Source organism: Miscanthus floridulus, chromosome 14, assembly GCF_019320115.1.
Source record: "Miscanthus floridulus cultivar M001 chromosome 14, ASM1932011v1, whole genome shotgun sequence".
Lineage (NCBI taxonomy): Eukaryota > Viridiplantae > Streptophyta > Magnoliopsida > Poales > Poaceae > Miscanthus > Miscanthus floridulus.
The window spans coordinates 45092654-45164742 of NC_089593.1; positions in this window are offsets into that span (position 1 = coordinate 45092654).

Genomic DNA, 72089 nt, shown 5'->3' on the forward strand with positions numbered 1-72089 from the left:
AGTTAGAGTTTTAAGTTGCCTAATTCACCCCCCTCTTAGACATCATGGTCGCTTTTAGTGGCCCTAAAGCACCATTAGAACGAGACCTAATGTGGGGTTTCTGCCAAGATCTTTCTCCTTAATGTTTGGTGAGGCTTGTAAGACATTTATTACTTTTTTAGTTGCTGCTGAGGCTATTGTCAGGCTTTCCCAAGAGAAGGCTACTCTCCATGACTCTGGCTCTGCATACTAGAGGGAAAGGTAGAAGTGAGCGCTTGCTTAGGAAGAGACAGAAAAGCTCAGGAAGCAATCCAAGGTATGTTTTGTTTTCAGCAATGAATCATGTTACGATTGTATGTAGATTCTTAGACTGATACACTTTGTTCTCAGTGGAGTCACCTTAATGATGAGCTTGCTGAGTGTAAGTCTGATTATGTGAACCTAAAGGCCATAGCCACTGAAGCTTGGCGACTACACACAGAGATCCTTTTGGCCATGGAGGCAAAGTATGTATCTCAGGTGTCATCCCTTGAAGGCGAGCTCCTAGAGTGTAGTCATGGCTGACCACGCTGCCTGCTAGGTGGCCTATACTCAGTCGGGAGGGCCTACTTGTTTGTTAGAGGTGGCTTCCCAACTGAGGGGGACCCCAAGGCGCCTAGTGGAAGTTGCCTAGTATGGCTTATCCACTGAGGCGCACATGGCACTGTTGACCGTCAGGACAATCTACATTGACCTGGACATCGGCTCCATTCAGAGGGAAACCCATTGACAAGGATCCCTTGGTGTATAGTCAAATTTAGCAATAGGCCATAGAACCTTCTAAGGCCATCATTGCGATGTTGATCTCTCTGTGATAGTGTAGGGCAGTATGCCTGATTCATTTGAGGATTCACTTGAGGCCATCTTATAATGTGCTATACCTAACTTTTTATGCTCTATCTTTCAGTGTCTTTAGTTTTTTATGCTAGTGTCGCACGGTTAGAACTATGACCTGTATGTTGTTCGAGTCAGGTGTTAGAGTATGGAATCTCCTAGTGGCTCGGGTGGACACAAGAACAGAAGAATCACAGAGAGGATGTAACAGTTTATCCTAGTTCGGGGCAATCAGTGCCCTACATCTAGAAGCTGATGATCCTTATACTCAAAAGCACCCAAAATTCGGGGGTTACAATAGGGTTGTAGAGAGATTTGGAAGGGGGTTAGCTCGGTGCTAATCCTAAGGTTGCCTCACTGTTGATGGTGTCTTTCCCTCGTTCAGAGAGGAGGAAGATGATGAGATGTGGGTGGAGAGGCTCTTCGGTGCCCCTCCTTGGGTTGCCTTGCTCTCGGTGCTGAGCAGAGACCAAGGAATGGAATGGAATGATCTGAGTTCTGGTGATCGTCCTCCCCCCTCCCCTAGGTCTGATGTTATCCCTTCTATAATGAGATAGGTTAGGGTACAAAATGGTTTTGGGGAACTAGTCTATGGTCTATATGCGCCAGAGTCTAGGAAGGCCTTGTAGCGACATGCTGTGGACCGTGGTGGTGTCATGGAGCCGAAGAAGCCTCGAACATTGTCCTGACTGCTCTGTTCTAACACTCTACATGTCAGGCTATGTCGGCTTGGACCTGGCCTCCCCTAGGGTGGACCTTCTGGAGTCTTCTTGGTGGTGAAGGAGGCCAGCTCCAGGGGCTAACGCACGGGCCCTAGGAGCCCCTAAGCCTTTGGAGGCCGCTAGGAAGCTTTGTCTTCTTGTGTCATGCCCCACACATGACCTTGTCGGGAAAGTGGCCAGGCAATGCCATGCCCAAGGGGTAGCATCGAAGAGCCCCTGAGCCTCGGTAGCTTGGGGCTTGTATTCTTATGCTCGGGCCTTGGCTGGCATCATTTGTTAGGCAGGAGCCAAGGGCTAGACCAGAGTGTCGGCGTAGATTAGGAGCCTAGGGGCTTGGGCAAGCCCCCGAGCCCCAAGCGAAGGTCACAATGGAGTTAGGCTTGGCTGGGTTTCTTCTTAGAGGGTGCGCGCCAGCGTACCCGATGGGTATAGCCCCTAAGCCCCTAGGCAATCTGGAGGGGTCGGTCGGGGGGTCTTCTTTGTTCAGGAACCATTAGGACCCGAGGCTTAACATACCCATATGTCAGGATCTCGTCAGTTGGTTTATGCTTTGGACTAACTACCTAAGGATTATTCGGGCCAAAATGAAACACTTTGATTGAGTCCACTGCAAGGTCTTGTCGAGTCACTTATACCATTTCAAGGCCTATGAGACATTGATCGATCGAGAAAAGTATGAGTGGGCGATACGTATGGTTATCATTGTAGCCCCCAAGCACATTGATAAGTTAGCATAACATGCGAACATGCTGGATGGGAACACAACAACTGCAAAGGTTAGCCCCTAAGCAACTCAGAGAGGTTCTTCGTAAGGTACTCGAGGGATCACAATTTATTCATGTAATAAATAAATGATCTTTGCAAGATGTAAATGATAACTAAAATTTAGGCAAAAAATAGGGGGCCGACGTAACTATGGGTCATTGGCTGCCTTCTCAAGATTTGATGGCGAGGGCCATAGGGGTTGGAGCCAGCAACAAAGTTGAGGATGATGGGTCAAGGGTGGCAGCGGGCTGTTGTCCCAGCGTCGTTGATGAGAGCTTCTTCCCCAGCCTCGAGCAGGGGAAGCTTAGAGTCCTCGAGTCTAGGTTGTTGGCCTCTGTGTATTCGACGGCGTCCCTCTCGCCTTTGTAGATGCTCTAGAAGTTTCCCGACACCGTGATTATGCCACATGGTCCCAGCATCTTTAGCTTGAGGTAGGTGTAGTTTGGGACAGCCATTAAGCATAGCACAGCCTCCCGAATATGGCGCTGTAAGGTCTCTGGAAGTCGACAACTTCGAAGGACAGTGCCTCCTTTCGGTAATGTATCGCGCACCAAATGTCACAAAGAGATCTATCATGCCTAGGGGCATGATGCACCATCCAAGGATGATGCCGTGGAAGGGGGACTGCGATGCATGAAGCTTCCTTATGTCCAGATTGAGCTTGTCAAAGGCATCCTTGTAAAGGATGTTGATGCCACTACCTCTGATGAGGACATGGCACCTTCGGATACGAACAATGATTATAAGGTGCGCTCGTTCCTACATTTGCATAGTGGCTTTAGTTATAATTCACTTGGTTCCACATGTACATGTCACTATTTGATTGTAGGTTCAAATGTGTTTCATAATGGAAGTTCATCAAAGTTGAACTTTCGGTTCATCGGCAGCCCGACAGTGCCTCATTGGGAAGGCCATAACTCATCCATCCGGAGTGCGATCAAGGTTAATGAGCACTTGATGGAAAGCTTGTTTGATAAGCTTTCAAATAGATTTGGTTCCATCGCAATATCATGTCGGCAAGGCCTCCAAATCACCAATATATTCTGTCGCTATTTCTGGCGGGAGCTACACTGTCGTCATGGGCTTGTTAGACATCCTTGGGACCCAGGCCCAAGTTGGAGCATACCCCAAGAAGATGGAGAATGCCTAAGAGATGGCCTTGGATGTCCTCCTCCTTGGCCACCACCTTAGGAGGCCAGCAAGGATGTCCAAGCCAAGCCAGAGGCCCAGTCCAATCCGAGTTTGAGTCTGCCTTGGCCGTCAGGACCAGTCTGCAATAAAACGGATGCCCAGGACACATCCGAACTCCATTTTTGATGATCCACATATGGATGGAAAGATAATTTCATAAGGAAACCAATGGAAGTGGTCCCACATCAAAATTCCATCAGAATCAATGGGAATCGTCGAAACAAGTTGACATCCAGAATCTGTCACGGCGCTGCGTCGTCGTCTTTTGGGCCGTTGGGCCTTGTAACGTGTTGGGACACCTTTAGGACGTGAAGAGGGATCCTTGGACGTCCCTTAGGCTATATAATCAGTAGCCACCACCTCTATTAGGGTTTGGGTTTTGTTTTAGACCAATCTGTCATTGAACAGTCGCCGTTATCGGTTTGCAAGACTCCAACTTCGAGTGCTTAATCATTTATCTGCAATTGTCACTTCAATTGAGTTGCATTTTATCTTGTTCTTGCTTGTGTTCTTCGATTCGTAGCAGGGATTAGCCTTCTTGGTGAGGTCAACTGGATTGTGACACGGTTGATAACCAGAGGAGATGTGGTGCTAAGGTTGCAGGGTTTGGGTCTTTGTAATCTGAAGCCGGATCGGTGTGTCGCTCTCCGAACAAATCGTTGTTTATCTCGAACCTGACGGAAGATCAGGATCCCCGTCTACATAAAGTGGTAATCAGAGCTTTAGGTATACCATCAAGTTTGCATCTTACCCTTAGTTCGAGTGTTTTTGCTTTTATCCCATAGTCCAATGCCATATTTGTTTCCTATCCTATAAGCATCCGCGCCATAGCCTTTGCATGATTCAGTTTTAGAGTCCGCTTTGTTGAGTTTGTGTCCTAGGTCAAAGTCTTGTTGCTGTTTTAGATTGTGTTCTTTTCTAGTTTGTGTTGATACCTCCACCCGCCGCTATTCTGTATCACCATCGGTTTGCATCATGTGTCCACTAAATCCCTGATTTGAGTAGTTTCCTTAAAACAGTCATAACTTTTGCATCCGAACTCGAAACGGGAAAAATTTTATATCTACGGAGAACGCCAGAAAATTTTAGATCTATTTCATCCTAGTCATGCTGGGTTCGCAAAAATTAGATTTGCGAAATTCAATTAGGAAAATTGAGTTTCTGAGCCCACAAGTTTTGGTATGCTTTTTAGAGCACAGTCCTAATTTTCTATAGGCCACATCTTTTATTCAATTGAGCTCAAATTTTTTGTGGTTTATTCTTGTGTGCTCCTTGCTGAGAAAAAAATATCAAAAGAGCAAAAGCAAGAAAAAAAAGATTAGACAAAAAAATAAAAGAAAAAATAGTAAAAGAGAATAGAAGATATCGAAAAGGAACACATAAGGAACACTCAATAGCTCTATTGTTTGTGATACCTTTTGCCTTGTTCACATCCGTTGCTACCTTTGATACTTGTTTCCTTTCATCCTTGTTTTCTCTCTTGTTTATCACAATTGGTGATAGGAACACGTATAGGCCAGCAACTAGGACAAGTGCTCTGGACATTTATTCAATATTGTTGTCTGTCACTGACTTGTGTGCCACATATACATATTTGTTCTTTTGCGTGCCTCCCAAGCTCCACATATACTTCAGATCGGTACAGAAAAAGACCCTTGCAATCTTAGTGTCACACCCTCACAGGTATCTCGAACCAGCCATCGGTTGTACCGTCCACTGCTTTGCGTTGGTAAGAACCTTGTAAGAACTTGGTAAGACGTGTGAGAGTGTGATTCCACTGACCAATAAATAGTTGATAGGGCATTTATTTTGATTGCTAACAATGCCAAACAACGAGTTCCTTTTTAAGTGTGAAATGCAGGACATCATGGACCGACTGACTACAAGGATGGATGAAATAATTGCAAAAGCGGGCACTAGAGCGTGCACACAACCTTCCTCCTTCGCTGCTACAACAACGTCATCACCGTCACCTCCCGCATGTACTACAGAGTTTGCACAGCGCGTGCTCAGTTCTCAAATGGAGAAGGCAGAGCAAAACCAGTTCAACAACTTGTTCCAAACATACTTTGTTGTGAAGGAACGACGTTGTCATGTTATGATTGATGGTGAGACTTGCAACAACCTTGCAAGCTTAGAGATGGTTGAGAAGCTTGGTCTGACCACACAGCCACATCCACATCCATATTACATGCAATGGGTAAATTCTTGGGATAAGATAAAGGTAACTGAAATTGATCGTATTGAGTTTTCAATTGGTCTTTATAAGGACAGCGCAGAATTTGACATAGTACCTATGCAAGCATGTCAATTATTGCTAGGCAAGCCATGGATATCTGAAAATAATGTTTTGCACAACAGAACTACTAATAAATATTTGCTCAGATATAATGGTAGAAAAATTACTTTTATACCTATGACTGCTACTAAAATTTTAAGAGAAGATCTCATGAGAGCAGAGAGAAGAAAAAATGAGTCTTTTAGAAAAGAATGGGCTATTTTAGATGTTACAATACCGTCATCTAAATCTGAATTTTTACAAAATGGAGATAGTGCTTTGCCTCTTGTTGGAACTAATATCTTGCAGCATGTATCCCAAAAAGAGGACAAGGTGACTGAGAAAGAACAGGTAAATGTATCAGGTAAGAGCTCTCTTGATGTGCTGATTTTTTCCACCAATGATGCTAATAATTCTATACTAAAATCTTCTATTGATTTACCTTTGACACATGGCGAATGTTCTACTGATCTTTGCGATAGAGAAGAGTTGTGTGATAGTGATATGATTATTAATGTGCCGCAACCAGTGAATGAGAATGATTCTTTTGTTTTGGAATCAAATACTTGTGCTAAAAATAAACAATTGCTTCCAATTGCCACTGAACAAGATGAACTAAAATTGTTGTCTTCTCTAAATACTTTGGAGTATATTGAGTTTGAGACACTATGTGCTCTGAGTAGTTTGGAGGAGAAATTTAATTGTATAGGATTGCCATGGTTATCTAGATGTACATGTCACTTTATTGGCAAATATAATTGTAAAGGAGAGTATATGGTGCATCATGTCTATATTTGTTCAACTCTGAAATCTCCTTTCATTGTGCAAAAATATGATCAACTAGAGGGCACCAATAGCGATAATGTTGTCATGTCAAAATCCCCAAGTTTTGTAATGAGGCAACAGGTTAAATTTCAAGAAGGGGAGCAATGTTGGCTACTACCGACAACTTGTCCACCAGCTAAGCTCAAACCGAGGACGGTTTGTTGTCAAGAAGGGGAGGATGATGAGGACATGGCACCTTCGGATACGAACAATGATTATAAGGTGCGCTCGTTCCTACATTTGCATAGTGGCTTTGGTTATAATTCACTTGGTTCCACATGTACATATCACTATTTGATTGTAGGTTCAAATGTGTTTCATAATGGAAGTTCATCAAAGTTGAACTTTCGGTTCGTCGGCAGTCCGACAGTGCCTCATTGGGAAGGCCATAACTCATCCATCCAGAGTGCGATCGAGGTCAATGAGTACTTGATGGAAAGCTTGTTTGATAACCTTTCAAATAGATCTAGTTCCATCTCAATATCATGTCGGCAAGGCCTCTAAATCACCAATATATTCTGTCGCTATTTCTGGCGGGAGCTACATTGTCGTCATGGGCTTGTTAGACATACTTGGGACCCAGGCCCAAGTTGGAGCATACCCCAAGAAGATGGAGAACGCCTAAGAGATGGCCTTGGATGTCCTCCTCCCTGGCCACCACCTTAGGAGGCCAGCAAGGACGTCCAAGCCAAGCTAGAGGCCCAGTCCAATCCGAGTTTGAGTCTGCCTCGGCCGTCAGGACCAGTCTGCAATAAAACGGATGCCCAGGACACATCTGAACTCCTTTTTTGATGATCCACATATGGATGGAAAGATAATTTCATAAGGAAACCAATGGAAGTGGTCCCACATCAAAATTACATCAGAATCAATGGGAATCGTCGAAACAAGGTGACATCCAGAATCTGTCACGGCGCTGCGTCGTCGTCTTTTGGGCCGTTGGGCCTTGTAACGTGTTGGGACACCTTTAGGACATGAAGAGGGATCCTTGGACGCCCCTTAGGTTATATAATCAGTAGCCACCACCTCTATTAGGGTTTGGGTTTTGTTTTAGACCAATCTGTCATTGAACAGTCGCCGTTATCGGTTTGCAAGACTCCAACTTTGAGTGCTTAATCATTTATCTGCAATTGTCACTTCAATTGAGTTGCGTTTTATCTTGTTCTTGCTTGTGTTCTTCGATTCGCAATAGGGATTAGCCTTCTTGGCGAGGTCAACTGGATTGTGACACGGTTGATAACCAGAGGAGACGTGGTGCTAAGGTTGCAGGGTTTGGGTCTTTGTGATCTGAAGTCGGATCGGTGTGTCGCTCTCTGAACAAATCGTTGTATATCTCGAACCTGACGGAAGATCAGGATCCCCGTCTACATAAAGTGGTAATCAGAGCTTTAGGTATACCATCAAGTTTGCATCTTACCCTTAGTTCGAGTGTTTTTGCTTTTATCCCATAGTCCAATGCCATATTTGTTTCCTATCCTATAACCATCCGCGCCATAGCCTTTGCATGATTCAGTTTTAGAGTCCGCTTTGTTGAGTTTGTGTCCTAGGTCAAAGTCTTGTTGCTGGTTTAGATTGTGTTCTTTTCTAGTTTGTGTTGATACCTCCACCCGCCGCTATTCTGTATCACCATCGGTTTGCATCATGTGTCCACTAAATCCCTGATTTGAGCAGTTTCCTTAAAACAGTCATAACTTTTGCATCCGAACTCGAAACAGGATAAATTTTATATCTACGGAGAATGACAGAAAATTTTAGATCTATTTCATCCCAGTGGTGCTGGGTTTGCAAAAATTAGATTTGTGAAATTCAATTAGGAAAATTGAGTTTCTGAGCCCATAAGTTTTGGTATGCTTTTTAGAGCACAGTCCTAATTTTCTATAGGCCACATCTTTTATTCAATTGAGCTCAAATTTTTTGTGGTTTATTCTTGTGTGCTCCTTGCTGAGAAAAAAATATCAAAAGAGCAAAAGCAAGAAAAAAAAGATTAGACAAAAAAATAAAAGAAAAAATAGTAAAAGAGAATAGAAGATATCGAAAAGGAACACATAAGGAACACTCAATAGCTCTATTGTTTGTGATACCTTTTGCCTTGTTCACATCCATTGCTACCTTTGATACTTGTTTCCTTTCATCCTTGTTTTCTCTCTTGTTTATCACAATTGGTGATAGGAACACGTATAGGCCAGCAACTAGGACAAGTGCTCTGGACATTTATTCAATATTGTTGTCTGTCACTGACTTGTGTGCCACATATACATATTTGTTCTTTTGCGTGCCTCCCAAGCTCCACATATACTTCAGATCGGTACAGAAAAAGACCCTTGCAATCTTAGTGTCACACCCTCACAGGTATCTCAAACTAGCCATCGGTTGTACCGTCCACTGCTTTGCGTTGGTAAGAACCTTGTAAGAACTTGGTAAGACGTGTGAGAGTGTGATTCCACTGACCAATAAATAGTTGATAGGGCATTTATTTTGATTGCTAACAATGCCAAACAACGAGTTTCTTTTTAAGTGTGAAATGCAGGACATCATGGACCGACTGACTACAAGGATGGATGAAATAATTGCAAAAGCGGGCACTAGAGCGTGCACACAACCTTCCTCCTTCGCTGCTACAACAACGTCATCACCGTCACCTCCCGCATGTACTACAGAGTTTGCACAACGCGTGCTCAGTTCTCAAATGGAGAAGGCAGAGCAAAACCGGTTCAACAACTTGTTCCAAACATACTTTGTTGTGAAGGAACGACGTTGTCGTGTTATGATTGATGGTGAGACTTGCAACAACCTTGCAAGCTTAGAGATGGTTGAGAAGCTTGGTCTGACCACACAGCCACATCCACATCCATATTACATGCAATGGGTAAATTCTTGGGATAAGATAAAGGTAACTGAAATTGCTCGTATTGAGTTTTCAATTGGTCTTTATAAGGACAGCGCAGAATTTGACATAGTACCTATGCAAGCATGTCAATTATTGCTAGGCAAGCCATGGATATCTGAAAATAATGTTTTGCACAACACAACTACTAATAAATATTTGCTCAGATATAATGGTAGAAAAATTACTTTTATACCTATGACTGCTACTAATATTTTAAGAGAAGATCTCATGAGAGCAGAGAAGAAAAAATGAGCCTTTTAGAAAAGAATGGGCTATTTTAGATGTTATAATACCGTCATCTAAATCTGAATTTTTTCAAAATGGAGATAGTGCTTTGCCTCTTGTTGGAACTAATATCTTGTAGCATGTATCCCAAAAAGAGGACAAGGTGACTGAGAAAGAACAGGTAAATGTATCAGGTAAGAGCTCTCTTGATGTGCTGATTTTTTCCACCAATGATGCTAATAATTCTATACTAAAATCTTCTATTGATTTACCTTTGACACATGGCGAATGTTCTACTGATCTTTGCGATAGAGAAGAGTTGTGTGATAGTGATATGATTATTAATGTGCCGCAACCAGTGAATGAGAATGATTCTTTTGTTTTGGAACCAAATACTTGTGCTAAAAATAAACAATTGCTTCCAATTGCCACTGAACAAGATGAACTAAAATTGTTGTCTTCTCTAAATACTTTGGGGTATGTTGAGTTTGAGACACTATGTGCTCTAAGTAGTTTGGAGGAGAAATTTAATTGTACAGGATTGCCATGGTTATCTAGATGTACATGTCACTTTATTGGCAAATATAATTGTAAAGGAGAGTATATGGTGCATCGTGTCTATATTTGTTCAACTCTGAAATCTCCTTTCATTGTGCAAAAATATGATCAACTAGAGGGCACCAATAGCGATAATGTTGTCATGTCAAAATCCCCAAGTTTTGTAATGAGGCAACAGGTTAAATTTCAAGAAGGGGAGCAATGTTGGCAACTACCGACAACTTGTCCACCAGCTAAGCTCAAACCGAGGACGGTTTGTTGTCAAGAAGGGGAGGATGATGAGGACATGGCACCTTCGGATACGAACAATGATTATAAGGTGCGCTCGTTCCTACATTTGCATAGTGGCTTTGGTTATAATTCACTTGGTTCCACATGTACATATCACTATTTGATTGTAGGTTCAAATGTGTTTCATAATGGAAGTTCATCAAAGTTGAACTTTCAGTTCGTCGGCAGTCCGACAGTGCCTCATTGGGAAGGCCATAACTCATCCATCCAGAGTGCGATCGAGGTCAATGAGCACTTGATGGAAAGCTTGTTTGATAAGCTTTCAAATAGATCTAGTTCCATCTCAATATCATGTCGGCAAGGCCTCCAAATCACCAATATATTCTGTCGCTATTTCTGGCAGGAGCTACATTGTCGTCATGGGCTTATTAGACATACTTGGGACCCAGGCCCAAGTTGGAGCACACCCCAAGAAGATGGAGAATGCCTAAGAGATGGCCTTGGATGTCCTCCTCCTTGGCCACCACCTTAGGAGGCCAGCAAGGATGTCCAAGCCAAGCCAGAGGCCCAGTCCAATCTGAGTTCGAGTCTGCCTCGGCCGTCAGGACCAGTCTGCAATAAAACGGATGCCCAGGACACATCCGAACTCCATTTTTGATGATCCACATATGGATGGAAATATAATTTCATAAGGAAACCAATGGAAGTGGTCCCATATCAAAATTCCATCAGAATCAATGGGAATCGTCGAAACAAGTTGACATCCAGAATCTGTCACGGCGCTGCGTCGTCGTCTTTTGGGCCGTTGGGCCTTGTAACGTGTTGGGACACCTTTAGGACGTGAAGAGGGATACTTGGATGTCCCTTAGGCTATATAATCAGTAGCCACCACCTCTATTAGGGTTTGGGTTTTGTTTTAGATCAATCTATCATTGAACAGTCGCCATTATCGGTTTGCAAGACTCCAACTTTGAGTGCTTAATCATTTATCTGCAATTGTCACTTCAATTGAGTTGCATTTTATCTTGTTCTTGCTTGTGTTCTTCGATTCGCAGCAGGGATTAGCCTTCTTGGCGAGGTCAACTGGATTGTGACACGGTTGATAACCAGAGGAGACGTGGTGCTAAGGTTGCAGGGTTTGGGTCTTTATGATCTGAAGTCGGATCGGTGTGTCGCTCTCCGAACAAATCGTTGTTTATCTCGAACCTGATGGAAGATCGGGATCCCTGTCTACATAAAGTGGTAATCAGAGCTTCAGGTATACTGTCAAGTTTGCATCTTACCCTTAGTTCGAGTGTTTTTGCTTTTATCCCATAGTCCAATGCCATATTTGTTTCCTATCCTATAACCATCCGCGCCATAGCCTTTGCATGATTCAGTTTTAGAGTCCGCTTTGTTGAGTTTGTGTCCTAGGTCAAAGTCTTGTTGCTGGTTTAGATTGTGTTCTTTTCTAGTTTGTGTTGATACCTCCACCCGCCGCTATTCTGTATCACCATCGGTTTGCATCTTGTGTCCACTAAATCCCTGATTTGAGCAGTTTCCTTAAAACAGTCATAACTTTTGCATCCGAACTCGAAACGGGAAAAATTTTATATCTACGGAGATCGACATAAAATTTTAGATCTATTTCATCCCAGTGGTGCAAGGTTCGCAAAAATTAGATTTGTGAAATTCAATTAGGAAAATTGAGTTTCTGAGCCCATAAGTTTTGGTATGCTTTTTAGAGCACAGTCCTAATTTTCTATAGGCCACATCTTTTATTCAATTGAGCTCAAATTTTTTGTGGTTTATTCTTGTGTGCTCCTTGCTGAGAAAAAAATATCAAAAGAGCAAAAGCAAGAAAAAAAAGATTTGACAAAAAAATAAAAGAAAAAATAGTAAAAGAGAATAGAAGATATCGAAAAGGAACACATAAGGAACACTCAATAGCTCTATTGTTTGTGATACCTTTTGCCTTGTTCACATCCATTGCTACCTTTGATACTTGTTTCCTTTCATCCTTGTTTTCTCTCTTGTTTATCACAATTGGTGATAGGAACACGTATAGGCCAGCAACTAGGACAAGTGCTCTGGACATTTATTCAATATTGTTGTCTGTCACTGACTTGTGTGCCACATATACATATTTGTTCTTTTGCGTGCCTCCCAAGCTCCACATATACTTCAGATTGGTACAGAAAAAGACCCTTGCAATCTTAGTGTCACACCCTCACAGGTATCTCGAACTAGCCATCGGTTGTACCGTCCACTGCTTTGCGTTGGTAAGAACCTTGTAAGAACTTGGTAAGACATGTGAGAGTGTGATTCCACTGACCAATAAATAGTTGATAGGGCATTTATTTTGATTGCTAACAATGCCAAACAACGAGTTTCTTTTTAAGTGTGAAATGCAGGACATCATGGACCGACTGACTACAAGGATGGATGAAATAATTGCAAAAGCGGGCACTAGAGCGTGCACACAACCTTCCTCCTTCGCTGCTACAACAACGTCATCACCGTCACCTCCCGCATGTACTACAGAGTTTGCACAGCGCGTGCTCAGTTCTAAAATGGAGAAGGCAGAGCAAAACCAGTTCAACAACTTGTTCCAAATATACTTTGTTGTGAAGGAACGACGTTGTCGTGTTATGATTGATGGTGAGACTTGCAACAACCTTGCAAGCTTAGAGATGGTTGAGAAGCTTGGTCTGACCACACAGCCACATCCACATCCATATTACATGCAATGGGTAAATTCTAAGGATAAGATAAAGGTAACTGAAATTGCTCGTATTGAGTTTTCAATTGGTCTTTATAAGGACAGCGCAGAATTTGACATAGTACCTATGCAAGCATGTCAATTATTGCTAGGCAAGCCATGGATATCTGAAAATAATGTTTTGCACAACACAACTACTAATAAATATTTGCTCAGATATAATGGTAGAAAAATTACTTTTATACCTATGACTGCTACTAAAATTTTAAGAGAAGATCTCATGAGAGCAGAGAGAAGAAAAAATGAGTCTTTTAGAAAAGAATGGGCTATTTTAGATGTTACAATACCGTCATCTAAATCTGAATTTTTACAAAATGGAGATAGTGCTTTGCCTCTTGTTGGAACTAATATCTTGCAGCATATATCCCAAAAAGAGGACAAGGTGACTGAGAAAGAATAGGTAAATGTATCAGGTAAGAGCTCTCTTGATGTGCTGATTTTTTCCACCAATGATGCTAATAATTCTATACTAAAATCTTCTATTGATTTACCTTTGACACATGGCGAATGTTCTACTGATCTTTGCGATAGAGAAGAGTTGTGTGATAGTGATATGATTATTAATGTGCCGCAACCAGTGAATGAGAATGATTCTCTTGTTTTGGAACCAAATACTTGTGCTAAAAATAAACAATTGCTTCCAATTGCCACTGAACAAGATGAACTAAAATTGTTGTCTTCTCTAAATACTTTGGGGTATGTTGAGTTTGAGACACTATGTGCTCTGAGTAGTTTGGAGGAGAAATTTAATTGTACAGGATTGCCATGGTTATCTAGATGTACATGTCACTTTATTGGCAAATATAATTGTGAAGGAGAGTATATGGTGCATCGTGTCTATATTTGTTCAACTCTGAAATCTCCTTTCATTGTGCAAAAATATGATCAACTAGAGGGCACCAATAGCGATAATGTTGTCATGTCAAAATCCCCAAGTTTTGTAATGAGGCAACAGGTTAAATTTCAAGAAGGAGAGCAATGTTGGCTACTACCGACAACTTGTCCACCAGCTAAGCTCAAACCGAGGACGGTTTGTTGTCAAGAAGGGGAGGATGATGAGGACATGGCACCTTCGGATACGAACAATGATTATAAGGTGCGCTCGTTCCTACATTTGCATAGTGGCTTTGGTTATAATTCACTTGGTTCCACATGTACATATCACTATTTGATTGTAGGTTCAAATGTGTTTCATAATGGAAGTTCATCAAAGTTGAACTTTTGGTTCGTCGGCAGTCCGACAGTGCCTCATTGGGAAGGCCATAACTCATCCATCCAGAGTGCGATCGAGGTCAATGAGCACTTGATGGAAAGCTTGTTTTATAAGATTTCAAATAGATCTAGTTCCATCTCAATATCATGTCGGCAAGCCTCCAAATCACCAATATATTCTGTCGCTATTTCTGGCGGGAGCTACACTGTCATCATGGGCTTGTTAGACATCCTTGGGACCCAGGCCCAAGTTGGAGCATACCCCAAGAAGATGGAGAACGCCTAAGAGATGGCCTTGGATGTCCTCCTCCTTGGCCACCACCTTAGGAGGCCAGCAAGGACGTCCAAGCCAAGCCAGAGGCCTAGTCCAATCCGAGTTCGAGTCTGCTTCGGCCGTCAGGACCAGTCTGCAATAAAACGGACGCCTAGGACGCATCCGAACTCCGTTTTTGATGATCCACATATGGATGGAAAGATAATTTCATAAGGAAACCAATGGAAGTGGTCCCACATCAAAATTCCATCAGAATCAATGGGATTCATCGAAACAAGGTGACATCCAGAATCTGTCACGGCGCTGCGTCGTCGTCTTTTGGGCCGTTGGGCCTTGTAACGTGTTGGGACACCTTTAGGACGTGAAGAGGGATCCTTGGACGTCCCTTAGGCTATATAATCAGTAGCCACCACCTCCATTAGGGTTTGGGTTTTGTTTTAGATCAATCTGTCATTGAACAGTCGCCGTTATCGGTTTGCAAGACCCCAACTTCGTGTGCTTAATCATTCATCTGCAATTGTCACTTCAATTGAGTTGCGTTTTATCTTGTTCTTGCTTGTGTTCTTCGATTCACAGCAGGGATTAGCCTTCTTGGCGAGGTCAACTGGATTGTGACACGATTGATAACCAGAGGAGACGTGGTGCTAAGGTTGCAGGGTTTGGGTCTTTGTGATCTGAAGCCAGATCGGTGTGTCGCTCTCTGAACAAATCGTTGTTTATCTTGAACCTGACGGAAGATCGGGATCCCCGTCTACATAAGCCTCTGTCCATGAGGATCTTCATCACCCTCATGTTCTTGATGACTGTAGTTACCACTAGAAGGAATCAGCCTACCTCAACCACCTGATCCAGATGGCCAGTTTGATCGTAAGTAATTGGCCATTCTGACCTGCATAGGTATAGCGCGGCGGTCGGTGCAGTCGCATAGATCCGTTTGTGAGTCAACTTCTATATCCTTCGATCCTGGTATGCTTGAGGGCCATCGAAGATGAGCATGGAGCTTCTAGCAGCTGCACAGGGCCTTGATCATCGTCACGGTCTCCCAAGTACCCTTCTTGATCTGTCCGCCTGTCAGCTTCTAGAATGACACGCTTGTGATAAGCGACGCAGTCTTTGGCAAGATGGGTCACAACAAAGCCGTGATTCTGATATGGGTTGTTCATGATCTTTTTGAACATGTCTCGATAAGCCTGCCTCTTGTGAGGGATCAAAGCTATTCTCGGGATGGTATACTCGAGCCTAATCGGCGGCTGAACCTGCTTTCCGGGAGCTATTGAATGTTATGTAGGGCTACGAGTATTGCGCTCCTATTTCCATGCATTGATCAATAAGCGAGCATCTTGTCCATTCCCTGGTCGACCATAGATCAGGTTGGGGGGGGGGCGATATGCTCTAGGTCCTCCCGTTGGTCAGCCCCTAGTCCACAGAAGGCGTTGTAGGCGATCGAGCAGGGCATGCCTGTGGCGTCCTACTGAACCATGACTTTTGAGTTGTCGGGTGTGTCATTTATTCGGCATTGGGAGCTGATTGAAGCAACCTGATGGTTCCGTAGGGATGATTAGCCAAGTTTTGGCCACCCATGGGATGGGTGCATTCGACTTGAATTTGCAAAGTGTTAGGAGATTGGTTGAGCTATTGTCGAAGGTGATTGTTCTTTGCTTCGAGATCATCATTCTGATGAGGGAGGCACAGGCGTGCTTCGTCGCTGGTCTCGTATGGGGCATCTAAGACGGTAACATCTCTCGAAGGTGGAGTGGCGCTCTCAAGCGTGAGCTTCTCGAGTGCTTCCCGAGGTGTCTCGTGGTCTTGTAGATTCATATAACACTCGGGTTGCTCTTTGGACTTTGTGCCTTCCTCTTCTGGTAGTGTTTCTCCTAGCTCTAGGTTGTCGAGGAGGAACTGATCATACTCATCAAGATCGAAATCTAGGATAGGCTCATTGTCCTCTGCATGTTCCTAATCTTTAGATGTGTGGGCCATGTCTTTGTCGCCGTTGGCGATTATCCCGATGAACTGGGTGACCAGGTGGTCAAAATGTTCGAGAGAGTGAGAACCACAGATGGAATGATCCTCAGTGCAAGGTTTGGTGGGCTCTGCTAGGGCTTATTGAAGCCAGCTAGAGTTGGTTGCTGTCGCTTTCCTTAACCCGGCTGGAAAGCTAGGAATGAAGTGATTGGGTGGCAATTGTAGATCCAATCGGGGGGTCCAGTTTGGATCTGCCCAGAGTTAGAGGGTGGCCTCGAGATCGCTCTCTTGGCCAAGCTTGGTGATGACATTGCGTTCATAGCTGTTGAGATGTTGAGTGAGAGCATAGACCCAACATTCACAGCTTCCTCTAATCCGGCGAGGAACACAGATCGGGGAGGCTCCTCCTCCTTCATAGGTAGTTCTATGGTGAGGACATGACACCCATGCATATGACTATGTTTGGCACATGGTATGGAGGGGTAGGAGGCCAGCAAGGGTGTCCAAGTCAAGAAGGAGGTCTGAGGCTAATTCGGTTCGAGTCCCCAAGGTGGAGGCCCAAAGCAACTCAAGTTCAAGTCTGCCTCGGCCTCCAGGACCAGTCTGCCTTAAACTGGTCACCCAGGATGCATCTGGACTCCGTTTTCAACGATCCATATATGGCTAGAAAGCTAATTTGATAAGGAAGCCAATCCAAGTGGTCTCACATCAAAATACCTTCATAATCAACAGGAATCGTTGAAACAAGTCAGCGTCCAGAATCTACCAGGGTGCTGCGACATCGTCTTTTGGTCCGTTGGACCGTGTATCGTGTTTGGGCCCATTAGGGGGCGTGTCCAGGGGGTGTGACGTCCAAGACTCTATAATTAGCAGCTGTCGCTCTCCTTAGGGTTTGGGTTTTGTTTAGTTCTTGATTTCCTCATGAAACAGACATCGTTTTGCTACAATTGTGCCGCCAAGGCTGCTTGCTGTGAACTAGGGCCCCAGTTCTTGATCTTGTTCACCTGTGGTGATTATTCCTTTCAAATAAAGACTTGAACTCTTTCTTGTTTTCATAATCCTTATATCTATTTGCAATTTCAGATTGCGTTCATCCCGTTCTTGCTTGTGTTCTCGATTCGCTTGTAGGAAAGCCTTCTCGGCGAGGTCAATCGCGTTCACGTGGTTGATAACCAATAGAGCAGTGGTGTAACGGTTGCGGGGGTATGAATCAGTCTTGGTTCGAAGCCTAGATCATGAACGTCGAGTCTCCCCAATCGATGCTATCATACCTTTCGGAAGATCAGGCCTAGTCTACATCATTCTGTTTCTTGTAGATGCAAGTCCCCAAACTAGTCGGCGATGAAGTCGAGGCTGCCAAAGGTGATCTTCCACCCGGCTGCATCCTCTCTATGATGTTGTTGATGTTGATGATGATTCCCATCTGAAACATGATATTAATCTTGAACACGAAAGGCCCCTACATGGCACGCCAACTATCGGATTATTTAGCTCCAACAATGCCTAGCAACATGATCATGTAGATTGGAATGAGGCGATGATGTCGTGGTGGATGTGATGATCATGGAGTCCTTGCCCCTCTTTATATAGGCAGAGGGGTAGGGTTACAATGAGGGTGATCAACACTACAGATTGGATTCGGAGTTTGTTACAACAAATCAATTCTATCCTACCATAGCTACGATGGTGATAGATATCCTTGATACGTTGTGATCTCCAAGTTGGTAGTTGCACCTAGTCCTCGTGGGCTTCCTCCTTGGCCGTCCTTCATCGATGGGCTAGATATATGGTTGGTGAGGGTACCACAGTCCCATATCTCTGACACATGGGAACATTTTCAAGAATATATTTTAGATTGTCCTCATCATGGGATAGAAGATTGGTTGCTCATGCAAGGTTTCTACCATGGATTAACTAAGAAGTCTCATGAACAACTTGATGCTACCACTAGAGGATCATTCAAGTCACTTACCCTTGGAAAAGCTAAAGCTCTCATAAAAGAAATAGCCTCTAATCAAGGCTAGTTTCAAGATAGCATCCAATCATGCAAGAAGGGCAAGGAAGTCATTGAAGAGGTGTGTGCATTATCAACCAAGATGGACGTATTGCTAAATTGGCTCGAACAACGAGCCAATTGCAAGAAGGATCGACAAGCCATCTAGGACACTTATGATTCACATATCATGTGTGTTGATGGTGAAAATGTCACAAAATTACACGCTCAAAACACCATCAACAGCCTCTATTTAAAGGAAGAGAGACATGTCATGAAACATATTTTATCAATAACAAGTTCTACTTGTAGTTTGAGGTATTCTTATGTAGGAGATGACAAATGGAGGCAAATGAGCTAGTGGGGCCTCCATATGTAGGTTGCCCAACCTGCCTATGGACCCACCAGGCCTTGCCAAGGTGGCACGATCCATGTGAAGTATCCCAGAGTCATTCCCCACCCTTGGATCACACTTGTGTTTTCTCTCAATGGTGGAATATGAATTCAAATGGATTCATAGCCCCATAGCGAAGCATCCAATGTGACAAAAGTGGCCAACACACTCCATGACATGTGGGGACACCTTCTAGAAGGAAGTGGTGGGGACCAACTGCCATAGGTAGGTCGTCCGAGCTCCCCAAGGAGGCTCTAGCTCTTCACCGCCTTCCCCACACATTTAGTACATGCCAAATGACCCTAGCCCTTGGATTTGAGGCGGTTCTATGGCGGTGGATCCAATGGTTGCATGTTCAAGGTCACACGGATTGCTGATGTGGTGCTCCTCCACCTCCACCTATAAATAGAGGGTCACTCCCCCCTCTCCATTCATGGTGAAGAAGCCTACAAGCTCAAGTGAAGAGTAGTTTGTCCACTTTATCTTATTAGTGTAGTCTAGAGTGGGAGTTAGAGTTGAGTAGTGAACTTTGCTCGGGTCTTACAGAGCTATCTTTTGGAGAGTCTGGTATAGCTCTTGTACATTTTCCTTTCCTTTGTAAGACTTTACCTTATTCAATATATTACTCTTTCTCTAGTTTACTCAGTCTTTACTTTGTGCAATATTATACTAGTTATAGTATTATTGTGGCTTATCTAGTCATATAGTTGTTATATACTAGATTGTGATCCTAGAAACACACCTATATTGCAATCATTGCCTATCATAGGGTGCTCTAGTTGGCCTCATAATTAAAGCTAGAGTAGTGAGAGAAGGTGTAAGCGTGGTGCTTAAACACGATCTTGCCTTTGGTTACCACTTGTTGCACGGATAGTTTATGGTAGCTAGCAGGTGGTGATAGCCCTATCTAGCCTTTGTATTCTACCATGTGTTGTAGGCAAGTTCCGTTGAAGGTTGGCCGACCTAGCCATTACATCTCCCATCACTTCTTTGCCTCCCACTCACCATGGCTAAGTGTGCAATGTGCTCTGCTTCGAAAAATTCCCTGAGGAGTGGTCACCAAGAGGTTGGCCGACCTGGCTATGACCCTTCCCATCAATTCCATGTCTACCATTCTTCTTTATTCTATACCCAATGCAATTCCCACCACTCAAAGTTGGCTGAAGGGGGCATAAGGAGGTTGGGCGACTTATAGATGGTGCACCTAGCACCTTCCCTTTCTTTGGCTATAAAATGCCATGTAGGGGAGCTCATCTCCACACTCAAACCTGTAGAAAAATTTCGAGCTCCCCATCGCCCTCCTTCTCTCAAGTTTAGTGTTAACTAATCTCAAGTTTAGTTTATAGTTAGCCACATAAACAAAAACCTAAAAATATTTGTTGTTTTGCCTTTGCATTTTAGTTGCATTTCGACAGCTTGTCTTGGGCTAGTCACTCTCTCAAGAACGGTTTATGGAGGGTCATTACCCATAAGAACAATTTTGTGGAGGACAACCACACCCCACAAGGACTACTAACACTTGGACGACTAATGCTAACACTAATCCTTGTTGTCCTAGTGTGTTCTTGTGTAGGAAAATGAAGAACCCAATCACATCAGCAATAAAGAAGATGAAGGGTGCCTTTGGTGGGAGCTTGTTGGTATTTCTTAACATCTACCGAAATTAATCTGCAAGCGTACAAAATTATTGTTGTAGCTTTCACCCAGAAGTATTCAAGGTATCGTATTTCCACAGGGAACAGAGGTATTTCTTCTAACTAATTCATCCAAGGACAACACAGAGATAGCTGATAAGGGTAGAGAAGGATTCCTATGGCTTTAAGTTCTATGGATAGCTAAACTATATTCTACTTACTTACTTTGGGCACCGGCATACACTAGGTCTGCCAAGCAATACTGGCCTACGACTCTATGTCAAACTCGAACATGGGGGATTACAAGGGCTGGATAGGGCTGTCACCACCTGCTGCCTACCCCTCAACTATGGGGCATGAGGCAAATGAAGGTAGCCTCTAGCTTAGACACCACGTCTATGCTATCGGCTACTACTCTAGCGTCTGCGTTGGGTTATCCATCTTTATTAGGGCCCTCTGCTAGAGTATCTGCCATGAGGACAGACGACGACCCCACAAACAAGTAAGAGTAAAGCTTAACTAATCAAAGACTTAATTCCATTAGAATCACAAACACTTACTAAGATACCCGTTGAGGTACAAAGCCTGTGTTTGTCGAGGTACAAGCAGGGAAAGGTTACCGACAAGTCTGGCACTTCTTCCCTGAACTCTTCCTCACATCTCTCCCTACTACTTTGCTAGAGCTAGCTAGGGCCTAAGAACCCTAGCTAGCTCTAGCAAAGTAGTAGGGAGTAGAGATGCTCTTGCTCTTGCTTTGCTTTTCTTCTCTTGTGTGTTGTTGGAATGAGGGGGAGAGGTCCTCCTTTTATAGGTAGAGAGGATGGGGGTCCTTGGAAATATGCTTGATCCCCATATGGAAGGAGCAAACTGACCTCAAACCATCATTTAGGTACATTGACCTTGGAAAGCACCTTGACACCAACGTTGGGCAAGGTGGTATGTGTCAACCGACCAAAGCTGGGGCCAAACGGGCTAGGTTGGGGTACGAGCGCACCCTAGGTGCCGCCGCACCCTACCTAGCGTGCCTGGCCACCACCTTGCTCTGGTGGGTTCTTGGCTAGGCCTGGACCTCTACTACGTCGGTGCTTAGCCCAATTTCTTTGGTTGAGTGGGCCTTCTCTTGGTTCCATTGCACAAGGTCTACTTTACACTTCTCTGGATTGTGCCTTTTGGTATGTTTTCCTTCCATGGATATGTCCTGAAAATGATCAACTCACCAAAACTCATGTAATATGTCAGTGTAAGACCCTATTTACTAAGTTTGGTGTTTTGTTTGGATGGATTTTATATAATTGTTGGTGGTAAAAATGTGAGTTAAGGACCGCCAACAAACTCCCCCACACTTAGCCCTTTGCTCATCCTCAAGTAAAGTTAAGGATTAAGATGGGTCATCTCCTTGATATGACATCTGTATATAGGTTAGTCCAAGCTTCACCTGCACTTGTGAACTTTGAAGTGTCTACCATATTATTTTGGGTGATTGAATAATAGAACAACATGGATTCAAATCCCCTTGTATCAAACAATTCAGAAACTTGGGTTTTTAGTGGATTTTGAAAAATGTAAACATAGCTTAGCTCCTCAAATGATTATGTCAAGTCACTCACATATATGTTTGGTTCCTTACCAAGGCATATCAAAGTGTTGCCTTCTTTCTTTCCTACTTCTAAAAAGATTATATAGATCTTTGGGTAGGGGAAAGGTATGAAGGCATACTTACTCTGCATATTTTGTTAAGTCAGAGCTCGGATCGGAGGAGAAAGATGCCATGCCCTTAGATCAAGAAGTGCAAGTGTGTGGATAAAATAATGTTAAACCTACACTATACTCCTTGATATGAGTGATCTCTCATGAACTTTTATTCTGAGACATGGCTATCATTATTTTCTTTCTATCTTATAAAAATTTCTCTTTTTTCAAAACTTTGGGACCTTCATGTGTCCCATTGTTTTTTTTTCTTTTTTAATACTTTGGGACCTTCATGTGTCCCATTTTTTTCTTCAAAATTTTGTATAGCATTCACGTCTCTTAAACCACATATTGAGAGAGATCACTATTTTGTAGAATATGGAGTATTTTTTTCAAGACATGTTTTTTTGGTCTATTCCTAATGTAGGAGTAGAATATTTTGGTGGATGGAAGCATGTTTTAGTGTATTCCTAGTGTAGGAATAGCTTATATATGTGGCATGTATGTGATCTTGATGTTGGACGCATAATAAGTTTCTCAACAAGGGTCAACAAGACTTGACAAAACTCAATGCAGAAATAAGTAGCATATTTATGAAGGTTTTAAGCTCAAAGTACTGGATATGGCTCTGTTAGGAATTTGCATATCATTCAGGAGCATGCTATTTGAGTTTTGATTTTGTAAGATAAATCCCAAGTTCTTCACATGAGAGAGTGTGGGGGTATGGCCCCCGGTATCCCTAAGACAAGACATGGGCTGTGCCCCAAAGGTGGCCCAGCCCACAAGATCAAGGCGTGCATCGCAAGACTATAAAGATGTGATTTATTGTATAATACCAAATAGGATATTTTCCTTTTAACCCTACCCCTCTAGAGTATATAAGGAGAGGCAGGGGTCCCTTAGACGATATATCAAATTTGATACACAATCAATACAAAATAACAGAACACATGATGTATGGTTTTACGTCATGCTGATGGCCTGAACCTGTATAAATCTTGTGTCTTGTGTCTCTGTTACCATCTGGTTCGTATCACGCGCACCTTCACCGATTCATCTACTACCATAGGTATACCCCTTGGTAGACTACCGATCAGATTTCATTGACAGTGGCATGCCAGGTAGGGGATGTGTGTGCTGATCCCTGTTGAACCAGATGGACCTCAAGATCAACGCCATCCGTGGCAATTTGGCTTTTGGCGGTGGCATCCTTCGTCAACTTCTGATAGACTCGCCGTCTCGGTGCAACTCGTGGCTACACGCTGTGATCTGAAGTTGTCACCAGCAAGTTTGGTGTCGAGTGCTGTAGCCATGATTCCAATCTACCGTGATCTATGTATCTTGATCATGGCGGATGATGCTAGCCATTGAACGTGCCAACAACCGGAGATCCTAATCGGAGTAGCATCCAATATAAATCATCGTCGTGCTATCACGTGCATCCGGAAGCATCAAAGGCATCATGCTCTACTAGCATGCAAGGCTAGCAGGAAAACCAAAACCTGTCCTTAAGTCACCAAAGTGTGTGGCCAAATAAGGGACTGGTAACTCCGGTGGCATCAACATGTACCAGATCCAATCTAAAAAGCCTTGTAGTGAAGCCGGTGGATAAATTAATCTATAGCTCTGTCGCTGTCACAGAGACGCGAGCATGGCATCTTCACGAGAAAGCAAGGACGTAGCTTAGACATGCAAGGGGATGGACTTGCATTGTACATGCATCATTGCCTTCACGATCACGCACAAGAGCTACTACTTGGTGCTAATCAACACGGACAATGCAGCGGCTGTCAAACCAATTCAAGATCAATTCTTCTACTCGTCAAGCCGTCCGACTGCATCAAGCTGTCGAGCCACTAAACGAGCTGCCCATGTCGCCCACCAGTAACATAAGGGTGACGTCGTTCGGACTACTTACTCTGACCACCTGTCGCATCGCAATGATGACAACTGTGACGGCCGCCATGATGATAGTTCGGAAAGCTTGAGGGCCGAGCAATTTCATACATGTCGACCAGAGAACACCATATGCCACCGACCAGACGTTCTGTCTAAAGCTAAGTCATGTTTTAATATTTTTTCTAAATATTCCCCAAACTTCATATATCTCCATGATGTTTCTCCGAGCTGTTTTCTCCATGTTGTTCACCAAATGATTTTCTTTCATGTATACCATCTTAAAGACGACATAAAACTAAGTCTAAGGCAAATCTCTGAACAATCATGTTGATGCTCGGATGTCCCTAGAGATGGCCCTGTCTCCGACTTCTCCCTACACGTGCACGAGCATCTGACATCTGCATTACGGGTGGTCGGCAGCGGCTCCTTGGCGACGCTTTGTTCTTCCTACATGCACAGGGGCCCCGCGCTTTATGTTATGGTTAACAGGCTAGCTAGGGCTAGAGAATCAGCTACACACTAACTAGTCAGACAGTTTATATTAAATATAAATACATCTTCAGAATAACAATAAGTGTTCACACCAACTAATCATCGAGCTGCATACGCTATTTCATCACCGTTGCTGATTCTTCTCCGGAGTTCATATATTTTATTTTACATCATGTACTACCCATTCCACATATTTGTATTGCATGATCATCGTCCAGGTGGTTGGACCACCTGGTGCTCGGACTTCTCCACCGATCAATTGGTCAGACCGCTAGGTTTATGGACTTCATCGCTGACCAGTTGATCGAACTGTTTGCCAATCACTTCTACTCAATGCTCACTTCACCACTGACTAGTTGGCCGGACTGTTTGTCACTCGCGCTTCATCATCAGCTATGCTAGGGGCTTACCATTTAAGCTGGGGACTCCTCGGCATTTGGAGAAATCAATCTACTGCTCAGCACTCACTCCTGCTTGGCGTTCACTTCGCCATTGACCAGTTAGTTGGACTACTCATTGCATGGGCTTCATCGTCAGCTATGCTAGGGGCTCGCCAGCTATGCTCGAGACTCCTTGGTGTCTAGATTCTTCATGGAAGTATCGCAAGCTAAGCTAGGGACTCCTCGGCATTTGGATTGTTCATCACTTCGCCGCTGTCTAGTTGGTTGGGCTGCTCAGTGCTCGATTCTTCACCAACCAACTAGTCGGATCGTTCGTCGCTTCATTGCCAGCTAAGATGGGGACTCCTCGGTGTTCGGATTGTTCATCACTTCGTCTCCGACCAGTTGGTTGGCTACTCGGTGCTCGATTCTTCACCAACCAACTAGTTGGATTGTTCGTCGCTTCATCTCCAGCTAAGCTGGGGACTTAGCATTCAGATTCTTCATGCAAGAGTTGCCAGCTAAGCTGGGGACTCCCTTGGCGGTTGGGTATTGCTACGTCTCATCAGTGTGCTATCAAGCTGCTCCATGTTGTTCGGATCAGGGTGCTGATCTTGGGCAGCATGTCTGGGTATTGATACGCGCATGTCAGATGACGTCGGCAAGCTTTTAGACTTCTTTTCTTTGACCCTGCTACAAGATTCATTCTTCATCTTCTAGTAGGCTCGGGGACTAAGTGGCTACACTTCACCTGGCGGTGAATGTAGTGCTTATTTCTTGATTTACCCTCCTTATTGACAGAGTCTAAGTGGCTACACTTCTCCTAAGTGGAAGAATTTTAAAATTTTATCTTGAGCCCCTTACATCCTTTGGCAAGCCTTACTTGCCTAAGTCCGAGGTCTCCTAAGCAGTTAAACTGGTCAACATTGACTTTCACCATCCAGGTCACCAGTTAAACTGGGTGGCTTTGGTTTTCACCGCCTAGGTCGCTAGTTAAACTGGTCAGTTTTGACTTCCACTGCTTGGATCACTAGTTAAACTGATCGGCTTCACGTCAAACTACTCGGACTTGTTCAAGACAGCGTTGCTCAAAGGATACAAGGCACTCAGGGACTAGCTATGGGGGTATGGGCCCCTGTATCCATAAGACAAGACATGGGCCACGCCCCAAAGGTGGCCCAGCCCACAAGATCAAGGCGTGCATCGCAAGACTACATGAAGATGTGATTTATTGTATAATGCCAAATAGGATATTTTCCTTGTAACCCTACCCCTCTAGAGTATATAAGGAGAGGTAGGGGTCTCCTAGATGATATATCGAATCTGATACACAATCAATACAAAATAACAGACCACATGATGTAGGGTTTTATATCATGCTGATGGCCTGAACCTATATAAATCTTGTCTTGTGTCTTTGTTACCATCTAGTTCGTATCACGTGCACCTCCACCAATTCATCTACTACCATGGGTATACCCCTTGGTAGACTGCCGACCAGATTTCGTCGATAGAGAGCAAGGTTCATTTTCATCCTACTATAGCACATATTCCAATTACTTAGATAACATGGGGTCCCTATCATAGTTTGTTCATAAGTTATAGGGATATTAGCGAGAAATAAAGAGTGCAAATTTAATCAAAGGATAGCCTGGAGTTTGAGCATCATTTATTTTGTATATTTTTAATTTGTTCAATTTTAAACTCAAAATTCAGGGGAGTTGAGGGTCGAGTTGCACAAACCACCGTTGAAGAGGAAGGAGTTTTGATGCCGTTGGGCTAAACCAAAGCTTTAGCCAATCCTCTCTAAAACTATCTATCTCGTCCTTCTGCATGATGGATCGTTTGATGTTTGTACAACATGTTGGTGGGAAATCTTGAATGTGCATTCATTGTGCTTGAGAGATCTCCCCACACTTATTTTGTACCTACTTTATTGAACAAAGAAACAAAAAGCAAAAACAAACAAGGGCTCTACCGGCTTGAACACCGTGGAGCCTAAATTTTATTTATTTATTTATTATTTTTATATTTATATTTATAATATTAATAGCATTATTATATATTAATTTCTTTTTTCATATTATATTTATTATTATTATTATTATTTTATTTTATGTGTTCACTCAACTTTTTATCATTTAGCATAAACAAGGCTAAGGTAAAGTTTGCAAAAATAAACATAGCCTTGATTTATCTTCATAATATATTACTTCTATTGTTTATGAAAGTAATACTCAAAGTTCATTAATTAAATTTTAACACCATGTCAAATTTTGATTAAAGAAGGCTATTTTAACCTAAGCACCATGCTTAATTTAAAAAGCCTATGGATGTATTGATATCGAATACACCCAAACCAGAGCATAAGACATAAACAAAGGGAGTATGAATTTTTAACATTAAGCTATATTCATATGGAGATAAACATGAGTAAAAGGTGTTGGTGAACATTTTTATTTACCTTTGCATACCTGAGTATACTTACTGGCCACATATATGGATGGAAGCTTGCTGCAGCGGTGTCTTGTATATGGTTGAACTTTAGGTTGTCACCAAGGCTAGGCCACACACACAACTAGTGTGTATGGACCATGGGCCTTAGTGATAGCAAAGGTCTAGAAGAGGAGAATGCTCCTTCTCTCTCTTCTTCTTTTTTTATATTTTTTATCATTTTTATTTTTTTCAACTTTCTTCTTTCTCTCTTTCTTTTTATATATATCTCTTTTTTTCAGCAAGATAGAGCTATCATCATTTTTTCCTTTTAACCCAGATGGTCTTTGTGTATGGAACTTGTGGTGAGATTTTCACCATTCTCCCCCCACACTTGGACTTTTGTGTGCAGAGTCAGGGTCTCCTCTTTGAGTGTGTTCCACTACCAAAGATCATCAGGATGTATGGTTGATGCAGCTCCCATGTGTTCTAGTCTTGTATGTACCCTTGTTCTTCTTAATCTCAACATAAAATGGTTAACGACCAAGAATACCGGAAGGTGCATACTAACTTGACAACATGTTCTTGCTTTTATTGACAAGAAAAATTGTTTTTTCTTAATGATAATCTGGGGTATCTTCTGACAGTGCTTAATTTATGGTCTTAAGCTTGACCATGGGAACTTCATCTTTCAGCTAACAATGGCAGTATAGTTCCCAACTTTACCACCAAGCATAAAACATTATTGCTCAAGCTACATGGTTAGCGCCATAATGGAACGATATTTGCAGTATTTGTGGTAAACAAAAGCATCGACAACCATCCTCTTAAAAAGTTTGGAAACAAGAATCAAGAGATGGTTGCAATCCTCGTAGATGCACTTGGTGCTAAGTGAAACAAACTCTGGAGTCTTCGACAATGAGCATGAAATGCGACGGGTCTCAAAAGTGAAACTTTCATGCTCGTTCATGGAATCCCTACTTTTGGACTCTAGAGTCAGTGTTTCAAGACTGTCCATGGCATAAGAGTTTTCATTATGTAAGATCATGGTTGATTCTCAGCCACTGTTGAGAGCAGCGTTTTGATGGCTAGAGGGACAGAGTTTAGGTTCGAGTGATGGTGATGGTGGATGTTTTGTTTCACAAGAAAGCTCATGTGAAACGAATGGAGATACAAACTTCACGTCCTCGAACAGGTCATGGTTGGGACATTGCTTTGCCATTGGATTTTTTGGGTGAGTGGCAGAAGCAATTTTCCCAAACTTTTCATCAAGGCCCCCATGGGAAGTTTTTTCTTGAATAAGATTTTCCAAAGTGTAGCCTATGAGAATATCAAACTCAAGGATGGCATAGATATGGAAGTCTACGAAAACCTTGATTTTGTCAATTTTGACTGGCACGTCCCTGGTGATCCCACAACACTCGGAAATAGTCTCAAAGGGCTTTTGAAGAGTTTATTTGTCAGGACTAGCGACATGTTACCCAAAAGGTTTTTCGCTAGGAATTCTAACATGATACTAGTTCCGACTATGGGGTTGTGTAGGGTTTCTATGTTTGTTCCCCTTAACGAGCAATGTATGGTCATGTAAGGTGAAAGAATCAGAATTGCTTCAAAAGAATGTTTCACTTCCATTAACCATTCCTTTGATGGTTGCACTCTCGGGAAAACTTCCTTTGTGTGCTTTTCGTGCCATGATATCTTCGTGGTATTGCCATAATCATTGAATTTGATAGGGAACTTTGAAGGATGAAGTACTCTTTCCTTCGGTGTTCGTCGTTCGGGTGAGGGCTCATGAGTCGAATCTAAGGATGGGATGGGTTTGGATTCGGCTAATAAGGACTCCTCAACATTTGACATGACTTTGGCCTAGAGGGGTTTGGTTTTTTTATGAAAGAAGTGTGCCTATCTATGAAGTTTTAAGGAATTTTACTTGTTCCATCATAGGTTTGTGTGTGAAACGACCTCCAGTAGTCATGTCTAGGCATAGGTCAGCATCTATGTCAATACCCAAACAAAAGAGTCATAGAAATATGCTATCGAGTAAAGATAAGTCTAGGCCAGCATGTATTAACGCTGAAAACCTGACCCAGGCTGCACCTATAGACTCCTTCTTGTGCTGCTCAAAGTCAAAGATCACCCTTGGTAGATAGATGATACAAGATATGGGGTAAAATGCAAGAAAAAACTTGTCCTTAAGTTCATCCCAGTCCCCATTCATACTTTCTACGGCCTATGTGTACCATTGCTTCGCCTTCCCCATGAGAGAGAAGGGAAACAATTTCCACCTTAGTGTTTCTTATGTAATGCCTGAGATGCTTAGGCATGCACACATTTCCTCGAACTCATGCAGGTGATGGTAGGGGTTTTCATTATCATGCCCTGAGAAGGGTTGTGCCCGAACCATGGCTATCAAGCTAGGGTAGAGTTCATAGCCAGGATGAAAGGTTGGTTTTGAAAATGGCTTAGGGAACTCCCCCTTTGAAGCAGAAGGGTATGAAGTTGAAGTTGGCTTCATGGTGAAAAAGGTAAAAGAATTTTTTTTATTTTTTTTGTAAAAAGAAAGGATACAGATACGAGGATGAACTAGGTTCGAAGAAAATAGCAACCATACCCAACAACTGCGCCAGAATGCTTGTTGGTATTTCTTAACGTCTATAGAAATTAATCCGCAATCGTATGGAATTATCATTGTAGCTTTCACCCAGAAGTATTCACGGTATTGTATTTCCACAGGGAATGGAGTTATTTCTTCTAACTAATTCATCTAAGGACAACACAGAGATAGCTGATAAGGGTAGAGAAGGATTCCTATGGCTTTAAGGTCTATGGATAGATAAACTATACTTCTACTTGCTTGCTTCGGGCACCGGCATACACCTGGTCTACTAAGCGATACCGGCCTATGGCTCTACGTTGATCCAAAACATGGGGGATTACAAGGGATGGACAAGGCTATCACCACCTATCGCCTACCCCTCAACCATGGGGCACGAGGCAAACAAAGGTAGCCTCTAGCCTAGACACCATGTCTGCGCTATCGACTACTACTCTAGCGTCCACGTAGGGTTATTTGTCTTTATCAAAGCTCTCTAGTAGAGTATCCGCTACAAGGATAGACGATGATCCCACAAACAAGTAAGAGTAAAGCTTAAATAATCAAAGACTTAATTCTATAAGAATCACGAACACTTGCTAAGATACCCGTTGAGGTACATCGACAAGTCTGACACTTCTTCCTTGAACTCTTTCTCACATCTCTCCCTACTACTTTGCTAGAGCTAGCTAGGGCCTAAGGCCATGGAGTGGAGATGCTCTTGCTCTTGCTTTGCTTTTCTTCTCTCGTGTGTTGTTGGAATGAGGGGGAGAGGTCCTCCTTTTATAGGTGGAGAGGAGGGGTGAAACGATCCACGATTTCCTCGAAGAGAAATCCACAGATTACATCATAATGTGAGAGTCCAAGAAGACCAAACTATCACATCATTATTTAGTTGATATCACAGTTCATACATCATAGAATTAGAAGTTTACAAGGTAATATAACACTTGATATCACACCTAAGTATGACGTATACTAGCAGAAACACACACATAACAGCATCAAAGTAGGCATATCATGTCAGCGGGTCAAGGTTCCTCCTTCACGGGCAATCATCAGAGTCAGCGTAGAATGTCAGCGGGTGTAGACTTCATCACCTCAACCAAACTTGAGAGTAGGAACGAGACCATCTAATCCTCCTAATCTCCACTATCATCGTAGATTATATCCAAAACCTACCAAAAATCTTTTAGTACGATTTATACTGGCCACTGGCTCCCACCCTATGCTTTGTGTTTGCTTTGTGGTAAGTGGAATGCAAGGGTAGAGCAAAAGGCCTATTTATGGCTATAGTTTTCTTATGCAAGTTCATCAATATTTTATAATAGCTCATCAAGTTTTAACCCATTTCATCCACACACGTTCACCCATCCCATCACACACATCTTACCACGCTATCACTTTCTAGGCGGTGAGGACGACTCCCTCTCGTGCCTTGCCTCAATGGCCAAAGCCAGAAACCAACACCAAACCCAGGGGGAAGAGGAAGAAAAGACCCCTCTCACTAATCAAGGGAAGCGTAGGGCATAGGAATGTCCATATCCGAGGATGCAACTATACATATAGATTGATCAACTCTGCAGAATGTGTACACCTAGATCCACAAGATCACCATCATCAGCGGTGCCCCACCTAGCCTGATACCAGGCTGCCTTCTAAACCAGTGCGATACCACCCTGCCACTTAGCCCTAGGCCACCCCGGAGTCCACCGGCACGCTGAGACTGTGAGATGTAGTACCGGGCCCCCAAAGGTCACTATGCTGTCTTAGGAGGGTGTGGGTCCCATGCCCATACCTTATTACACTATTCGCTAACAACCCAATAGTACTGGCACCGCCCTAGTAGGTCAGCATCCATCCCCCACCAAACAGGGATGAGTCGTGTGTATGAAGGGTCCTATGATCTGGTTCTCTCGAGATACCAGTCCTTAGGGGGACCAGATAGGACATCTTCTAAAAGGGCCAACCAACGCCCCATACCTCAATGACACCACCATCCTGGGGCTTCATCCCACAAAAGACACTCCACCCTAGGACCTCCTCAACTCACGTGTACCCGCCATAGGTACCTCATGTAGGGAATGCCCAGGTCATATTCCCCTAGCAAGACTCGTCCAAAGACTCATCGTAGAATCCTATCTGGTCAACTCATCCCTCACCACACACCCATGACACACGTCGAGATCTCGCCAAGTTATCACTAGTTTTAGCAGCACCATGTGCCTTAGCCACTCACAAATAATCCTCCGCCAAGCATCACATCATAGATATAATGCGTAGTAGAAGTAAGCAGTAAGTAGTAAGCGAGCATCTAGCCTATCAGCGGGTGTGTAAGGATAAAGGTTGTGTCAAGGTAATGGCTTTCAAGAAATTCTACCATGCAACCTTTCATAGTTCAATTGCATAAAAATAAAGCACTAGCAACTACATTATTGCATGTCTAATAGGATTCTACGAGGTTGGGTGGGACGTGGCACCTGTTGATTGGTTATCTCTGAGGTCCTCAATGTACTCATAGCCGTCCTCCTGAAAGTCCTGTTGTCGTCTGTGTAACACCCCGGGTGTTAGTCACAAGTTAAGTAGTGGAAATTGGAAGTAAGTAGGATATGTCAAACAATGATTATGATCTCTAATTCATAATTTTGAAGTGATGATGAAGGTGTTGTGGTATAATCTATGAAATTGAGTCCCAACTTGAACTTGGACAACACGCCTTTGCTTACATGTGGACCCTGATTAAGGTTAGGCATGAGTAATGTTAAACATGCTTGTTTCATGTACATTACGTCAACATGCATCCATCTTGACCAATGGAAAAGTTTCATGAAGTTTGAAATCAAGAAGTCACATGAAATGATAAGTTATAACCTTTCTTAAATTGTTTCATCCGGTGAATGGGAAAATGGATGTCGACCAAACCTTGCTACCATGCCCAAATGACTCTAATTGAACTCTACAACAAAAGCCATGAAGGGTTCATGTTGAGCAAATGTCAAGAAAATGCTTCTAAGTGTGGGAAAAACTAAAATTGTCTTTTTCATGATATGGTTTTGACCTATGTTGATCAACTATTTAGGGTGCTTGCATGGAGTTAGACCTTAAATAAATGTTGCAGCTCTACTTAAGTAGAACAAACTTTATTTTTGGACCAAAACCTGATTTAACTCTTAAGTGTCTCATATAGTGGTCTCAAGTTTGGATGCAGTGTTGTTTTGACCCCTCTGAAATTTTTCCAAGTCCTCGATCAGTAACAGCGTGATGGCAAGTTTGTGACATTTTATCTTCCAAATTTATATGGTAGCTCAAGTGGGTTCCTTACTATGAGTTGAAGTACACTTTGTGTTGGAAACAACAAAATAAGTTTTATCACTTTTGGAGCACGTTTGGACCTTTAAAATCAGTTCCCAAAACTGTTAGTTTTCACTGAACTTCGTGGATTTAACCTGAATGTGTGAATCGTGATTTTAGTTTCAAGTACTAATCTTTGGAGCCCTGAATCTCTTCAACCATGCAAAATCTGGCCTCGAGCTCTTAAGTAAAATTGTTCATCTCATGTAGCTCTACCAAATTTACCACAGTGCCTTGAACTAATGTTGCTTGGATTAGGACATGGAGAGGGGAGAAGTTGGAGGTTTCAGTTGGGCAATGGTGCCTGAAGCTGCCAATGGGGGCAAACGTGGCCGACCGGCCGCAGCACTTCACTACAGCGTGCCTCGTGTGCTCGCCTACATATATGCCACTTTGCCCCCCTGCTTGAGAAAATGGAGACCTAGCTCCCTCAGCTCTCTCTCTCGGGCACTTGCTCGTCCTCGCTCGCCCTCTACGCCGCACGCACGCGCTAGAGCGTGCTCGCCATGGCCGACTCCCAAGCTAAGCTCGCTGCTGCTGCGCACCGCATCTGCACCAGCCAACCTCGCCATCCCCTTCCATGTGTCATGATGCCCCATTGTGCCGCTTCACAGGCCGTGCCATCGCCTACAGCCCTGACCGCTGGAGCCATGTCCATCACTGTCGCCTGCTGCCACGGCCAAGCAGCTATTGGCTACAGCCGGCCAAGGCCAGGGGTAGGTGCGGCCATGGCTGGCCATGGCAAGGGCCTGGCCGGCCCTCCTCTGGCTGCCTCCCCCGCTGACGCTCACCACCGTCGGAGCCGCTACTTGCTGTAGACCGCTGCCTCCATGGTCGATAGCCTGTAGACCGTCGCTGCCCAGGCTATGCCCCTAGACTGGTGCGCCTGGCTGTAGGAAAGTTGTGCCGCCACTTCTCCACCACCGTCGACCACCTCGCCGAAAAATCAGGCCACCGCCACTGGTCTACCCGTGCATGTGGCCAGGATGCCATAGACCGTCTCTGGCCGAGCCGAGGCCACCCACGGGTGCGCGCCGGTCCCCTGATGCTTCTCCGCCATGGCACCACCGCTGATGAGCCTCCTCCGGCTAGCATTAGCGAGCTCCCGCGCCTCCTCTGCTCTGATTCACGGCAAGGACCTCGCGCAAGAAATCAACAAAAGGGGAGGGCCTAACTGCAAAGTCTATGACTTAGATGAATAGTGCCTAGAAGGACCTGTTCGCTGGAATCTATTTTCATGAAAGTTCAGGGTCCTCGGTGCAAATCTATTTTTCTTTTATGGCTAAAACTTTGGAAAATCATAATAAATTATAGAAAAATTATAAAATAGCAAATGAGGACATTTTGGAATCCTTGTGAGTAGGTATAGATAGTAGGGTCATAATATGATATGTGTTTGTATAAAGTTTCTGATGTTTTTATTTATTCTTACAAAGTGCTTTTAGAAATCCTTTTAAGTTGTTGGAAGCACATCTTGAGTTATAGAAGTCCAAAAATGGTAATTCTAGTTGTGTTAATCTTGTGATGACATGATATAGGTAATAAAAATATTAAACATGCTAGTTGTGTACTGTTTTTATAATGTTTTGATTTAATCTTGTTAAATAGGCAATTTTAGCTTGTTTTGCTTGTTATTCTCATATCTAAAGTTGTGGTACTCCAATTGTTGTGAAATTATTATGGTAGGCTATTGATGTTATGTGTGTCCTGTGATAAAAATTTCATGGTCGTTGGAGGTATTATGATTGAGTTATTGATTTAACTGGTTTAATGCTTGATAAATGGTTTTAAATGGCTTATAAATAATTTATATGTGCAAAAATGTAAAATGTGGTTCCTTTGCACTTGCATGGTGATAATGTGGCCTTAGAAACCCTAATATGGCTATATGTTTATAGAAAATAACGATCTTTAGATTTATCTTGTTCTCACATGTTTATTAATAATTAAAATTTGTCTTTTTCATAGCAATTAAATTATAGAACCTGAGCATGTAAAATTTGTACAGTAATCATGTTTTGTCATCATCTATCTCACATAAAAATTTGAGATCTGAATGAGATGTTTGTAACATCACCTATAATTAATATATAGGTTTTTATATATGGAAAAGCTAATGAAAGTTTGTTAGTAGATGCTTGTGTTTATGCCATGTAATACTTCTAATAATTGGTGCTAGGTAATGTGATTGCTTGGTTACAGTTAGGAGTTGCATGGAGTTGCATATATAGCAACAAAATGTTAGTTGTTAACAACATAAATGATAAATGCATATAGTTGTATCTCTGCTATTATGGCTGCATGTACAGTTTCTGTGGTGGTGATATTTTTGTGATACAAATGATATTTTATGTAAATATATTGATTACAAAAGTTGTATATAATTTCCTTATCTTGCTTTTCCTAAAATTTCATGATTTTAGGCCTTCTGGTTTAGGAGTTATAGATTTTACAAGTTTGCTATCAACTTTTGCATGTGCTCTGAACAGATCTAAATGATTGCTTTGGTTTACTTATTTAAATATGGAATCATGTATTGATGATAATAGGATAGTTGTAGTTCTTTTCCTAAGCTTTCCAAAATATTAGAGAACACCCTTTTTGGTGGTCTAGAACTCCAATTATAGCTGTTTGGTCTAGAACTCGTACATTATCCTGCAGAAGGTTAGTCATAGAAAGAGGAATAACAACAGACTCTTCCTCTAAATGGTGCACCTCATCATCTGAAATCAAAACAGGAGATGGATTAACAAAGGTTTCTTGCATAAGGAGTTTTATATCATTCCAAGTTTAAGGTTTATCAGAAGGATCTAAAGACTCCCACCAAGATAAAGCAGAATATCGCAAAACACTAGCTGTATTTTTTACCTTCCTCCTTGGACACATAAAAGCGAGTAGCAAATATGTTATCTATGGCTATTTCCCACTCTATGTACTCATCAACACCAATACCATCATAAGTCGATGGATACGAACAACCTGTCATTGTTAGAAGACAGCAAAAGACAACACAAAAGTATCATCCCTATCAACTACTTAGGTTATGGACAAGGAAAAACAAGGCACTCAACTCTCAACCGTCTTACCATGGTCTTACAAGTGTTCTTACCAAAGTAATAGGCGGTGCAATCGGTCGGTGACTGTGATACCATTGTAGCTTGAGTGTAACAGTTGCAAGGTGAACCTGTACTTGATTAGAAGAAGGTGGAGCTTGGACAGGCACAATATAGTAGCAAGGAATAACAATAATTTAATTCAGAAATTACAAGATTGAAAAGTAGTCCAAAGCTAGTCTATGTCGCTGGCCTAAACTCGTCCTGGACCTAGTTCAAGCAAGCAATACAATACAACTCAGCACAAGGACTCAAAAGGATGCAAACACTTATGAACTTTTTTTACTTTCTTTTTCTTCCCTTCTTTGTTTTTTTCTCTCTTTTTTTTAGGTGCGGCTTTTTTCCCCTTCTTTAGGTTTTTGCACCTCTTTGCCTTTAACTCTTTCTATTTTTTACTCAGAAAAGTGCTGCAAAAATAATTGTGAATAAAAATATCAAGAAGCTGCACTATAGCATGATCTAAACTCTTGGCTAGCAAAGCAATATCAGTAGTAGGACTGCCTAGGTGTGGACACCCTGACAGGAACTTTCCTTTTGGATTAGCGTAAGGAAAAACCAAAGAGATGCCCAACAAGGATCACAACTAACCAACAATATAAAATCTTGTGTGCATATTATTTCCAAAGGAGGCTATAACTGCCAATTAATGTTTTCCTTTCTTTCTAACTATGCACAAGAATCATCCACCAGCTACAACCATGCAGATCAGATAAGATATCCTTTTTAAACGTGGAAATAAGGATCAGGATAAAGATTTGTACTATATGTCTCTGTCAACTTGACTTATTCTTTTCCCTCAATTTGCTCATGTAACAACCAATAGGGATGCAAGATTTGGCGAAAAGGATAAACTATCACCACACAAGAAGACAAGACTTGACACTAGACCAAGAACAAGATCAGAATACAACGAACACTAAGACGCGGCGAGGGACGACAGTTCAATAAAGCAAACTGAAATTAAAAAAATTGCAAAGGCACAACAAGGCTATGGGACGGGGAATATGTGGTGGTGTATTTTTTTGGCTTTTTGTGGATGATAGGTAATGCAAAAACAGTAACAATGTAAAGGGGAAAATAAAGTGATACCTAACGACAACAAGGTCTCTGATACCACTTGATGTAGACTATGCCTGATCTTCCAATAGGTATGATAGCGTCGATTGGTGGAGACTCAATGTTCACGATCTAGGCTTCAAACCAAGACTGATTTGGACCCCCGCAACTGTTACACCATTGCTCCATTGGTTATCAACCACGCGAACGCGATTGACCTCACCGAGAAGGCTTTCCTGCAAGCGAATGGAGAACACAAGCAAGAACGGGATGAACGCAATCTGAAATTGCAAATAAATATGAGGCTTATGATAATGAGAAGGAGTTCAAGTCTTTATTCGAAAGGACTAATCACCACCGGCGAACAAGATCAAGAACTAGGGCCCTGGTTCACAGCAAGCAGGCTTGGCGGCACAGTTGCAGCAAAACGATGTCTGTTTCACAAGGAAATCAAGAACTAAACAAAACCCAAACCCTAAGAAGAGCGATGACTACTATTTATAGAGTCTTGGGCGTCACGCCCCTGGATGCGCCCCTAATAGGCTCAAACACGATACACGGTCTAACGGACTAAAAGACGGTGTCGCAGCACCCTGATAGATTCTGGATGCTGACTTGTTTTGATGATTTCCATTGATTCTGAAGGTCTTTTGACGTGAGACCACATGGATTGGCTTCCTTGTCAAATTAGCTTTCCAACCATATGTGGATCGTCAAAAACAGAGTCCGGATGCGTCCTGGGTGACCAGTTTAAGGAAGACTGGTCCTGGAGGCCGAGGCAGACTCGAACTTGAGTTGCTTTAGGCCTCCACCTCGGGGATTCGAACCAAATTAGCCTCGGACCTCCTTCTTTACTTGGACACCCTTGCTGGCCTCCAACCCCTCCATACCATGTGCCAAACATGGTCATATGCATGGGTGTCATGTCCTCATCAAGTTCCATCGGGTGCGTCCAAAATAATTTTCGAGCCTATGGTACGTTCGGTGCAAACCGTGCACATATCTTGCATCAAGATTACACTATCTCCAAATGGGCTAAAATGAGCTACCACTTGAGCCTCGTCACCTTGGAGTACCATCGGTTGCATCCAAAATGATTTATCAGCCTATGGTACGTTCGGTGCAAACCGTGCACCTATCTTGCGTCAAGATTACACTATCTCCAAATGGACCAAAACGAGTTACCACTTGAGCCTCGTCACCTAGGAGTACCATCGAGTGCGTCCAAAGGGATTTCTGAGCCTATGGTATGTTTGACTGCCAACCGTGCACCTATCTTACATGGACACTAATAGTCTCCAAACGGACCAAAATGAGATTCCACATGACCCATGTCACCTAGGAGTTCCATCTGGTGCCTCCAAAACAATTTATGAGCCTATGGTATGTTCGGCGCAAACCATGCACCTATCTTGCGTCAAGATTAGTACAATCTCCAAGCAGACCAAAATGAGCTTCCACTTGAGCCTCGTCACGTACGAGTACCATTAGGTGCATCAAAAATGATTTTTGGGTCTATGGGACAATTGGCGCAAACCATGCACCTATCTTGCAATGATACTAACACTGTCTCCAAACGGACCAAAATGAGATTCTACAAGACCCACATCATCTAGGAGTTCCATTGCGTGCATCCAAAATGATTTCTGAGACTATGGTACGTTCGGTGCAAACCATGCAACTATCTTGCATCAAGATTACACTATCTCCAAATGGACTGAAACGAGCTTCCACATAACCCACGTCACCTAGTAGTACCATCGGGTGCATCCAAAACAATTTCTAGGCCTATGGTACATTTTGCACAAACCGTGCGCCTATCTTGCACAGACACCAACACTGTCTCTGAACAGACCAAAACGAGATTCCACATGACACATGTCACCTAGGAGTTCCATCGAGTGCGTCCAAAATGATTTCTGAGCCTATGGTACATTCGGTGTAAACGATGCACCTATATTATGTCAAGATTAGCACTATCTCCAAATGGACCAAACCGAGCTTCCACTTGAGCCTCGCCACCTAGGAGTACCATTGGGTGTGTCCAAACTAATTTCTGAGTCTATGGGACGTTTAGCGCAAACCGTGCACCTATCTTGCACTAACACTAACAATATCTCCATATAGACCAAAATGAGATTCCACATGACCCACGTCACCTAGGAGTTCCATTGTGTGCGTCTAAAATAATTTATGAGCCTATGGTATGTTCGGTGCACACCGTGCACCTATCTTGCATCAAGATTACACTATCTCCAAATGGACCGAAACAAGCTTCCACTTGAGCCTGTTACCTAGGAGTACCATTTGGTGCGTCCAAAATGATTTTTGAGCCTACGGTACGTTTACCACAAATAATGCACGTATCTTTCCCCAACACTAACACTGTCTCCAAACGAACCAAAACAAGATTCCAAATGACCCATGTCACCTAGAAGTTCCACCGGGTGCATCCAACATGATTTTGAGCCTATGGTACGTTTGGCGCCAACCGTGCACCTACCATGCACCGACACTAACTGTCTCCAAATGGACCAAAACGAGATTCAACATGATGCACGTCACCTAGGAGTTCCATCTGGTGCCTCCAAAATGATTTCTGAGCCTATGGTATGTTCTGTGTAAACCATGCACCAATCTTGCGTCAAGATTAGAACTATCTCCAAATGGACCGAAACGAGCTTCCACTTGAGCCTCATCACCTAGGAGTACCATTGGGTGTGTCCAAAATGATTTCTGAGCCTATGGGATGTTGGCGCAAACCGTTCACCTATCTTGCACTGACACTAACACTATCTCCAAATGGACCGGAATGAGATTCCACAATACCCATGTCACCTAGGAGTTCCATTGTGTGCATCAAATGATTTATGAGCCTATGGTACATTCGGTGCAAACCATGCACCTATCTTGCATCAAGATTACACTATCTCTAAATGGACTAAAACGAGCTACCACTTGAGCCTCGTCACTTAGGAGTACCATCGGGTGCATCCAAAATGATTTCTGAGCCTAAGGTATGTTCGGTGCAAACCGTGCACCTATCTTGCGTCAGGATTACACTATCTCCAAATGGACCAAAACAAGCTACCACTTGAGCCTCATCACCTAGGAGTACCATCGGGTGCGTCCAAAAGGATTTATGAGCCTATGGTACATTTGGCACCAACCGTGCACCTATCCTACATGGACACTAATAGTCTCCAAATGCACTAAAACGAGATTCCACATGACCCATGTCACCTAGGAGTTCCATCTCATCACCTATCTTGCATCAAGATTACACTATCTCCAAATGGGCAAAACGAGCTATCACTTGAGCCTCATCACCTAGGAGTACCATCGGGTGCATCCAAAATGATTTCTGAGCCTAAGGTACGTTCAGTGCAAACCGTCCACCTATCTTGCGTCAATATTACACTATCTCCAAATGGACCAAACGAGCTACCACTTGAGCCTCATCACCTAGGTGTACCATCAGGTGCGTCCAAAAGGATTTCTAAGCCTATGGTACGTTTGGCGCCAACCGTGCACCTATCCTACATGGACACTAATAGTCTCCAAACAGACCGAAACAGGGATTCCACATGACCCACGTCACCTAGGAGTTCCATCTGGTGCCTCCAAAACAATTTTTGAGCATATGGTATGTTCGGTGCAAACCATACACCTATCTTGCGTCAAGATTAGCACTATCTCCAAAAGGACCAAAGTGAGCTTCCACTTGAGCCTCATCACGTAGGAGTACCATCGGGTGCGTCCAAAACCATTTCTGAGCCTATGGGACATTTGGCGCAAACCATGCACCTATCTTGCACAGACACTAACACTGTGTCCGAATAGACCAAAATGAGATCCCACATGACGCACGTCACCTAGGTGTTCCATCGGGTGCGTCCAAAATGATTTTCGAGCCTATGGTACGTTCGATGCAAATTATGCACCTATCTTGCGTCAGGATTAGCACCAACTCCTAACGGACTAAACCGAGCTTCCACTTGAGCCTCGTCACCTAGGAGCACCATTGGGTGTGTCCGCAAATGATTTTTGAGCCTATGGCACGTTTGGCACAAACCGTGCACCTATCTTGCACCGATATTAATACTGTCTCCAAACAGACCGAAACGAGATTCCACATGACCCACGTCACCTAGGAGTTCCATCGAGTGTGTCCAAAATAATTTCCAAACCTATGGTACGTTCGATGCAAACCGTGCACCTATATTGCATCAAGATTACACTATCTTTAAATGAACAGAAACGAGATTCAACATGACCCATGTCACCTAGGAGTTCCATCAGGTGCATCCAAAATTATTTCCGAGCCTATGGTACGTTCAGTGGAAACCGTGCACCTATTTTACGTCAAGATTACACTATCTCCAAATGGACAAAATGAGCTACCACTTGAGCCTCATCACCAAGGTGTACCATTGGGTGCATCCAAAATGATTTCTGAGCCTATGGTACGTTCGGTGCAAACCATGCAACAATCTTACATCAAGATTACACTATCTCCAAATGGACCGAAACGAGCTACCACTTGAGGTTTGTCACCTAGGAGTACCAACGGGTGCGTCCAAAAGGATTTCTGATCCTATGGTACATTTGGCGCCAACCGTGCACGTAACTTGCACCGACACTAACAATCTCTAAATAGACCAAAACGAGATTCCACATGACCCATGCCACCTAAGACTTCCATCTGGTGCCTCAAAAATAATTTCTGAGCATATGGTATGTTCAGCGCAAACCATGCACTTATCTTGCATCAAGATTAGCACTATCTCCAAACCAACCAAAATGAGCTTCCACTTGAGCCTCGTCACGTAGGAGTACCATCGGGTACGTCCAAAACCATTTATGAGCCTATGGGACGTTTGGCATAAACCATGCACCTATCTTGCGTCAAAATTAGCACTATCTCCAAATGGACCAAAATGAGCTTCCTCTTGAGCCTCGTCACCTCGGAGTACCATCGGTTACGTCCAAAAGGTTTTCTGAGCCTATGGTACGTTTGGAGCCAACCATGCACCTATCTTGCACCAACACTAACAGTCTCCAAATGGATCAAAACGAAATTCCACATGACCCATGTCACCGAGGAGTTCCATTGCGTGCGTCTAAAATGATTTCTGAGCCTATGGTATGTTCGGTGCAAACCGTGCACCTATCTTGCGCCAAGAATACATTATCTCTAAATGGACCGAAACAAGCTTCCACTTGACCCACGTCACCTAGGAGAACCATTGGGTGTGTCCGAAACGATTTCTGACCCTATGGCATGTTTGGTGCAAACCATGCACCTATCTTGCACATACACTAACACTGTCTCCGAATGGACCAAGACGAGATTCCACTTGACGCACATCACCAAGAAGTTCCATCGGGTGCGTCCAAAATGATTTCCAAGCCTATGGTATGTTCAATGCAAACCATGCACCTATCTTGGGTCAAGATTACACTATCTCTAAATGGACCAAAATGATCTTTCACTTGACCCACGTCACCTAGGAGTACTATCAGGTGCGTCCAAAATGATTTATGAGCCTATGGTACGTTAGGCGCAAACCATGCACCTATCTTGCACTAACACTAACACTGTCTCCAAACAGATTAGAACATGATTCCACAAGACCCACGTCACCTAGGAGTTCCATCGGGTGTGTCCAGAATGATTTCTGAGCCCATGGTACGTTTGGTGCAAATCGTGCACCTATCTTGCCTCAAGATTAGCACTATCTCCAAATGTACCGAAACGAGCTTCCACTTGAGCCTGTTACATAGGAGTACCATTAGGTGCGTCCAAAATGATTTTTGAGCCTATGGTACATTTACCGCAAACCATGCACCTATCTTGCATCGACGCTAACACTATCTCCAAACAGACCAAAACAAGATTCCACATGACCCATGATACCTAGGAGTTCCATCGGGTGCGTCCAAAATGATTTCCGAACCTATGGTACGTTTGATGCAAACGTGCACCTATCTTGCATCAAGATTACACTGTCGCAGAACCGTCCAATTTATAAGAGCACAAATACAAAAATGATCATCGGAACGATCAAATTCTCACACTTGAGCCCATATAAACCCGGTAGTCAACTAAAACCATGAAGGATTTCAAACCAACTTGCATACAACCAAGATCATAGTAATTCAACATAACCCATCACACGTTATAACATTTCACAAATAGTTTGTAGATAGATTACAACACATCATAATCATAGTTATTACAAACCAAGTCTTGTAAAGTAGCGGAAGAAAATAGTTTAACTCACACACACGAGTTCAAATACAAGTACCGGTTTGCCGATCACATCCCACAAAAGCATTTGGATAAGATAAACAGAGATCATGCTCATGATCTAGTCTTCGTCACCCGCCGGGTGGAGACAGTACTCATAGAAGCCCTGATAAAGAAGGTCATCTGCAACAAGAGGGAATAAACCCTGAGTACGAGAATGTACTTAGCGAGACTTACCCGTCGGAAACCAAAAATAATTGACACCAAGGATCATGCATAGCTTAATTTAGTGGATCTGGCTGACACTTTCTTTTTGCAGAAAAACATAAGTAATAATGATCAACTCTTAACCTGAGCTAGCAGTGACTTTTAGCCATTAACCTGTCATCTATATTAGCACCTATACTAAGCAATCACTTGATTAAGATGCAAACATTATTAACCATAGCAGGTATAAACTGTGGCAACATTATCATCATTCTCCATTTAACCATATCATTAAATTAAGTGAATCTATGTTGCCGCTGCTCAGTCAAGTTCTCACTATCCGGGAGAGACGGTGATTCGAATCAATTCCTATCCAGCTGGAGGGGTATTCCTAACACAAACCCCGCTTCCCCTGTCAGGGTCACAAACAAGTCACCTTTGGTACAATTCAGGAGTTGTGGGTACGATCAGTGCCGCAAAACCAGAGAACCACTCTACCATGAGTGCTCAGTGACTTAACCCACCCTTGGGCTTACGCCAATGGTTCTCCGCACATCCTTACTGCCATCCAGATTGTGACCAACTACTCATGCTCCTGGCCTGAATCGAGCTACTAGGCTTCGTGGTCGGAATGACTTATCCGGCCAGCTAAGGGTTAAGCTGTGTTCAACTTGACATAAGGACGTACAGCGTATCGGTCGTTAAACGACATAGACGGAGGCACTATGTCCAAACCTACACAAGACTCCGCCCGCTCTTAATTCATTATTAGCATGGTTCTTTTCCACGATAGCAAATATAGCCAACCGTGATCCACCTCATCCTAAAGCTCGCAGGTGACAGGAAATCACCCGACTTCTACCGCACTAAGCATGGCTAAGCATTAACTCATTCCTGAACTTAAATAGGATTCAAGTGCGATATCTAGACAAGGATAGATATATAATGCAATAATTGGTTCCAACCAATTCATATACTTAATGCATCATCAACAATTAAAGATACTCAAGATATTTGTAAAAACATGGGAGACTTAGAATGCTCTAGGGCTTGCCTTTTAGGAAAGAGGATGGGCGGTGGTCAGGGCACTCGAGCAACTCCTCCTCGGCGGCTGCTTCGTCGGTAGCCTAAAACTTGGGCTCCTCCTCCTGGCTCACTCCCTCAAACTCTAGAAGCGTCACTCCCTCCGGCACACCTATTGCATGTATGCACAAGATAAATATCATGGATGCACATGAACGAAGTTAGGGATGCTCGGGGAATGCACATGCTTACTGCAGTCCGCATATTCTAACTTAAGCTCTATTCAAATCACTTTAACTTACCAAGTTTATACAACCTAATGTACAATTGCTCATCTTCAGTTAAGGACCTAGTACCTGCACCTAAGCATGTTCTCAAGTTAGGCTAGCACCTAAATAATCAACAAGAACATTGCAACAAAGCATACACACAAACATTCGTATTTCAGCAAAATAGGAACTATACAGCGGTATAGTAAACTAATCATAACTGGAGATCTATAAATCCAAATGATAGACAACAAGACAATTTGGAAAGCTTATAAAATTGTCTACAATTCATTTTCAGACTACAAGGCACGATTCCAACCTTTACCAGGTTGAATTTACATAACCACATAATCAGGTCCAAACAAGACAAAGAGGAAGCAAAACTGTGATCCAACTTTGAACGACTGTAACTCCTACACTACTAGGCCAAATGCCACCAAATTTTAACAAGAGCTAGATACATAAGTTATCTACAACTTTTGTATTCACCACTTTCCCAGAAAACCAAATTATCATAGTGAACTTTGCAAAGTTCCCAGAACTGTCCAGAAAGAAATAATGCAAGAAAATAATTATTAACTTATGTGGCAAACATATAAATGGACAAAACCAACTTTACTAACTCATCACACATATCAAAAGAACACCAGAAAGTAAGGTGTTCATCACCAATTCATTTCTTTTAATTCCTTTCTTAATTTATTTAATTATTTAAGAGGAATAATAAACATATATGAAAACTGCACAATTTCATCTACACAAATTACAGTAGGTACTACATGCTCCAAGTAGGCTACTGTAAAAATTTCACATCATTTGAACAAGTATAACATCCTACACAAAAATGACAAGGCATAAAGGCTTAAAATAACATAAATAGGAAACCCTAGTGAAAAGTGGCAAGCCATAGATTTTATATTTTTCTTAGCATCCTTAAGGTACTAGGACAACCTCTAGTAAATTTCATGGTCATTGGATGCATAAATTAATTATAAAAATTCACACAAGGATCATCTAATGATAAAAGGAAAATCTATAACTCAAAAACTATTCATGCACTGACTCTGAAATTTTTACCAGAGCTTCTTCTCATCAAGAAGAGCTCACCATCCAAATTTCATAATTTTTGGAGCACAAGAACTCTAGATATGAATTAAACAAGTTTGCATCCATTTTAAAACACATTTCAAGTTTCAATTTAATTCTTCCAGAAACTCTACTACAAGTGCTAATATTATATTTTTCCTAAATACTACACTCCACCAAGATCCTAACAAAATTGGAACCACCCAATTTGGATCTATAAAACTGGAGATATAAATTTTACAAAACAACATTCATAATCTACATTTAAATCACCAAAAACCTAAATAGGGGTCACTGACAACCGGGGCCCGCTTGTCAGCGACGGCGAAACAGAGCACGGCGCGGGATTGGCGCTAGCTCACCGATGGCGGCTTCTTCGGTGAAACCAACCCTACCATGGTGCTCCTCTCTCTCTCCCGCACCTATACGTGAGGTGGTTGGGGCTGAGGTGCACTAGAGACCACTCGTCGTCGGCCATGGCGACACGACAGTGTAGCACGATGGTGCGCCGGTCGGCTCCGGCCATGGTGGTTCCAGGCGAGAGGCTCTACAACATCACAGTGATTAGGCGAAGCGATTAGTGCTAGCCTAGGGTTAGGGGATGCTCATGGGACACCTGGCCACGGAGAGGTCTGCGCGGCGGTGAGTGCGCGGCGGCGCTGTCCGTCGTTTTTGACGTCGATGAGGTCACGGCTCGCCGTGAGGTCAGCACCTAAGCTAAAGGACACCCTAAGCTAGTACTATCATGAAGAAGGAAAGGGAATGGGTGAAGGCGTAGAGCAACGGTGAGCTCGCCATGACGGTGGCCAAGGAGTCAGTGAACTTCGGTGAGGGAAAAATGGTGAAATCCACCCTCACCATAGCTCGTTTGGTCCCAAGAACACGTCGAGCAGATAGGAAGGAAGACGGTGGTGCTCAGGGCCAGCTGGAGGCAGAAATTTTGTGGTGGCGAGGGAGCTAGGCGACGGCGACGCGCTCGGCAGCAATGGCGGAGGCGCTGCGCTCGGCTTCTGGCGAACTGGCAAGGCGAGGAGGCATGGATGAAGTGAGTAAGCAAGCCTGACCAGCGGGGGCAGCGTCGGCATATGACCGCCACTTTGTGAGCTCTGCCTGACGCCGGTCGGCCACTGTGCTGGACTGAACTTTTGTTTCAGTACTCAATGGTGCCGACTGATAGAGCAAATTCATCGCTCCATATCTTCTAAACCGTGGTGACCTAGCTCATGGCATAGTTGACAAAGTTGGAGATCTACATGAGGACTACAACTTTTACAATTAGAGCTCAAGCTGGTTTGGCTTGGTTTGGGAGATACAAGGCTCCAAACATCGAAACATGAAACTGAAAATTAGTCCCAAGACTTAGAAAAAATTCTAAGTCTCCAAATAGACCTCAACACTGACTTGTGGGCCATTTTTGAGCATGTTCTGCACATTTTCATGAGATGGTCATAAAATAGCTTTTGTTCCTTATAAAATTTCCTACAACTTTTCTTAAGGGTACACAGCCATGAGAACACTCTAAGCTGTACTTTTTAAACAGTCAACTAAAGAGTCCTAGGGGTCAACACAAGTCAAACCATTACTTGAAGTCTAATTAGGCAATATGGTCAACATGAACATTGTTCCTAATGACATTCTAAGTGTAGCTAAGTTGTTTAAGAGGATAATTAGCCACACCACATATGGATCACACAAAAGCCAAGCATCACATGTATTAAAACAAGGAAGAACAAGTGAAATGTTACTTTTGTTTCAAAGCCATGTTTCATATGTTTCATGAGTTTGTTGCATAGTACTAACTAACCATGTTACTAAAGTATGTGACACATTTCAAGAGTGAGTTGCACATGTTGCACTTGAGTGTTGCACACTATTCATTTCATAAAACAAACACACACGGAATAGAACAATGTGTTGCAATGTTTCAAAAACATGTTTCAACAATCCAAGCTCATGAATGGATGAATGATGCTCATGTTTATGAAATGCCAGTGCAAATGTGGAAGCCAAACACCTGGGGTGTTACAACACTCTCTTTAAATGGACAGAAACAAGATTCCACATGACCCATGTCACCTAGGATTTCCACCGGGTGCGTCCAAAATGATTTCCAAGCCTATGGTATGTTCGGTGCAAACCGTGCTCCTATCTTGCATCAAGATTACACTATCTCCAAATGGACTAAAATGAGCTACCACTTGAGCCTCATCACCTAGGTGTACCATTGGGTGCATCCAAAATGATTTCTAAGCCTATGATACATTTAGTGCAAACCGTGCAACTATCTTGCATCAAGATTACACTATCTCCAAATGGACCGAAACGAGATACCACTTGAGCTTCGTGACCTAGAAGTACCAACGGATGTGTCCAAAAGGATTTCTGATCCTATGGTACATTAGGCGCCAACCGTGCACCTAACTTGCACCAACACTAACAGTCTCTAAATAGATCAAAACGAGATTCCACATGACCCGTGCCACCTAGGAGTTCCATCTGGTGCCTCAAAAACAATTTCTGAGCCTATGGTATGTTTGGTGCAAACCATGCACCTATCTTGTGTCAAGATTAGCACTATCTCCAAATAGACTGAAATGAGCTTCCACTTGAGCCTGTTACCTAGGAGTACCATTAGGTGCGTCCAAAATGATTTCTAAGCCTATGGTATGTTTACCGCAAACCGTGCACCTATCTTGCATCGACGCTAACACTGTCTCCAAATGGACCGAAACAAGATTCCACATGACACATGTCACCTAGGAGTTCCATTGGGTGCGTCCAAAATGATTTCCGAACCTATGGTACGTTCGATGTAAACTGTGCACCTATCTTGCGTCAAGATTACACTATCTTTAAATGGACAGAAACAACATTCCACATGACTCATGTCACCTAGGAGTTCCATGGGGTGCGTCCAAAATGATTTCTGAGACTATGGTACGTTTGGTGCAAATTGTGCTCCTATCTTGCGTCAAGATTTCACTATCTCCAAATGGACTAAAACGAGCTACCACTTGAGCCCCATCACCTAGGTGTACCATTGGGTGCATCCAAAATGATTTCTGAGCATATGATACGTTCGGCGCAAACTGTGCATCTATCTTGCATCAAGATTACACTATCTCCAAATGGACCGAAACGAGCTACCACTTGAGCTTCGTCACCTAGGAGTACCAACGGGTGCGTCCAAAACAATTTCTGACCCTATGGTACATTTGGCACCAACCGTGCACCTAACTTGCACCAACACTAACAGTCTCTAAATAGATCAAAACAAGATTCCACATGACCCATGTCACCTAGAAGTTTCATCTGGTGCTTCAAAAACGATTTTTGAGCCTATGGTACATTTAGCACCAACCGTGCACCTATCTTGCACCAACACTAACAATCTATAAACAGACCGAAACAAGATTCCACATGACCCACGCCACCTAAGCGTTCCATCTGGTGCCTCAAAAATGATTTCTGAGCCTATGGTATGTTCGGCACAAACCATGCGCCTATCTTGCGTCAAGATTAGCATTATCTCCAAATGGACTGAAATGAGCTTCCACTTGAGCCTCGTCACGAAGGATGTTTGGCACAAACCATGCACCTATCTAGCGTCAAAATTAGCACTATCTCCAAATGGACCAAAATGAGCTTCCACTTGAGCCTCGTCACGTAGGAGTACCAATGGTTAGGTCCAAAAGGTTTTTTGAGCCTATGGTACGTTTGGAGCCAACCATGCACCTATCTTGCACTGACACTAATAGTCTCCAAACAAACCGAAACAAGATTCCACATGACCAATGCCACCTAGGAGTTCAATTGCGTGCGTCCAAAATGATTTCTGAGCCTATGGTATGTTCGGTGCAAACCGTGCACCTATCTTGCGTCAAGAATACACTATCTCCAAATGGACCGAAATGAGCTTCCACTTGACCCATGTCACCTAAGAGAACCATTGGGTTCGTCCAAAATGATTATAGAGCCTATGGCACGTTTGGCGCAAACCGTGCACCTATCTTAAACAAACACAAACACTGTCTCCGAATGGACCAAAACAAGATTCCACTTGACGCATGTCACCTATGAGTTCCATCGGGTGCGTCCAAAATGATTTTTGAGCCTATGGTACGTTCCATGCAAACCGTGCACCTATCTTGCAACAAGATTATACTATCTCTAAATGGACCAAAATGATCTTTTACTTGACCCACGTTACCTAGGAGTACTATCAGGTGCGTCAAAAACAATTTCTGAGCCTATGGTATGTTAGGCGCAAACCATGCACCTATCTTGCACTGACACTAACACTGTCTTCAAATGGACTAGAACAAGATTCCACATGACCCACGTCACCTAGGAGTTCCATTGGGTGCGTCCAAAATGATTTCTGAGCCCATGGTACATTCGGCGCAAACCGTGCACCTATCTTGCGTCAAGATTAGCGCTATCTCCAAATGGACTGAAATGAGCTTCCACTTGAGCCTATTACCTAGGAGTACCATTTGGTGCGTCCAAAAGGATTTCTGAGCCTGTGGTACATTTATCGCAAACCGTGCACCTATCTTGCCCCAACACTAACACTGTCTCCAAACAAACCAAAACGAGATTCCAAATGACCCATGTCACCTCGGAGTTCCACCAGGTGCGTCCAAAATGATTTTTGAGCCTATGGTACGTTTGGTGCCAACCATGCACCTATCTTGCACCGACACTAACTGTCTCCAAACGGACCAAAACAAGATTCCGCTGTTATAGTAAATAAATATTATACTCTGCTGTTGTATTAAAAGTGATGTAAGAAATGGTTCAGAATGATGTAAGCTTTATTCTCTCATTTGTGATCCTGATGGCAAAAATGTGGATTTTCGGGTTCTCCCCTGGGGTGTGCCCGACGTAACCGAGTAATTTAGTGTTCTCCCTTGGGTGATTAGTGTCTAATGGAAGACAAGCACTCTTGGGAGGCATTAGATTAGGCGGTTCTGCCACACTAATAGTCTCCAAACGGACCGAAACAAGATTCCAAATGACCCACATCACCTAGAAGTTCCATCTAGTGCCTCCAAAATGATTTTTGAGCCTATGGTATGTTCGGCGCAAACCATACACCTATCTTGCATCAAGATTAGCACTATCTCTAAATGGACCGAAGTGACCTTCCACTTGAGCCTCATCACGTAGAAGTACCATCGGGTGCGACCAAAACCATTTCTGAGCATATGGGACATTTGGCGCAAACCATGCACCTATCTTGCACATACACTAACACTGTCTTTGAACGGACCAAAATGAGATCCCACATGACGCATGTCACCTTGGTGTTCCATCGGGTGCGTCCAAAATGATTTCTGAGCCTATGGTACGTTCGGTGCAAACTATGCACCTGTCTTGTGTCAAGATTAGCACTATCTCCAAACGGACCAAACCGAGCTTCCACTTGAGCCTCATCACCTAGGAGCACCATTGGGTTCGTTCGAAACGATTTTTGAGCCTATGGCATGTTTGGCGCAAACCGTGCACCTATCTTGCACCGACTTTAACACTATCTCTAAATGGCCAAACCGAGATTCCACATGACCCATGTCACCTAGGAGTTTCATCAGGTGCGTCCAAAACAATTTCTGAGCCTATGGTACGTTCGGTGCAAACCGTGCACCTATCTTGAGTCAAGATTACACTATCTCCAAATAGACTAAAACGAGCTACCACTTGAGCCTCATCACCTAGGAGTACCATCGGGTGCATCCAAAATGATTTCTGAGCCTATGGTATGTTCGGTGCAAACCGTGCAACTATCTTGCGTCAAGATTACACTATCTCCAAATGGACTAAAATGAGATACCACTTGAGCTTCGTCACCTAGGAGTACCAATGGGCACGTCCAAAAGGATTTATGATCCTAGGGTACATTTGGTGCCAACCGTGCACCTATCTTGCACCAACACTAACAATCTCTAAATAGACCGAAATGAGATTCGACAAGACCCACGCCACCTAGGAGTTTCATCTGGTGCCTCAAAAATGATTTCTGAGTCTATGGTATGTTCGACGCAAACTATGCAGCGATGTTGCGTCAAGATTAGCACTATCTCTAAACAGACCAAAACGAGCTTCCACTTGAGCCTCCTCACCTAGGAGTACCATTGGGTGCATCCAAAATGATTTCTAAGCCTATGGGACGTTTGACGCAAACCATGCACCGATCTTGAACTAACACTAACACTGTCTCCAAATGGACCGAAACGTTCCATATGACCCATGTCACCTAGGAGTTCTATTGCATATGTCTAAAAAGATTTCTGAGCATATGGTACGTTCGGTGCAAACCATGCACCTATCTTGCATCAAGATTACACTATCTCCAAATGAACTAAAACGAGCTACCACTTGAGCCTCATCACCTAGGTGTACCATTGGGTGCATCCAAAATAATTTCTGAGCCTATGGTACGTTCGGTGCAAACCGTGCAACTATCTTGCATCAAGATTACACTATCCCCAAATGGACCGAAACGAGCTACCACTTGAGCTTTGTCACCTAGGAGTACCAATGAGTGCGTCCAAAAGGATTTCTGATTCTATGGTACATTTAGCGCCAACCATGCACCTATCTTGCACCAAAACTAACAGTCTCTAAACAGATCAAAATAAGATTCCACATGACCCATGCCACCTAGGAGTTCCATCTGGTGCCTCAAAAATGATTTCTGATCCTATGGTATGTTCAGCGCAAACCATGCATCTATCTTGTGTTAAGATTAGCACAATCTCCAAATGGACCGAAATGAGCTTCCACTTGAGCCTCGTCACGTAGGAGTACCATCGGGTGCGTCCAAAACCATTTCTGAGCCTATGGGATGTTTGACGCAAACCATGCACCTATCTTGCGTTAAAATTAGCACTATCTCCAAATGGACCGAAATAAGTTTCTACTTGAACCTCGTTACCTAGGAGTACCATCAGTTACGTCCAAAAGGTTTTTTGAGCCTATAGTACATTTGGAGCCAACTATGCACCTATCTTGCACCGACACTAACAGTCTCCAAATGGACTGAAATGAGATTCCACATAACCCATGTCACCTAGGAGTTCCATTGCGTGCGTCCAAAATAATTTCTGAGCCTATGGTACATTCGGTGCAAACCGTGCACCTATCTTGCGTCAAGAATACACTATCTCCAAATGGACTGAAATGAGCTTCCACTTGACCCACGTCACCTAGGAGAACCATTGAGTGCGTCAAAAATGATTTTATGAGCCTATGGCATATTTGGCGTAAACCATGCACATATCTTGCATAGACATTAACACTGTCTCTGAACGAACCAAAATGAGATTCAACTTGACGCACGTCACCTAGGAGTTCCATCGGGTGCATCCAAATTTATTTATGTGCCTATGGTACATTCGATGCAAACCATGCACCTATCTTGCGTCAACATTACACTATCTCTAAATGGACTGAAACGATGTTTCACTTGACCCACGTCACCTAGGAGTACTATCAGGTGCGTCCAAAACGATTTCTGAGCCTATGGTATGTTAGGCACAAACCATGCACCTATCTTGCACTGACACTAACACTGTCTCCAAATGCACTAGAACAAGATTCCACATGACCCACATCACCTAGGAGTTCCATCGGGTGTGACCAAAATGATTTCTGAGCCCATGGTACGTTCGGCGCAAACCATGCACCTATCTTGCGTCAATATTAGCACTATCTCCAAATGGACCGAAACGAGCTTCCACATGAGCCTGTTACCTAGGAGTACCATTAGGTGCGTCCAAAATAATTTCTGAGCCTATGGTACGTTTACCGCAAACACTACACCTATCTTGCACCGACACTAACACTATCTCCAAATGGACCGAAATGAGATGCCACATGACCCGTGTCACCTAGGAGTTCCATTGGGTGTGTCCAAAATGATTTCCAAACCTATAGTACATTCAATGCAAACCGTGCACCTATCTTGCATCAAGATTACACTATCATTAAATGAATAGAAACGAGATTCCACATGACCCATGTCACCTAGGAGTTCCATCGGGTGCATCCAAAACAATTTCTGAGCCTATGGTATGTTCGATGCAAACTGTGCACCTATCTTGCATCAAGATTACACTATCTCCAAATGGACTAAAATGAGCTACCACTTGAGCCTCATCACCTAGGTGTACCATTGGGTGCATCCAAAATGATTTCTGAGCCTATGGTACGTTCGGTGCAAACCGTACACCTATCTTGCGTCAAGATTAAACTATCTCCAATGGACCAAAACAAGCCACCACTTGAACCTCATCACCTATGAGTACCATCGGGTGCTTCTAAATAGATTTCTAAGCCTATGGTACATTTGGCACCAATGATGCACCTATCTTGCTCTGACACTAATAGTCTCCAAACAGACCGAAACGATATTGTGCATGACCCACGTCACCTAGGAGTTTCATCTAGTGCCTCCAAAACCATTTCTGAGCATATGGTTTGTTCGGCGCAAACCGTGCACCTATCTTGTGTCAAGATTAGCATTATCTCCAAATGGACCGAAATGAGCTTCCACTTGAGCCTTGTCACGTAGGAGTAACATTGGGTGCGTCCAAAATGATTTCTGAGGCTATGGGATGTTTGGCGCAAACCGTGCACCTATCTTGCACTGATACTAACATTGTCTCCAAATGGACGAGAACAAGATTCCACATGACCCGTGACACCTAGTCGTTCCATCGGGTGCGTCCAAAACGATTTCTGAGCCCATGGTATGTTCGGCTTGACCTGTGCACCTACCTTTTGTCAAGATTACAGTAAATGGACTAAAACGAGCTACCACTTGAGCCTCATCACCTAGGAGTACCATCGGGTGCATCCAAAAGGATTTCTAAGCCTATGGTACGTTCGGTGCAAACCGTGCACATATCTTGCATTAAGATTACACTATCTCCAAATGGGCTAAAATGAGCAACCACTTGATCCTCATCACCTATGAGTACCATCGGGTGCATCCAAAATGTTTTATGAGCCTATGGTACGTTCGGTGCAAACCGTGCACCTATCTTGCATCAAGATTACACTATCTCTAAATGGACCGAAACGAGCTACCACTTGAGCCTCGTCACCTAGGAGTACCACTGGGTGCATCCAAAAGGATTTCTGAGCCTATGTTACATTCGGTGCAAACCGTGCACCTATCTTGCGTCAAGATTACACTCTCTAAATGGACCAAAACGATCTTCCACTTGACCCATGTCACCTAGTAGTACCATCAGGTGCGTTCGAAATGATTTCTGAGCCTGTGGTACATTAGGCGCAAACCATGCACCTATCTTCCACTAACACTAACACTGTCTCCAAATGGACCAGAACAAGATTCTACATGACCCACATCACATAGGAGTTCCACCGGGTGCGTCCAAAATGATTTCTGACCCCATAGTACGTTTGGCGCAAACCGTGCACCTATCTTACGTCAAGATTAGCACTATATCCAAACGGACCAAAACGAGCTTCCACTTGAGCCCATTACCTAGGAGTATCATTAGCTGCATTAAAAATGATTTCTGAGCCTATGGTACATTTACCGTAAACCATGCACCTATCTTGCCCTGACACTAACACTGTCTCCAAACGAACCGAAATAAGATTCCAAATGACCCTTGTCACCTAGGAGTTCCACTAGGTGTGTCCAAAATGATTTCTGAGCCTATGGAACATTTGGTGCCAACCGTGCTGCTATCTTGCTCCAACACTAATAGTCTCCAAATGGACTAAAACGAGATTCCTCATGACCCACGTCACCTAGGTTTTCCAACTGGTGCCTCCAAAATGATTTCTTAGCCTATGGTATGTTCGGCACAAACCGTGCACCCCTCTTGCGTCAAGATTTGCATTATCTCCAAATGGACCGAAATGAGCTTCGACTTGAGCCTGTCACTTTGGAGTACCATTGGGTGCATCCAAAACAATTTCTGAGGCTTTGGGATGTTAGGCGCAAACCGTGCACCCATCTTGCACTGACACTAACACTATCTTTAAACGGATTGAAACGAGATTCCACATGACCCACGTCACCTAGGAGTTCCATTGGGTGTGTACAAAATGATTTTTGAGCCAATGGTACGTTCATGCAAACCGTGCTCTTATCTTGCATCAAGATTACACTATCTCCAAATAGATCGAAATGAGCTTCCACTTGACCCACGTCACCTAGGAGTACCATCGGGTGCATCTAAAATGATTTCTGAGCCTATAGTACATTTGGCGTAAACCGTGCACCGATCATGCACCGACAATAACATGGTCTCCTAACTGACCGAAATAAGATTCCACATGACCCATGTCACCTAGGAGTTCCATCGGGTGTGTCCAAAATGATTTCTGAGCCTATGGTATGATTGGTGCAAACCGTGCATCAATCTTGAGTCAAGATTACACTATCTCTAAATGGACAGAAACGATATTCCACTTGACCCACATCACCTAGGAGTACCATCAGGTGCGTCCAAAATGATTTCTGAGCCTATGGTACGTTAGGTGCAAACCATGCACCTATCTTGCACTGACACTAAAATTGTGTCCAAACGGACTTGAACAAGGTTCCACATGACCCACGTCAACTAGGAGTTCCATCGGGTACGTCCAAAAGGATTTCTGAGCCCAAGGTACGTTCGGCGCAAACCGTGCACCTATCTTGCATCAAGATTAACACTATCTCCAAATGGACCAAAACGAGCTTCCACTTGAGCCTATTACCTAGGAGTACCATTAGGTGTGTCCAAAATAATTTTTGAGCCTACGGTATGTTTACCACAAACCATGCACCTATCTTGCCCGACACTAACACTATCTCCAAACGAACCAAAACAAGATTCTAAATGACCCATGTCACCTAGGAGTTCCACCAGGTGCATCCAAAATTATTTTTGAGCCTATGGTACGTTTGGCGCCGACCGTGCAGCTCTCTTGCTTCAACACTAACAGTCCCCAAACGGACCGAAATGAGATTCCACATGACCCATGTCACCTAGGTTTTCCCTCTGGTGCCTCCAAAATGATTTCTAAGCCTATGGTATGTTCGGCGCAAACCGTGCACCTATCTTGCATCAAGATTAGCATTATCTCCAAATGGACTGAAATGAGCTTCCACTTGAGCCTGTCACTTCGGAGTACCATTGGGTGCGTCCAAAACAATTTCTAAGGGTATGGGACGTTTGGCGCAAACCGTGCACCCATCTTGTACTGACACTAACACTATCTTTAAACGGATTGAAACGAGATTCCACATGACCCATGTCACCTAGGAGTTCCATTAGGTGCGTACAAAATGATTTTTGAGCCTATGGTACGTTCATGCAAACTGTGCACCTATCTCGCGTCAAGATTACACTATCTCCAAATGGATAAAAATGAGCTTCCACTTGACCCACGTCACCTAGGAGTGCCATCCGATGCATCCAAACTGATTTTTGAGCCTATGGTACATTTGGCGCAAACCCTGCACCTGTCTTGCACCGTCAATAACACTGTCTCCAAATGGACTGAAACAAGATTCCACATGACCCACATCACCTAGGAGTTCCATCGGGTGCATCCAAAATTATTTTTGAGCCTATGGTATGTTCGGTGCAAATGGTGCATCAATCTTGCGTCAAGATTACACTATCTCTAAATGGATAGAAATGATCTTCCACTTGACCCACATCACCTAGGAGTACCATCAGGTGCATCCAGAAGGATTTCTGAGGCTATGGTACGTTAGGTGCAAACAATGCACCTATCTTGCACTGACACTAAAACTGTCTCCAAACAGACTAGAACAAGGTTCCACATGACCCTCGTCACCTAGGAGTTCCATTGGGTGCATCCAAAAGGATTTCTGAGCTGATGGTACGTTCAACGCAAACCGTGCCCATATCTTATGTCAAGATTAGCACTATCTTCAAATGGACCGAAACGAGCTTCCACTTGAGGCTATTACCTTGGAGTACCATTAGGTGTGTCCAAAACGATTTCTAAGCCTATGGTACATTTACCACAAACCATGCACCTATCTTGCCCGACACTAACACTGTCTCCAAAGGAACCAAAACAAAATTCCAAATGACCCATGTCACCTAAGAGTTCCACCGAGTGCGTGCAAAATGATTTTTGAGCATATGGTACGTTTGGCGCCGACCGTGCACCTATCTTGCACCAACACAAATAGTCTCCAAATGGACCAAAATGAGATTCCATATGACCCACGTCACCTAGGTTTTCCATCTGGTGCCTCCAAGATGATTTCTGAGCCTATGGTATATTCTGCATAAACCATGCACCAATGTTGCGTCAAGATTAGCACTGTCTACAAACGGACTGAAACGAGCTTCCACTTAAGCCTCATCATCTAGGAGCACCATTGGGTGCGTCCAAAATGATTTCTAATCCAATGGCACGTTTGGCCAAAACCGTGAACCTATCTTGCTCCGACACTAACATAGACTCGAAACAGACCGAAAACAGATTCCACATGACCCATGTCACCTAGGAGTTACATCGGGTGCGTCCAAAATGATTTTTGAGCCAATGGTATGTTTGGTACAAACCGTGCACCTATCTTGCGTCAAGATTACACTATCTCCAAATGGGCTAAAATGAGCTACCACTTGAGCCTCGTCACCTAGGAGTACCATCGGGTGCATCCAAAATGATTTCTGAGCCTATGGTATGTTTTGGTGCAAACCGTAAACCTATCTTGCGTCAAGATTACATTACCTCCAAATGGAAAGAAACGAGCTACCACTTGAGCCTCGTCACCTAAGAGTACCATCGGGTGCGTCCAAAAGGATTTCTGAGCCTATGGTACGTTTGGCGCCAACCGTGCACCTATCTTACACGGACACTAATAGTCTTGGACCAAAACAAGATTCCACATGACCCACGTCACCTAGGAGTTCCATCTTGTGCCTCCAAAATGATTTCTAAGCCTATGGTATGCTCGGCGCAAACCATACACCTATCTTGCGTCAAGATTAGCACAATCTCCAAACAGACCGAAATGAGCTTCCACTTGAGCCTGTCACTTCGGAGTACCATTGGGTGCGTCCAAAACAATTTCTGAGGGTATGGGACGTTTGGCGCAAACCATGCACCCATCTTGTACTAACACTAACACTATCTTTAAATGGATTGAAACAAGATTCCACATGACCCATGTCACCTAGGAGTTCCATTAGGTGCATACAAAATGATTTTTGAGCCTATGGTATGTTCATGTAAACTGTGCACCTATCTTGCGTCAAGATTACACTATCTCCAAATGGATCAAAATGAGCTTCCACTTGACCCACGTCACCTAGGAGTGCCATCCGATGCATCCAAACTGATTTTTGAGCCTATGGTACATTTGGCGCAAACCCTGCACCTGTCTTGCACCGTTAATAACACTGTCTCCAAATGGACTGAAACAAGATTCCACATGACCCATATCACCTAGGAGTTCCATCGGGTGCATCCAAAATGATTTCTGAGCCTATGGTATGTTCGGTGCAAACCGTGCATCAATCTTGCGTCAACATTACACTATCTCTAAATGGACAGAAACGATCTTCCACTTGACCCACATCACCTAGGAGTACCATCAGGTGCGTCCAGAAGGATTTCTGAGCCTATGGTATGTTAGGTGCAAACAATGCACCTATCTTGCACTGACTCTAAAACTGTCTCCAAACAGACAAGAACAAGGTTCCACATGACCCTCGTCACCTAGGAGTTCCATTGGGTGCGTCCAAAAGGATTTCTGAGCCGATGGTACGTTCAACGCAAACCGTGCACCTATCTTACGTCAAGATTAGCACTATCTTCAAATGGACCAAAACGAGCTTCCACTTGAGGCTATTACCTTGGAGTACCATTAGGTGCATCCAAAACGATTTCTGAGCCTATGGTACATTTACCACAAACCATGCACCTATCTTGCCCGACACTAACACTGTCTCCAAAGGAACCAAAATGAAATTCCAAATGACCCATGTCACCTAAGAGTTCCCCCGGGTGCGTGCAAAATGATTTTTGAGCATATGGTACGTTTGGTGCCGACCGTGCACCTATCTTGCACCAACACAAATAGTCTCCAAATGGACCAAAATGAGATTCCATATGACCCACGTCACCTAGGCTTTCCATCTGGTGCCTCCAAGATGATTTCTGAGCCTATGGTATATTCTGCATAAACCATGCACCAATGTTGCGTCAAGATTAGCACTATCTACAAACGGACTGAAATGAGCTTCCACTTAAGCCTCGTCATCTAGGAGCACCATTGGGTGCATCCAAAATGATTTCTAATCCTATGGCACGTTTGGCCAAAACCGCGAACCCATCTTGCTCCAACACTAACACAGACTCGAAACAGACCGAAAACAGATTCCACATGACCCATGTCACCTAGGAGTTACATCGGGTGTGTCCAAAATGATTTTTGAGCCTATGGTATGTTCGGTACAAACCGTGCACCTATCTTGCATCAAGATTACACTATCTCCAAATGGGCTAAAATGAGCTACCACTTGAGCCTCGTCACCTAGGAGTACCATCGGGTGCATCCAAAATGATTTCTGAGCCTATGGTACGTTTCGGTGCAAACCGTACACCTATCTTGCGTCAGGATTACACTACCTCCAAATGTAAAGAAATGAGCTACCACTTGAGCCTCGTCACCTAGGAGTACCATTGAGTGCGTCCAAAAGGATTTCTGAGCCTATGGTACGTTTGGCGCCAAACGTGCACCTATCTTACATGGACACTAATAGTCTCCAAATGGACCAAAACAAGATTCCACATGACCCACGTCACCTAGGAGTTCCATCTTGTGCCTCCAAAATGATTTCTAAGCCTATGGTATGTTCAGTGCAAACCATACACCTATCTTGCGTCAAGATTAGCACAATCTCCAAACGGACCGAAATGAGCTTCCACTTGAGCCTGTCACTTCGGAGTACCATTGGGTGCGTCCAAAACAATTTTTGAGGGTATGGGACGTTAGGCGCAAACCGTGCACCCATCTTGTACTGACACTAACACTATCTTTAAATGGATTGAAACGAGATTCCACATGACCCATGTCACCTAGGAGTTCCATTAGGTGCGTACAAAATGATTTTTGAGCCTATGGTACGTTCATGCAAACTGTGCACCTATCTTGCGTCAAGATTACACTATCTCCAAATGGATGAAAATGAGCTTCCACTTGACCCACGTCACCTAGGAGTGCCATCCGATGCATCCAAACTGATTTTTGAGCCTATGGCACGTTTGGCGCAAACCGTGCACCCATCTTGCACCGTCAATAACACTGTCTCTAAATGGACTAAAACAAGATTCCACATGACCCACATCACCTAGGAGTTCCATCTGGTGCATCCAAAATGATTTCTGAGCCTATGGTATGTCTGGTGTAAACCGCGCATCAATCTTGCGTCAAGATTACACTATCTCTAAATGGACAGAAACGATCTTCCACTTGACCCACATCACCTAGGAGTACCATCAGGTGCGTCCAGAAGGATTTTTGAGGCTATGGTACGTTAGGTGCAAACAATGCACCTATCTTGCACTGACACTAAAACTGTCTCCAAACAGACTAGAACACGGTTCCACATGACCCTCGTCACCTAGGAGTTCCATTGGGTGCGTCCAAAAGGATTTCTGAGCCGATGGTACATTCAACGCAAACCGTGCACCTATCTTACGTCAAGATTAGCACTATCTTCAAATGGACCGAAATGAGCTTGCACTTGAGGCTATTACCTTGGAGTACCATTAGGTGCGTCCAAAATGATTTATGAGCCTATGGTACATTTACCACAAACCATGCACCTATCTTGCCCGACACTAACACTGTCTCCAAAGGAACCAAAACGAAATTCCAAATGACCCATGTCACCTAAGAGTTCCACCGGGTGCGTGCAAAATGATTTTTGAGCATATGGTACGTTTGGCACCGACCGTACACCTATCTTGCACCAACACAAACAGTCTCCAAATGGACTGAAATGAGATTCCATATGACCCATGTCACCTAGGTTTTCCATCTAGTGCCTCCAAGATGATTTCTGAGCCTATGGTATGTTCTGCATAAACCATGCACCAATGTTGCGTCAAGATTAGCACTATCTACAAACGGACTGAAACGAGCTTCCACTTAAGCCTCGTCATCTAGGAGCACCATTGGGTGCGTCCAAAATGATTTCTAATCCAATGGCACGTTTGGCCAAAACTGTGAACCTATCTTGCTCCGACACTAACACAGACTCGAAACAGACCGAAAACAGATTCCACATGACCCATGTCACCTAGGAGTTACATCGGGTGTGTCCAAAACGATTTTTGAGCCTATGGTACGTTCGGTACAAACCGTGCACCTATCTTGCGTCAAGATTACACTATCTCCAAATGGGCTAAAATGAGCTACCACTTGAGCCTCGTCACCTAGGAGTACCATCGAGTGCATCCAAAATGATTTCTGAGCCTATGGTACGTTTCGATGCAAACCATACACCTATCTTGCATCAAGATTACACTACCTCCAAATGGAAAGAAACGAGCTACCACTTGAGCCTCGTCACCTAGGAGTACCATCGGTTGTGTCCAAAAGGATTTCTGAGCCTATGGTATGTTTGGCACCAACCGTGCACCTATCTTACACGGACACTAATAGTCTCCAAATGGACCAAAACACGATTCCACATGACCCACGTCACCTAGGAGTTCCATCTTGTGCCTCCAAAATGATTTCTAAGCCTATGGTATGTTCAGCGCAAACCATACACCTATCTTGCGTCAAGATTAGCACAATCTCCAAATGGACCGAAATGAGCTTCCACTTGAGCCTCATCACGTAGGAGTACCATCGGGTGCATCCAAAACCATTTCTGAGCCTATGGGATATTTGGTGCAAACCGTGCACCTATCTTGCACCAACACTAACAGTCTCCAAACAGTCCAAACGAGATTCCACATGACCCACATCACCTAGGTGTTCCATCTGGTGCCACAAAATCAATTTCTGAGCCTATGTTATGTTCGGCGCAAACCATGATCCTATCTTGCGTCAAGATGAGCACTATCTCAAAACAGACCGAAATGAACTTCCACTTGAGCCTCGTCACATAGGAGTACCATCAGGTGCGTCCAAAATGATTTCTGAGCCTATGGGACATTTGGCGCAAACCATGCACCTATCTTGCGTCAAGATTAGCACTATCTCCAAACGGACCGAAATGAGCTTCCACTTGAGCCTAGTCACATAGGAGAACCATTGGGTGCGTCCAAAAGGTTTTCTGAGCCTATGGTACATTTGGAGCCAACCAGACACCTATCTTGCACCGACAATAACAGTCTCCAAATGGACCAAAACGAGATTCCACATGACCCACGTCACCTAGGAGTTCCATTGCGTGCGTCCAAAATGATTTCCGAGCGTATGGTACATTCGGTGCAAACCATGCACCTATCTTGCATCAAGAATACACTATCTCCAAATGGACCGAAATGAGCTTCCACTTGACCCACGTCACCTAGGAGAACCATTGGGTGCGTCCAAAATGATTTCTGAGCCTATGGCACATTTGGAGCAATCCGTGCACCTATCTTGCATAGACACTAACATTGTCTTCGAATGGACCAAAACAAGATTCCACATGACGCACGTCACCTAGGTGTTACATCGGGTGCATCCAAAATGATTTCCGAGCCTATGGTACGTTCGGTGCAAACTATGCACCTATCTTGCATCAAGATTAGCACTATCTCCAAACGGTCCAAAACGAGCTACCACTTGAGCCTCGTCATCTAGGTGTACCATTGGGTGCATCCAAAATGATTTCTGAGCATATGGTACATTCGATGCAAACCGTGCACCTATCTTGCCTCAAGATTACACTGTCTCCAATGGTCCGAAATGAGCTACCACTTGAGCTTTGTCACCTAGGAGTACCATCAGGTGCGTCCAAAAGGATTTCTGAGCCTATGGTACATTTGGCGCCAACCGTGCACCTATCTGGCACCAACACTAACTGTCTCCAAATAGACCAAAATGAGATTCCATATGACCCACGTCACCTAGGAGGTCCATCAAGTGCCTCCAAAACGATTTTTCTGAGCCTACGGTATGTTGGCACAAACCATGCACCTATCTTGCGTCAAGATTAGCACTATCTCCAAATGGACTGAAATGAGCTTCCACTTATGCCTCACCACCTAGGAGCACCATTGCGTGCATCCAAAACATTTTTTGATCCTATGGCACATTTGGCGCAAACTGTTGAAAGGTCCTAATGGCTAGAGGGGGGGGGTGAATAGCCTAATAAAATTTCTACAACAACACTTAACAAAATAGTTAGACAATTATGAGGCGAAGCAAGTGTTGCACTAGCCTACTCAAAAAGCAAGCCACCTACCACAATTCTAGTTTAGATAGTGTCGATTCACACAAAAGCTATGACACTACCCTATGTTAGTGTGCTCTCAAAGGCTAACTAAAGAGCCACACCAACCAAGCAAGCAAGCTCTCACAACTAGCTACACTAAAGAGCTTGTCAACTAGTTTGCGGTAAAGTAAAGAGAGTGATCAAGAAGGTTATACCGCTGTGTAGAAGAAGAAATCAATCAATCACAAGGATGAATAACAATGAAGACCAATCACCTCGGAATCAATGATGAACACAATGATTTTTACCAAGGTTCACTTGCTTGCCGGTAAGCTAGTCCTCGTTGTGGCGATTCACTCACTTGGAGGTTCACACGCTAATTGGCTTCACACGCCAAACCCTCAATAGGGTGCCACACAACCTTTACAACAAGAGGATCACACAAGCCACGAGCAATCCACTAGAGTACCTTTTGGCTCTCCGCCGGGGAAAGGTCAAGAACCCCTCACAATCACCACGATCGGAGCCAGAGACAATCACCACCCTCCGCTCAACGATCCTCGCTGCTCCAAGCCATCTAGGTCGTGGCAACCACCAAGAGTAACAAGCAAAATCCACAGTGAAACATGAACACCAAGTGCCTCTAGATGCAAACACTCAAGCAATGCACTTGGATTCTCTCCCAATCTCACAAAGATGATGAATCAATGATGGAGATGAGTGGGAGGGCTTTGGCTAAGCTCACAAGGTTACTATGTCAATAAAAATGGCCAAAGATGTGAGCTTCAATCGGCCATGGGGCTTAAATAGAAGCCCCATGAAATAGAGCCATTGGCTCAAATATTTGGCTGACTGCTCATCGACCGGACGCTCCAGTCACAATGCACTAGACGCAGCACCGGACGCTCTGACCGTGAATACCGGACGTGTCCGGTCAGCCTACCATACGTGTCTGGTAGCTCCCAGACTGCCACGTGTCCAGTTCAAACCAACCTAGCCATTGCTACCCATTTTGCCGATGACCGGACGCTCATACCGGACGCACAAACACAAATGACCGGACGCTGAGCCGTTGCGTCCGGTCGAGTCCAGTAAGCCTCTAGGGCCGATCGGACACGTCAGTTAAAAACTGACCAGACGCTGAGCCTCAGTGTCCGGTTGAGTACAGTAAGCATCCATGCTCAACCGGATGCGTCCGATCACACCGGACTAGACACTGCCAGCGTCTGATCAACTGATCTGCCGAACACTGTGTTTGCTGATTCATACTGGATGTGTCCGGTCGCTAAGTTCATCGCCAAATACCAGACGTGTCCGGTCACCATACCAGACGTGTCCAGTCACCATACCGGACACGTCCGGTCACTCTGTAACCAGCGTGACTAACTCCTTTTCAACTCTATCTTCTTCATCCTTGCTCAAATGTGCCAACCACCAAGTGTATCTCCTTGTGCACATGTGTTAGCATATTTGCACAAACATTTTTCAAGGGTGTTAGCACTCCACTAGATCCTAAATGCATATGCAATGAGTTAGAGCATCTAGTGGCACTTTGATAACCGCATTTCGATACGAGTTCCACCCCTCTTAATAGTACGACTATCGATCCTAAATGTGATCACACTCGCTAAGTGTCTTGATCACCGAAACAAAATGGCTCCTACAATTTTACCTTTGCCTTGAGCCTTTTGTTTTTCTCTTTCTTCTTTTCTAAGTTTAAGCATTTGATCATCACCATGCCATCAACATTGTCATGATCTTCGCCTATGCTTCATCACTTGGAGTGTGCTACCTATCTGATGATGACTTGATAAACTAGGTTAGCACATGGGGTTTCATCAATTTACCAAAATCAAACTAGAGCTTTCAATCTCCCCCTTTTTGGTAATTGATGACAACCCTTATACAAAGATATGAATTAAAATTCAATTGAATCCATGTTGCTTGTCCAAGCATATTTACCATGTGTAAAAGAATATGGACAAGTTTCATGAACCCTAAATAGTAGAAATTGCCCCCCCTACATATGTGCTAAGAGTTTGGATAGTAGCTTGCACATATGCTCAGATAGGAAATATAGGAGATAATGTCTACCAAATGATGCTAAGGTATAAAAGATGGATCTTTGAAGCATGATACCAATCGGAGTGCACCAATATACCATCCTTAGCACCATGGTTAGCTCAATACCACTTGGAAATATTTAGAAGTGAAATCACTAGATATCCTATGCATGCTAGTTTTTCATTTCATCATTCAAACCGACAACTATCATACACCACAAAAGCATAGATATTGAATTTTAAAACTTGTGTTATGCAAGCAAACATATGAAATGTACATTCAAATGCACCATACAAGTTCATGAGCTTGCTCCCCCTACTTGTGTGCTCAAAAGTTTTTAGTTGATCCCTTTCCTTTGTCATATCTTTACTACTATCTTTGTTTCTCTCCCCCTTTGTCATCAATGACCACAAAGGTTCAAAATATAGATAGTATTACTTGTAGGGTCAAGATTATCAATGTCAATCAATGAGATGAGGATCAAAGTTTCGAATTTGGTTCAAACTAGAATATATGCCAAGGATATTTAACTCGGTTTGATCCAAGGACAAGCTTCTTCACACCTCCAAATAAGGGTTATCTTGTACCATGTTGAGTTAAACACTTATAGCTCATTTTCTAGATTAAACACTAGGTTTACAAGCCCACAAACATGTCATATGCTACCACTACATCAAAATAAGCATAGAAGCAATAGTGATACCATATAAACATCAAATTCATTTGATTTTCATGAATGATCCTAATAAAGTGGAGAAATGACTAGATGCACTAAATATGTCCTCAACAAGGATGTATGCCATGTCAATCAACTTTTACCTTGGATTGCTCGAAGGAGAGGCATGTCATATAAGTGGGGGGGGGCATTAACACATATTTGAGAAATCCAATATGTTCAACTCATTCCTTAGCTTGCAAAACCTTTTCTCATCCAATGGCTTGGTGAATATATCGGCAAGTTGATCTTCGGTGCCTACACTCTCAATGCAAATGTCCCCTTTTTGTTGGTGATCTCTTATGAAATGATGGCGGACATCTATGTGCTTAGTTCTTGCATGTTGAACCGGATTGTTGGTTAGCTTGATTGCACTCTCATTGTCACATAGCAATGGCACTTTCTTGAACTTAATTCCAAAATTACTCAAAGTGGCCTTCATCCAAAGTACTTGGGCACAACAACTACCGGCGGATATGTATTCGACTTCGGCGGTTGATAATGCCACACTATTTTGCTTCTTTGATGACCATGAAACAAGTGATCTTCCCAACAATTGACATGTGCCCGAGGTGCTCTTCCTTTCAACCTTGCATCCCGCATAATCCGAGTCGGAGTAACCAACTAGCTCAAACTTTGCTCCTTTGGGATACCATAAACCAACATTTGGTGTATGCTTCAAGTACCTCAAAATTCTCTTTGCAGCCTTCAAATGACTTTCTCTTGGTGAGGCTTGAAATCTTGCACACATGCATACACTAAATATGACATCCGGCCTTGATGCGGTCATATAGAGTAGGCTTCCAATCATAGACCGATACAATTTTTGATCCACCATATTGCCACTTGCATCACTATCCAAGTTGCCATTGGTTCCCATTGGTGTGCTAATGACTTTGCTATCAATCATGCCAAACTTCTTGATCATGTCCTTGATGTACTTGCCTTGACTCACAAATGTACCATTCTTTAATTGCTTGATTTGAAGACCAAGGAAGTAACTCAATTGTCCAATCATGGACATCTCAAACTCATTAGCCATCATCTTTCCAAATTCATCACAAAAGTCTTGATTGGTTGATCCAAATATGATGTCGTCAACATAGATTTGCAATACAAATAGATCTTTTCCAATCTTCTTGATGAAAAGAGTGGTGTCAACCTTGCCCATCATGAACCCTTTAGGGAGGAGGAAGTCCCTCAATCTCTCATACCATGCTCTAGGTGCTTGCTTCAAGCCATACAATGCCTTCTTCAACTTGTATACATGGTTGGGCTTCTTATCATCTTCAAAACTAGGAGGTTGCTCTACATATACTTATTCATTGATGTAGCCATTTAGAAATGCACTCTTAACATCCATTTGATAGAGCTTGATATTGTGGGCACAAGCATAGGCTAGCAAGATTCTAATTGCTTCCAATCTAGCAACCGGGGCATATGTTTCTCCAAAGTCAAGACCTTCAACTTGAGTATAGCCTTGTGCTACCAATCTTGCTTTGTTCCTTACTACTATCCCATCTTGATCTTGCTTGTTTCTAAAGACCCATTTGGTTCCAATCACATTGTGTCCCTTTGGTCTTTCTACCATCTCCCATACTTGATTTCTTGTGAAGTTATTCAACTCTTCATGCATAGCATTTACCCAATCAACATTCTTCAATACCTCATCTATCTTCTTTGGTTCAATGGATGACACAAATGAGAAGTGTTCACAAAATGATGCCAATCTTGATCTTGTTTGTACACCTCTAGAAATATCACCAATGATAGTGTCCAATGGATGATCTCTTGCAACATTGGTTGGTTGGAGGATTGGAACTTGATTGCTTACACTTGCTTGATCATTGGGTTGAGATGATGTACTAGCCACTTGATCTTGTTCATTGTCATGAGATCCACTTGCATTAATTTGATTTGTATTATCTTGTACATTTGAGTTAGAGAGCACTTGCACTTGATCATCTTCATCATCATTCACTTGCCTAGGCCTCAATTCACCAACATCCATGTTCTTCATGGCATTTGAAAGTTGAATGCCTCTAACATCTTCTAAGTTCTCATTCTCTACTTGTGAACCCTTGGTTTCATCAAATTCAACATCATGAACTTCCTCAAGAGTGCCACTATCCAAATTCCAAACTCTATATGCTTTGCTTGTGGTGGAATAGCCAAGTAGGAATCCTTCATCACATTTCTTGTCAAACTTGCCCAATCTTGTGCCTTTCTTCAAGATATAGCATTTGCAACCAAAGACCCAAAAATATGCAATGTTGGGCTTTCTACCATTCAAGAGCTCATATGGTGTCTTTTCTTTCAATCGGTGACAATAGAGGCGGTTGCAACAATAGCAAGCCGTGTTGATAGCTTCGGCCCAAAAGGATTGACTCACATTGTACTCACTATGCATAGACCTTGCCATATCAATGAGTGTTCTATTTTTCCTCTCAACAAGGCCATTTGATTGAGGAGTGTACTTGGCCAAGAATTGATGTCTAATTCGAAATTCATCACATAACTCATCAATTTTAGTGTTCTTGAACTCACTACCATTGTCACTTCTAACTCTCTTGATGGTTGTTTCAAATTCATTGTGAATGCCCTTGACAAATGATTTGAATGTTGCAAACACATCACTTTTGTCCACTAGAAAGAATTCCCATGTGTATCTAGTGTAATCATCCACTATCACAAAGCCATATTTGTTACCACCGATACTAGTGTATTATGTTGGCCCAAACAAGTCCATGTGCAATAACTCAAATGCCTTACTAGTGCTCATCATGCTTTTCTTAGGATGGGTGTTTCCAACTTGTTTGCCGGCTTGACAAGAGCTACAAAGTTTATCCTTCTCAAACACAACATCTTTCAAGCCTTTAACTAAGTCATGCTTAACCAATCTATTCAATTGTTTCATTCCAACATGACCAAGCCTTCTATGCCATAACCAACCCATGCTAGACTTAGTGAACAAGCATGTGGACAATCTACCTTCACTAGCATTGAAATCAACCAAGTATAGATTCTCATATCTAAAGCCTTTGAAGATCAAATTAGAGCCATCTACACTTATGATTTCTACATCATCTACCCCAAATATGCATTTGAATCCAAGATCACACAACTGAGCCATGGATAACAAATTGAAATTCAAGCTCTCTACTAGCAACACATTGGATATGCTCATGTCATTGGATATTGCAATCTTACCAAGCCCCTTAACGTTGACTTTGCCATTATCACCAAATGTGATACTATCATAACCATCATTGTCATTGGTGTTGATTGAGTTGAACATTCTTGCATCACCGGTCATGTGTTGAGTGCACCCACTATCAAGAACCCAATGCCTTCCTCCGGCTTTGTAATTGACCTACAAAAGAAGATCAATTCTTTTTAGGTACCCAAACTTGCTTGGGTCCTTGAAGGTTAGTCACTAAGCTCTTTGGTACCCAAATGGCTTTCTTCTTTGAGCCCATCCATGGTTTACCAATAAACTTAGCCTTCACACCATTTGTACCCTTAGTAAGCACATAGAAAGAATTAATCTTAATTGAGGATACATTAGCTTGTGATTTCTTATTCATGCATTTTTGCTCTACATGACCAACTTGCTTGTAACTAATGCAAAACCGACCATTGTTCTTCACAAAACTAGTCTTGTGAGGAGCAAAGGCCGCCTTGCCTTTCTTGGGGGTGTAGCCCAATCCCTCTTTATAGAGAGAAGCTCTTTGGCTACCCAAGCACATAAGCAAGCGGTCCTCACCACCATAAGCCTTAGCTAAGGTGTGAGTGAGCTTGTTGACCTCCTTCTTGAGGTTCTCATTCTCAACCACTAGTGAGGCATCACAAGTGAGACCATCACTACTAGATGAGGTGGAGGTGGAAGTACTACAAGAAGGGTTAGTAGGAGCAACAATGATAGGCATAGATAGTGATTCATCAATTATATCACAAGTTAAACCTACATTGCAAGTTTCAACATGCTTCTTTTTATTTTGCTCATCAAGCAAAGATGAATGAGCCTTTTCAAGCTTTTTGTGAGCTTTGCCAAGCTTCTCATTAGCTTCCTCTAGCCTCTTATGAGATACATTGAGCTCATCAAAGGCTTGCTTAAGGTCCTTTAGTTCCTTATGCAAGCTTTTGCATTCCCTTCTCTTGATGTCAAAGTGTTCTCTAGCATCTTCTAGCATGTCAAATAATTCATCTTTAGTAGGTTTATCATTATCACTATCATTTTCATTTTCATGTTCATTTTCATCATCATGTTCTTCATCACTTTCATCATCACAAGATTGTAC